This window comes from Orcinus orca, chromosome 5 (assembly GCF_937001465.1).
Source record: "Orcinus orca chromosome 5, mOrcOrc1.1, whole genome shotgun sequence".
NCBI classification, from domain to species: Eukaryota; Metazoa; Chordata; class Mammalia; order Artiodactyla; family Delphinidae; genus Orcinus; species Orcinus orca.
Window position 1 is genome coordinate 50,742,132 of NC_064563.1, and position 66,032 is coordinate 50,808,163.

General features: G+C 37.5%; 1 protein-coding gene across 1 annotated transcript; it reads right to left on the reverse strand.

Annotated features, from left to right (window-relative positions):
• Window positions 1-10,966: 10,966 nt before the first annotated feature.
• SERPINI2 (serpin family I member 2) lies at window positions 10,967-41,587 on the reverse strand. Its single transcript, XM_004270583.3, has 9 exons — window positions 40,048-41,587; window positions 37,977-38,233; window positions 32,656-32,886; window positions 30,660-30,854; window positions 30,387-30,579; window positions 22,269-22,366; window positions 18,275-18,361; window positions 15,128-15,217; window positions 10,967-11,184 (listed from the first exon to the last, which is right to left on the reverse strand). The coding sequence occupies exons 1-9, from the start codon at window positions 40,050-40,052 to the stop codon at window positions 11,108-11,110; spliced, it is 1,233 nt and encodes a 410-aa protein (XP_004270631.1). The 5' UTR covers window positions 40,053-41,587; the 3' UTR covers window positions 10,967-11,107.
• Window positions 41,588-66,032: the final 24,445 nt, after the last annotated feature.

Below are 66,032 nucleotides of genomic sequence, written 5' to 3' on the forward strand. Positions count from 1 at the left end.
GAGTTAAGGCTAAAGGTCATTATTAATAAAGCATTTGCATTTTCCTGGTCTGGAAACTCCTAAGAATCTGGGCATGCTGACCGCTAATATTTGCAAGTCCTTGGGAAGAGTCAAATGGAGGCCCACATACCATATGTCCAAGTATTTAAAAGTTATAAATCCAGCCAAAAATTTAAAGGAAATATGTCTATTCTCTTAATTTAATAAATAAAACTTCAAAATAACCTGGAAGGCCAGATTTGAATTTAGAATTCTTGAATTAATTGGGTTCCTTTAGCAAAATAGGGCAGCATAAAGACAGCCAGCCCCTCATCCCCAAAAGGAAGTAACCCACACTTTTCTCTTTCACCCTGCCTCTGGCTCACTCTGGAAGGAGTCTGGTTGCATGCCCATCCCAACCTGTGAGTCCAAGCTCCATCTACCACCCTGCAAATACCAGTCCTTTGGCCCTTTCTTGGGTCTCAAGATGGTCCCTCTAGCTGTGCAACAATTCTTAGAGGGAACAGACGCTTGGGAGTGCCCTACCCTAACGTTGAAAGAAGGCTTGGGACTGTTTGGGAAGTGAATTCTAGGATTTCAGGTATCCAAAGCATGATCTAAAAGATCTAAAAGAGAGAGTTCCAAGCTCTGGATGGACTCATTCCCTTGGTTTTGCAGATTTTTAGCTCCTTGGTCAAAGGAGGTTTATAACAGGGGACCCAAACTCTCTTGCCTGGGACTAATTGTGAATCTAGGGCAGCAGTAGGCAGTCAGGAGAAGATTTGGAAGTTGGGTTCTGGTCCTGTTTCCTAATACAGCCACCTGATTTCAACATTTGGGAAAGGATCCTTTTGAGTATATCAGTGGTGAGCTGTGTTATACGATGGCATGGGGATTGATCACATCAAATCAGGTTCCCAAGACTGGTGAAAGACTAGGAAGAACTAATTTGAGGCAGAGCTATGATAAGCATTGGAAATGAGAATTTTAGAATTGTTTACAAAAAGAACTATTACTAAAGCATATGTCATATTGCCCTAGTTACTAAATTAGTCTAATTAAGATCTAACTCTCTAGTCCCAAGTGTAGAGCTATAGAAATGATTTTTTCCCCTTTAATTAAGTGGGTACTTACACAGGGACATGTGTAAGACAGTACTGATAAGACACAAGCAAGCCTGAATACCACTTCCAATTTCTCCCTTTAACTAGAGGAATCAAGGACAGTGCATGGCCAAGGAAGAGATTTGGGTGTTACATTTTTTCAGCATTCTCTAGGCAGGATTGAAGAGGAGTAGATCGCATTCGTAAACAGTGTTTTGGCTCTTCCAGGAGAAGCCCATGGTTGCATGTCAGACCAAATTGTTCGTGTCCTGCTGACTTAGGCTGTAAGGGTGGGATGGCATTTAGGCCTTCCATTTTATGAGTGCAATTGGGTGTAATTCTAACATCACCAACAGTGATGAGGCACTCTGACAAACAGCGTTCTGGACAGAGCACTTTAAAAATGGCTGCCAATGCTAAAAGTCAACCACAGGCTCCCATTTCAGACTTACAGATATCACCAGTTATTTTCTCAGGTTGCATCAGCCCCCATTTATATATAGGTTCTGATTAATTTAAGTGAGAGTCTGGTGCCCAAAGAGAGAAAGTTCATTATAACATAGCAATTGCTTAGGGAGGCCCAAACTTCATAAAGAGAACTGTCCAGGGGACTTAACACCAAAACAGATACCTACAATGATATGTAAAGAATGTGGTTTATGCCAGTTACTAAAACTGCAGTGATTACGTGCTGATATCATGATTGACTGAGACTCTGGGTAGGGTAACTAAGTTACTTAGATATAAGTAGAAATCTGTAGCATATAATTACATATCTCTTATTTCTAGTGAAAGGCAGTGTTTGTCCAGCTCTCAAGGCACTCCTCTGAGACCTAATTTATATTCCATCATGAACATCAGCCCCTAAATACCTGTAAGCAATAACTATGTTAATCAGGGCTGAACATATAACCCATATTGGGCTAATCAGATTATTGCCAGCTGGAATAATCTGGAATCGGAATTCAGTGATGCTAGCCAGCCTCTGCTGGTGGGTTGGCTTGTAAATGTGGAAACTTACGTGGGAACTTACTTCATACTTAACCATATGCATAAAGCAGCAAAAAAGCTGATCTACAGAGACAAATGAATTTATCAGGATCCCAATGAGAAGCAAAGATGAGAAACCATAGTGTTCCAAAAAAAAAGGATAATGCTTTAATAACCTCCTGAACACTTGATGTTGGTTACTTCCAGTTTCTTGTCCTTCCTGAAACTTGGTTGCAGTTTCTCCCTTGGTAATCAAAATATCCCTATATCCTCACATAAAACCTCTTTCCTGTTTCAGCATGGTAGGTTTCTGTAGCCAGAGAGCCTTGACTAAACATTACTTGAATTTCTAATTTACCCTGTAAAGAACTCTGCAAACACTGGGTAGATAAAGATGAGATTTGCTCTTCTTTTAATGCATGTTCTCTACAAAACAATTTTGATGATGTTTTATTTCCTCAGAGGAAAAAATACAAACACACACACACACACACACACACACACACACACACACGTAGTTTTTTTAATTGCATTAACGCTCTGTTGCCCTTCCTATGCCTATATTCTGCTCTGTAGTCATGCTCTGCAGTCCATCTGTCCTGCAGTCATGTAAAGGATTTTATAGCTATTCTGTTTCTTTTTCTGATATGAGAAAAAATTGGGGGGCTGGGGCACAGTAGTACTTGAAATAGTTACCCACATTATGTAGATATCTCTATGATGTGCCTATCTCACATTACCATACACTCCTGGTTCCCAGACTTATGCTGCTACTTCTTCCACCCATCAGTCATCTCATTTTTTTGTTTTTGTAATCTTTAACCATCTCATATCAATGTGGCCTATGTAAATATATACTAGGGGTTTACAAGAATTTTGGTCTCAGTGTATCTTTCCACACTTAAAAATCACTGAGCACACCAGAGAGGTAAATATTTTTCATACTAAAGAATAAAACTGAGCAATTTTTTAAAATATTTATATTAGTTCATTTTAATATAGCAATAATAAACCTATGACATGTTAACATAAATTATGTATCTTTATTTTAAAAAACTACATTTTCCAAATTTTAAAACAATCACAGGGAAGAGTAGCAGGTGTTTATATTTTTCATATCTCCTTTTTATATCTCGTTTAATAGAAGACAGCTATAGTTTCGTATCTATCTGCATTCAATTTGTTGCAATACCATATATTTTGCATGTAGCCTATTGAAACTCCAGTCCACGCTCATGAGAGACTGAGAGTGAAATGGGCAAATACCTTCATAATATTATTATGAAAATAGTTCAGACTCATAGAGTCTCAGATACTTTCAAGAGTTCCTAGACCATACTTCAAAAAGTGCTGCCATATACTATAAAACCACAATATTAATCTAACAATCAAAAAATAAAATATTAAATATTTTACAAAACACAAATCTTTCTCTTTTGGCTTTTAACTAAACTAAAAAAATTCACATATTTGTGGCACCTTATACCACTAATTTCTGAAGGGAAAATTACTTTCCTGTTATAAATTTGCTAATGCATAAAATACTTTTGTGAAATTTAAATTGAATCTGGAAAAGCTTATATAATCTATCTATATAGTGGACTAGTTTGTTAACTTTTCATTGTCTGATAGATAGAATGAATAAATTAGTAACTTACTTTATTAAGTGTCTTAGAAGTCTAACATTACCTTTTTCCTTTGAATGCCCACATACAGAATTGGACTATTCTAGCATTTTTCAATTTGATATATTTTTTATCCTAACCTACTGGTACAATAAGTATATAAATAAATATACTAGTCAAAATCGAATTGCAGAATTCTATAAATCTCTAAAAGGAAAATGTATGCTGTGATTTGGTACATCTGAGAAAGCTCAAACACCCCAACTCCCAAATTATCTTTCTTCAATAATCTCTAGATAATTTGATCCAACACAATTTCCTCTCTTAACAGTCTTTTGAAAATGCACCAGAGTAGAACTCCCTTAAATATATTCTATCTGTTCTTAGATGATTAGTTCCATGTCAAATTCAATATTTATAAAGATATAGAAAGTTACCTCCTATTCTTTTCTCCACTCTGGGCAGGTACAACACTTCAAGGTGATGTTAAGGGCTGGGCAATCAATTTAAGAAGTAGCTTACCTGGATTGCAGTGAAACATTGCACAAGACATGGAGGAAAATATGTATCTACTTTTTCCCTGTTGAATTCTAGATTTTTTTTCCAAGGTGGAGACAAGATGAGAAAATATGGATACTAAACTAAATAAGTAACTATTTATGTTGACTTTAACAATCAGCAGGGAAAGCAATGTCAGCAGCTTCCAGTTCCTTTAAGACTTAACCCTTTTACATGCAAATCATATTCTTCCCTTTCATTTTCTGTATATAGCTGAATTTTCTGTCTTTGGCCTTGAAAACTTCAAACTGACCTGCAAGTCATTTATGGCTGCTAAAATAAAACTCAACTCTCTTTAAAGTCAGGCAACAAAATCCAGATCACAGCAACATAATAAAAACGTTAACAATGACCAGCACCTAATCAGAATCACTACATACGCAAAGAAGCAGAAATGTGATCCATCAATAAAAGGAAATCAACCAAAATAACAGTGATAATGGATTTAGCTGACAAGGGCTTAAAATATCTATTATAAATATATTTAAGGATCTAAAGGAAAACTTTTAAAAAATTGGAGAAAAAGGAAGGTTTTTTAAAAATAAAACTTCTAGAGCTAAAAATATAATATAATAAAAATTTTACTAGATGGAATTCAGTGAAGATTAGACCCTACAGAAGAAAAGACTAATGAACTTTAAATATATTAAAGTGGAATCTATGCAAACCAACTTATAAATAAAAACATAAACAAAGCTACAGTGTCCTGTGGAGTGATGCAATGCAGTTACCATACATGCAATTGAAGTCCAGGTGGGGAGAGGAAAAAATGTTTGGAAAAATAATGGCCCAAAATTTCCAAAACTGATATTAACTATTAATCCATGAATCCAATAAGGACAACAACCCCAAGCAGAATAAACACAATGAAGATAACATCACAGCACATTGTTATCAAATTGCTGAAGAGCAGTTAGAGAACAGGGCCACATTACCTAAAGGAAACACTTGAATTGTGCATTTCTCTGTCTCAAGAACTGTGAGAATTAAATGTCTGTGTTAAGCGCACCCAGTCTATGGCATTTTGTTGTAGCAGCCTGAGCTGACTAAGATACAACACCATAGGGATGGAATTACTGAGGGAGATTGAGTCTCTGATAGTTGTGGGACCTCTATTCCAGCCATGGACTGACAGCCCCCAGTCAGTGAACTTTCGTTATTTTAAGTCACTATTTTTTGAGTCACTGTTATTCATGGTTGAAACAAATTCTACCTTACACAATTATCTACAATTTTGGGGTCCTCATACCGTCTGATAAGGCAAACATATACCTGAATTGGTGGCTCTAACGAAGTTCTTTAATAACTTCGATTTGATGACGCCCTCACTGAGCAACTGCCAGGACGCAGCAGAGTCCTAGGTCCTATGAGAAACAAATGTGAATAAGGCTTTATTATGATGCAGTTAAAAAACACACAACTCTTCCTGGGCCCATTGTTATATGAGCAACTCAAATAACTCTTATGATACAGGGGAGAATGTTGGAGGGAAGAAGTAGAAATCAAGAAAGACTTGGATGGTATTTTTAGGAAAGGAAATATTTGGACTAAGTCCTGACGCTCAATTAGAGCTTTGACAGACAGAAGAGTAAAGCATTTCCAGTCAAAGGAAGCAGCTTTAGTAGACATCACCCAAGGTGAGAGATCAGAGAGGTGCTGGATGACCAAGCACAGATGAGTGAAGCTTAGTCTAGAAGCTAGACTAGTCTAGAAGCTAGACTAGTCTAGAAGTCTTAGTCTAGAAGTCTGGGATTAAATTATGAAAGACTTTGAATATTGGCTGCAGAGTCTTGGTTTTATTCTTCATGCAATGAAGAGTCATCACCTTTGTAATTTATTTACCTCCTTTCATTTGGATTCTTTTTTTTTTTTTTTTTTTCCCGTGTCGGGTCTTCGTTACTGTGCGCAGGCTTTCACTAGTTGCCACAAGCGGGGGCTTCTCTTTGTTGCGGTGCCCAGGCTTCTTATCTTGGTGGCTTCTCTTGTTGCAGAGCATGGGCTCTAGGCACGCGGCCTTCAGTAGTTGTGGCATGTGGGCTCTAGAGCACAGGCTCAGTAGCTGTGGCGCACAGGATTAGTTGCTCCGTGGCATGTGGGATCTTCCTGGATCAGGGCTCAAACCCGTGTCCCCTGCAGTGGCAGGCGGATTCTTAACAACTGCACCACCAGGGAAGCCCCCCTTTCATTTGGATTTTAATGTAATCTTTTCTTATTGGCCTTTTTCTTCACTGAATCTTGTGTACTGGTAGCTTCTTTCAAATCGTACTGATTATTGGATTATTCTAATTATAGCAAAAAAAAAAATCATAGAAGAGAAGCAGTTTATCTTATTTCAGTGGTTCTCAAAGTATGGTTCCCAGACCAGTAGCATCAGCACCATCTGGAAACTTGTTAGAAATGTAAATAGTTAGGACCCAATCCAGACCTCCCAGGGTGGTCCTCACCTACCCTGAGGTAGGGACCAGCAATCTGTGATTTGACAAGCCCTCTAGGTGATTCTGATGCACAATGAAGTGTGAGAACTACTGGCTTAGTGATTAAGATGTGAGGTCTGGTGTCAGAGAACCAGAGTTCAAATACCAAATTTATACTCCATGCATGCCCTTAAGCAAAGTATCTTAATATTTCAGTTTCAATTTTCTCATTTTGCAAAGGGTGGGGCAGAAATGTGAGGATTATGTAAGATGCTGTATATACTTTACTCAGTGATAGTAGGACCTCTGTAAATATAAGCTATAATTAATTACGAAATTGAAATTTAATTGCCAGAAATTTTTCTCTGTATTCTTTCATGGATACAAAGAATATGAATAATGTGATACAGGCCATGACAAGCCAAAGAATTCAAATCTAATATGTATAGAGAATCCAAAAGAAAATCTGTTTTGGTCTCCACAAATGCTTGTTGAGATCTTCTAAGACCAGATTTTTTTCTATCATTTTCTGTGAATTATTGAGCACATGCTTTTAAGAATCATTAGCGAGGCCACATCTGCATCCCTTGCAAGTAGGCATAATTTTTTATATAAGTCAAAAATCTTTTCATGACAAATCTTTAAAGATACCCTCAACCACCACCTCCCACTTCCACACACACACGCACACTACACATACACACACACCACACACACCACACACACACACATACCCCACACACGCACCACATACACACACACCACACACACACACCACACACACCACACACGCCACACACACACCACACACACAAACACACACACCACATGCACAAACACACACACCACAAACACACACCACGCCCCACACACACACTGCACGCACACACAAACACACCACACACACACACAACACACACAAACACCACACACATGCACTACACACACACACACACCATACACACACACCACACACACACCACACCACACACCACCCACACACACACCACAAACACACCACAAACACACCACACACACACCACACCTCCACCACACACACACACCACACACACACCACACACACACACCACACACACCACATACACACCACACACACACACCCCACACACACACCATATTCACACCACACACACACACCACACACCACACACACCACACACACACACAGCACACACAGCACAAACCACACACACAAACACCACACACACACACACACCACACACACCACACACCACACACACAAACACACCACACGCACAAACATACACCACAAACACACACCACACACACACCACACACACACACTACACACACCGCATGCACACACACAACACACACAACACACACAAACACCCACACACACACGCACTGCACACACATAACACACACCACACACACCACAAACACAACATACACACACACCACACAAACACCACAACACACCCCACACACACACACACCACACACACACACCACACACACACTACACGCACACACCACACACACACACACACCACATACACACCACACACACACACACCACACACACACCACACACCACATATATACCACACACACACCACACACACACCACAGCACACATCACACACCACACACACACCACACTCACCACACACACACACACCACACACACACACACACCACACACACAAACACACACCGCAAACACACACCACACACCACGCCCCCACACACACACTACACACACTGCACGCACACACACACCACACACACACAACACACACACCCCACACACACAACACACACATGCCACACACACACTACACACACACACCAAACATACACACCACATCACACACACACACACCACACACACCACACACACACCACACACACACACACACCACACACAGAGTAACTAGGAGGTAAAGCTGGTTTTATATTACGAAAAGAGTCTCAATCAAGAAAGCCATGTGGCAGCCAGCAAAGCACCCCATTAGCGAGCTCTCTGCATTTTACATCCTTTCCTCTCTTTTGGTGAAGATACATTTTTACCATGGAGCTGAGCAGTTAGCATGGGAAAATGCAGTGGATCATTCCTGAACTTCTTTCACAGAATTCGCCAAAATGAAATAGCATTCCAGAATTTGGTCTTACCAGGTGACAGCACCAGGATGAGAAAACGTACAGTACAGACTAATACATGGAAAACATGTATTAAAAACATAGGTGTACTACTTACTTGAGCACCAGGTACCTAGTTCCTGTGGCTTAACATCACATGGTATATTTCTTGTTCCTAGTAGAGTCCAGTATGGGAATCCCTGGTCAAGGGTGATGGGCAGAGAACAGAATGGTTGTGATCCATGTAATTATTCAGGAACCCAGGCTGATGGAGATTTGTCATGTTCCAGATGCCTTGTAAGGCTTTCCACGTCATCCTTGATGTTGATATGCAGCCAACAGAGTGAACAAAAGAGAAAGAAAAGTAGGCCAACTTGCTTCCTCACCACTGTGGCCAGAAGGGACACATAACATTTCTGCTCATATGCCACCTGGTGAAGACAGATCAAGTAGTCTACCAAGTTCAAGTTCAAGAGAGATATGAAATGTAGTCTCTAGCTAGATACCTGGGTCTGTATACACATGGTTTACTTTCCAGGTTATCACAGGCAACAGTTACCAAATAGTTCCACAGCTTAACAAACTCTGCTGCTTTCAGCCTGCTCTGTCTGTGTTCTTATTTTTGCTGTCATTGTTTTTGCTGTCCAACTACAAATTACACCACATACTTTCCATACTTTACAAAAGCATCCCATTAAAGGTACCAAATTAACACCCACTATTGTCACTTACAACCTCTTAAATTTCAATGAAAATGTAACTCTTCCTCACATCAGTCCCAGGCCGGTAGGTATTCCTGATTGACTTTGGCCCCAGCAGCAGAGAGGATCTGGACACACGATGACAGAGGAACCCAGGCTAACAGAGGCTCTGTCATCTTCTAAATAGAGCTTCCAGGGTGTCCTTGAGTATTGGCATCTAGCTGGTACAGGAGAAGAGAGCAGTTAGAGAGGGACATTTATTTGTTAATCATTCGGGCTCACAAGTTACACACTCACCTCCACTCAAATTCCACTAAGGAGAAATAATTACAAGGGTCCACTTAGATAAATGCAATGGTAGGAGAAATGAAGTCCTCAGCTAGGCTGCCACTGCCCAGCAACATCTCTGCACCTCAAAACCACGCTCAAAAGTCTTCACTAGATAGGGGTCTCTGCCACAATAGTAAAATTGTTTTATGTGCATTCTATTTTTAAAAATTAAATCTCAAATTTATGAAGAAACAACTGTATCATTTTTTATAACCTATATGAGAAAAGATCTGAAAAAGAGTTGATATATGTATATGTATAACTGAATCACTTTGCTGTACACCTGAAACTAAAACAACATTGTAAATCAACTATACTCTAATAAACTATTTCTTTAAAAAGAAACAACTGTAAAGAGTTAAAGATAATGTCATGGATCAAAATTCTACTGAGAGATGCATCCTGGATTTTGTTTTGTTTTATTTTATGAAAAAACACTGCTTATAGACAATATTGACTCAAAAGACATTATTCCAAATGTATCTTTGTTGAGAAGATTTACAAACATAGGACTTTGGGAAAAGGACTTAAATAGGATTTGTCCAACTTTTCACTGTACAGGTGAGGACATCGAAGTTCCAGAGAATTGAGGTGACAAGCCAAAAATATAACGTTAGGCAGTGAAAATATATATCATCTTTCATTTCCTTTATACTATATGCCATCAAGGGGGTGACTTGAGGCATCAAAAAGAGAAAGAAACTAGACTTTTGACCTCTTGAATTTTAGGCTTCAGATTTAGAGATGATCAAACAAGGAGCCAGAAAAAAAGGAATGGCAGGAGGAAAAAGTGCTCTGACAGGGCTTCCCTGGTGGCGCAGTGGTTGCGAGTCCGCCTGCCGATGCAGGGGACACGGGTTTGTGCCCCACTCCGGGAAGATCCCACATGCCGCGGAGCGGCTGGGCCCGTGAGCCATGGCTGCTGAGCCTGCGCGTCCGGAGCCTGTGCTCCGCAACGGGAGAAGCCACAACCGCAAAAAAAAAAAAAAAAAAAAAAGAATACAGACTTTGATATCTAAGACAGGAATCTGATATCTAAGCTATCTTAGATGGATTGTTCTACCATATTAATATTAATATCTTATGTAAGTTCACTACTTTTGATTCATGTATACTCTATAAAAATACAGAAAGAACAAAAACATTTAATGCATAATTTCATTTATTTATGAATACAGATTAATAAAGGCACAGTTTAAAACAGAAAAAGATATATAGAAAATATTTGATGGTATTTTGACAATCAACTATTTTCCATATTCTGAGGCTGTGATTTTCATTCACAGTGAATCCAAATCTCTTGCCTTCATCTTCTGGGTGTCAGGATTTGTCACCCTTCCCATAAACAAAATTGAATCTAGGAAAAGAAAAAAAAACTTTCAGAATTTCTGGAGAAAAAAATGACAATAATATTTCTTAATATTTTAACAAGTCATTGTCTTTTTTTCTCTATATGGTAAATAAGCAATGTCTAATAGCAAAACCCACTCCTTTGTCTAAAATAGATAATTATATTATTATTAATCATTTTCTGATAATTTATGAAGTAAATTAACACCCACAACAGCTTGTCATGGAAAATGCATTAGTCCTGTTTTTCATAAAGGAAAGCAAAATAAAGTGACAGAGAGGTGTTCTTCTAAATATAGAGACTCAGTCAGGCAAACTTAGAATAATAAAATGGTCATGAGCATGGACGCATTTTAAATTTAAGGTATTAGCAGTCATCTCTTTATGCATGTAATATAAACCACTGGGGTTAAAAGTGCAGCTTCTCACATCTCTTCCTTCAGCTCTGAATCAAAGCTTACTGCTAAAGACAATATTTTCACATCTCTAGTGCTTTCAAATCCTCACCGGTGATATAGTATAAAGCATAAATGTAAACACGTAAACATCTATTTCCAGCCACTCTGTGTGTGCAAGTGAAAAGGAACTAAGAACTAGAGGACAAAACAGAAATGAATATGTTAAAATGCATTCACCTTTCTTTTCAACTAGGGTAAGGGAAGTGGCTCTATGTCAAGCGTTGCCTTGAGTTATGTCCCTTAAAGTCATATGTAATAAAGGTTTATTTCAAAAGTGATAAAATAAAATTTTACATAATTTTAAAGCTTACATGTATTTGAAATAACAATGGCAGAAATGAAATAAAAAGGAAGAACACTTTTTCATTAACTCCTTACTGTTCAGTCCAAAGACAGACACAGTCTTAGAAGAGTCAATAACATGGAAATAGACATAATCTCTAGCAGATTTTTTCTTTTTATGATTATAATTAATAATACTTTGCCTCAAAATTCTCAGAATAATTCCCAAAACACAAGAAAACAAATACTCTATTTTTCAGATAGATAGAGATACATAAATAACTTCCTCAGGATGTATACTACATTTAGCCACAATAGGAATCAATAGTGACTCTTGTGTCTTTATAATTCTATGGCATTAAAATGCTTATCAGAATTGCTTGCTTGGGGAATTTTTCGAGTAACTTTCATAGCAACTAACCTCATAAGTTGAAGTTAATAGTTTAAAGTTTTAAACACTGAGAAGTGTAGCACATTACATAAAAGCCATTTGTCCCAGCCTTTTTAATCTGTTTTTTTGACCAAGAGAACCACATTTTGAGTAGAGTCTTCATGCAATCACCAATCTACTCAGTACTAAATTGGACAGATTAGTGAAATCTTCCTTGACATAGTCACAGTGGACTCACAGGCAGGGTGAAGCAGAAATCATTGTTGTTTCCACATTTCTTTTCATGCCCACTTCTTAAAAAGTGTCCCTCATATTTAATCAATATAGTTATAAAACATCTCCATCAGATGGAAGCAGTTTTTACTTCATAATGTAAAAATACAATAGCATAACCAAAGCTAATGACCTAGATAAAAAGATTTCTTAGTGAATACCCTGCAGTCTGCTTCTCCCTTCAACCCACGACCTGAAAAAGTTATAAACACGACATTTTTTTATTATGTATGGAATACTGTCAGTTTCAAAACCATGATTCACTACTTGCTGAGAAATGGCACATTTCATGTAGCATCTTTGACAATTTTCTTCTGAAAGTCTCTAACGCTGGCCTATACCCTCAGCCTAAAAGAAGAAAAATTGTTCTTCATTTCCCTAGAAGTTTGGCTTGGTAAGAGGTTTGGATGAATATACTGAAATATATATGATAGGAAGTCAAATACTGATAGGAAAATACACGTAATGTATGGATTTTGCATAAGAGGATTGTTTGACCAAAACAAAATTTAAAATTGAGGTAAAAATTGGTTGTACTAAATCTAAACTTATTCACCCTCATACTCCAGAAATTGTCAAATGAATATATTTTATATAAATCATTAAGCCATTTAGTAGTTTACTACACCATGCTAAATCACCAGCTTTGTTAATCCCAATGATTTCTTCAGTTCATTTGTGAGAGGAAGAATAAATAAATCATTGAATGTGTATTGTCTTAAGGTAATAACCCATTCTACATTTTATATGGCAACAATTTACAGCCTCCAATAAATGAGTGGCCATTCATTTTAAACAATACTTTAAGGGAGTAACCCTAGTTTAGAAAGTCTCATTACAATAGAGATCATAAAACAGTGGAAATAGCCATTAAGGGTCTGATAGTTAATTATTATCATAAATAAATAAATAAGTGAATTATTTTGGGTTTTGAATTTTCACTGCTGTTTAACTGATAGCTATTACATGTCCATAGTCATCAACTTGGAAAATAAAGAGTAAAACATCATTATGCTAAACACCATTATTTCCTAGTGTATTGGTGCCCAATGACCTTCATTTCTTTCTGTTCTCCATACTCAGTAGTTACACACTGATGGCAAAAAGTTAGAGTTACCCTAAGGTTAAAGATGTATAGATCAAATGACATACTCAGAATATCTCTTAACACTGACATCCACTACTAGAATTGAAGTTGTGTTCATACAATCTCAGCAAATCTGAAACTGTCCCATTGTTTCCAAGATATAACTTTCAGAAAGGTCATTCAGCATTAGTTTCATGGAACTTAAAAAAAGTGACTGATATATCCCTTAGGGAACCAATAATATCAGTATTGCTAGTTAATCTAACAGATTCAGATTCTGAAATTAACTCTGTCTCTTCTCCACGTAAAACAATTTATATAGAGAAAATTTCCATTTTTCTTCCTTCATTTATTCAGTCGTTCACTCATTTACATTTATTGATGTATTCACAATGAACACTATGTGCCAGGCAGTGTAACAGGTTTCATATATTCTTTTATTTAACTCTATGAGATAAGTACTAATATTATGTTCAAATAGGAGGTGGGGAAAATAAGGTTTAGAAAGTATGTGACTTGTCTTACAACTATTAGTTCATTAAGCTGGGACTTGAACCCCAAGTCCAAACCTTCAATCTCTAGGGGCACTGATATTAAGTGCAAGGCACTTTGCCAAATACTGGGCTGGATAAAGAAATGAATAAGATATAATCTATTTTCCCCTGGTTTAGAGTGCTCACATGGGGTTATGACTCCTGAGAAGTCCTAAATATACATTTAAAGAAAGTTTCCTCACTGTATCCACATTTCTGGCCTCTCTTTCTCATAAGAGAAATTGCAAAAACATCTACTCGGACAATCTACATTTACGTTGCCATTGTGTCTAACGCCAGTCCAATCGACTACTACCCCTACCTTTTGTGCCCCTACCTTTTGGGCATTATCTTTCACAATTGCCCAGATTGCAGATTTGGAATAATATTTGACTCCTCCATCCCACTCAGAGCCTATAGCTAGTCACTTATTCTTTTGGAATCTACCTAGGAAACCTTTCACAACTGTGCAACTTCCAATTTCCACTCCCATTGTGGCATCATTGAAAGAAAAGTTGACTTCTGAAACAAAAACGTCTTATTCTCACTACGCCACTTTTCAGTTGTATGACCTTAGACAAACTACACAACCTCTCTCTGAGCATCTATGTCTTTATTCATCAAATATCTAACTTATTGGAATGGTGTTAGCTGTCGAGATTGGTATTTAAAATCACCAGCACGTATAGTAACTATCTCAGCAGTTATTACTCCTATTGCTCTATTTTAGGTCACTGTCATCTCTTAACACACAATGCCTGGTACAGAACAAGCACTCAAGAAATAGACACTAAAAAAATTTTGAAAAAAATTAAATTCAATAAATTGAAATAACAAATGATCTCAGATGTATAGACTGAGATTAGCATCTAGGACTAAGTCTATTTAACTTAAGCAGTCCCTCCAGGGAATTCTCAAAAAGGTACCTGTTGGGTTATTCTTCAGAATAAACAGAAATGGATGGTTTGCTATAAATTGGTTTCGAGGCAGACTCATGATCACAGGGACGTGTATGCCTATGAAATAGAGACAACAGTTATTTAGATGTGCACATTAAAAGATCAGTAAAGAAAATATATCCATAATATCCATACTATTTTTTGGAGACAGAAAAGGTCATTTTGTTTGAGAAATTAACATGTGGAAAAATAACCATTTTCTAAATACAAAGAAATTTGGAATAAATGTAAAAATCAAAGATCAGAAGAATAAATATTGGATTACTCATTGAATAATTCTAACTTCACATTTATGCTCAATGAAGAAGAAAACCAAAACTTGTTTCAGTTTAGTGAAAGCAGTTGAAAATTTCATCTGTTAAGCAGTAACTTTCTGCTCACTTTTTATTTGCGTTATATGATTTATCTCATAATTTTTCAACTCCTAATTCCTATCCAGGTATGTTTGTACTTCATTTCTATTCTCCAGGCTTGTAGTAATCACATCTGACTTCAAATTTATTTTTTTTAACTTTTCCAAAATTATTCTGTGAGCTCAGAACTTTTAAGATTTGTGCTGTGAATGTGTATGGGATTTTTATTATGATATTAGAAGTTTGCTGCCTTGACAATTATTTACTATAATAATTTGTATCATGCTTCTCCATTGTGGCATTTATCAATATTTCAGAGTGGATAAATTTAAATGGCTGGATTGTTTTTCTTTCTAGATTAAGTATTTCTGCACTCAATTCAGATGTTTTATTTACCAGTAATGTAATAATTTTGTATAATTTTTTCAGACCTACGAAAACGGTTTTTAAAATGCAACACGTGATCAGAATTGAAAAACAAATGTAGAGAAGGAAAAAACTATCCCTCTACGCTTTTTGTTTGTAATTGGGGTGTGCAAATTACACTGACAAAAGACAGATGAACAAAATCAATGGTTTTATTTTGTATCCACACAGGAGCTTCACAGAAAAGAAGTGAATACCCAAAGAAGGGGTTATATCATTTTAACAAAAAGTGGTAAATTGTGGAGAAGTGACTACACAAAGGAAAAGGGGTTTGAGTGTCTAGGGGTGGTAAACTGTGGGAAGGTAAATGTATGGGGAAAATTAATGGTATATAAGGATTATTTAGTAAGGTTTTCTTATGCAGACTCATATCAGTGCCCACTTTCATCTCCTATGCCAAAGGTTCCTTCTCTTGGCATGGAAGACAAGAAGGGAGATACCTCCACAAGGGAAATCTATGCCCTGATTTTAGACATGTAGGAGGAGGGTAGAGAGCTCTTTTTGTATCTGCTGTTTCTCAACTGCCTTCAGCTCAAAATAACTCTTCTGCAAAAATGGCATATTTCGGGGTGGTATATTCTGATCCCCTGCACAATCAAAAATAACCTTAGTAATAATAAACGCATGGCATTCTTCTACCTGAAATAACAGGGCTATGGTAACCAAATTACCAGTGAATATAGACTCATGTCTGAATTAATGAGATAATACAGAAAAGCATAGTCAGGATCACGCCCATTCTCATTTGGGCGAATACTTGAGTTCTTTTGTTCCTGAGTATCCATTGAGTAGATGCCTGAAAGTCAAAATACTCACACTAACTATTTAAGTGTGATACATCAGGGTCACTGCTGATCCCTTAATGATGGTTACATCCTCTTAGAGAGCTCTACACTTAAAACAAGAGGCATCAGGTGATAGCAGAAAGAGTTCTGAACTTGAAGTCAGGGAACCTGATTTCAGTCCAAACCCTACTGTCTATTATTAGCATGACCTTAGGCAGACCACGTCACACGTGTACCTGTTTCTTCACCATCATAATGAGAGGTTCAGACAATGGTCTATAAGGACTCTTCCAATTCTGTGTAAAAGCAAGTGGAAAATTTGTCTACGTGAACTAGCAACTTCATCCCAAAGCCACCTTTGATTTCTCCAAGGATTGTAATAGCTCATCCCCTCCAATCTAAGTTCCTTGAGCACAGTAATGCAAAGTCCTTCAGGAGATGACAAAACAGTAGTGGGAGTCCAGTGTGCCCCACCCAGATGTCAAAATCCATCGCCATTACATAGCATTATAAATTAATCAAGAAATTAATAATGTGGATATAAATTTATCAATATGACTATTTAAAGGATGCATATCTTTTACATACAGGTTAAAGTCATGGTCTGAAGAATTAAAATAGACTTATGAGGAATTCATTAAAGTTGCCCTTCCATTTCTAATTGAATTTAAGGCTTTTCTCCAATTATTTTTTGAGTATTACTTTTGCGCAGCACAGATACTATTCAAAATGTTCAAGGAAATATATCATTTGTTCAAGGAAATATATCATAGAAGTGGTTCTCAAGCTGTAATATGCACACAAGTCACCAAGAGACCTCGGAAAATGCTGATGCTGGTTTAGTACGTCTGGAGTTGAGCCTGAGGTTCTGCATTTCTAACTAGTTCCCAAGGGGCACTGATGCTGCTGGTCTATGCATTACACTCGCAGTTGCAAGGATGGGCTCCAAGTCACTGGAGAGCAGTGTTTCTCAACCTGGGATTCACATTGTTATCACTTAGGGAAAGGTAAGAAAATACTGAAGGCTGAATCTCATCCGCAGAGATACCGATCTAATTATTTTGGGGTGCGGTCTGGGCACAGAATTTTTAAGAGCTTTTCAGCTGACTCTAATGTGCAGCTAAGTTCGAGAGCCATTGCCATAGAGATAACAAGAGTCACATTAGAAAAGTAGGGACTAAGAGTGCAAAGGAAGAATGAAATTAATACAATTTCTTACGAGTGAACATTCCTGAGCAATCATGATTTCAGGTTTGAGCCTACAGTTTTCTCCACGGGTCCTATCTGCTAATGGGCAGGTAATCCAATTGACAAATAAGTAGATATCAGTAGATGAGCCTCAACTCGTAATCAAGTCCCTTCCCTTTCCTTTTGCCTTAAGCTCCAGCCGCACAGATGCATAAATAGCTTCTATAGACATTTTTCCCTTCCTTCAGTGTACTGGACAGCAGGAGGAGAAAAGCAGATCAGAGGACCACAAAGTGGCAGCATCCTCATGCTCATTTCCTCCAGTCCTTCCTCATGGCTTGCTGTGACATCATTTGTCCTACCGGTTGATGTTGCAGCTTCACTGCCATCTTCGTTTATCTCAAAGAAAACTTGTTGCATGACTTGGGAAACATACACCTCAGAGGAATCTGTAGGAAAATATGAAAGTGCATTGAAGGGTTAAAACTCAGGGCTATTACTTATTGGATCCCAGGTGAATTACATTTTCAAATGAACAAAGAAAAAAATTCCAAACTCTTTCCAAGTTAGTTAATTTGCTAGAGATAAATGTGGTTTAGGTTTAGCTCTTGCAGAGATGATGTAGAGAAGATATGGAGAGACCAAGTTTAGCTCAGATATAAAAGGTAAAGATAGAAGGCGATAAGCCTCAAATCAGGTACCCCACTAAGTGAAATATTTGAATGGACAAAGGGTTTTGCCTGCCTTAGTCATGATCTACAAGCAAGAAGAAAAAGGCTTTACAGATTTGAATTAATCCCACCCTATGTCTTCGACCTCAAAGCCAACTTGCCTTTTAAATTCCATATTGGGTTTTGATCTGAGTTTAGAACAAAATTTACTTTCCTTCAAGACTGATGAGGCGATAAAAGTCTAAAGAGCTTTTGTGTCATCTGTTACAAAATAGCTTCAGAGCTATGCTTTAAAACCTGTCAAATTTCTAGTGTAACATAGCGTCTTAATAACGTTTTGTTCTGCAGTGGAAACAAGCTGAGAGAGAAGGCCCCTCTCCTCCCCTTGGTGGAACTGATGTATGTGTGAAGCGTTTCTGGTATAGTGACCTGTGAAGAGTCTCCTTGAGAAGGGGGAGTGAAACCATGAGTTCAGAAGCCACCTGCCACCCCCCTGTGTCCAGACAAGATAGATCTGACAGTGTTCCTCAGAGAGACAACGGAAAGGTGGTCGTGAGTTCAGTGGTGGCGAAAGGGTGAGGAAAGGAAGCGAGCCTTGAAACTTGAAGAGAAAGGAGCTTTGTCCCTCATGAGAGAGAAAGCTGATGTGATGCAGGTGGACTCCACCAAGACGACCGAATTTAGAAGGATTCAAGAAGAAATAATTTAGTCAGGCGGAACCAGCTCTGACAGCTTACAGAAAAGTAAATCCCCTCAGGCAAGATAGAGAGACGTCATCAAAGGGTTATTTGCATAAAAAATGGCTTCCTAAAAATAACTCCAAACTGCTTGTAATGACTCTGTCTGGGCCCCTGATTACCTCTCATCCTCATCTACTACCCTCCTCTCCAGGTCCAGCAGCTCCAGCTACAAGGTCAAGCATCAAGACTTTAGCCCCACCTCTCCGTCTGCTTAAAATCCCTTTTCCCAGAACTTTCCCTGATTGGCTCCCTTGTTACTTAGGTCTCAGCAAAATGACACTTCCTCAAAGCAATTGTCCCTTCTCACCATGTCTAATTCTGCTCTTATCTGATCTAAATCTCTTTATCCCATGACTCTATTTTAGTTAATCCATAGCATCTATCACCTCACCATTTAATTAATTAATTACTTGTTAATTGTCCATCTGCCCTAACAGATGTAAACTTCATTAGAAGAGGGAATGTGTAGATTTCATTCAACTCTAGAAAACTGCCTGGCACATAGTTGGCTTTCAATAAATACTTAACAAATAAATCAATCAATGGATAAGGCTACGTCTAGTGATAGAAACGTGTAAGATGGAGAAAAGGGGGCATCCACATCATTAGTGTGGGTTAACTAAAATGCAGGAGTGTGGTTTTTTAAGGTCATGCAAATAAGCATGTTCTTTTCCCACAACTGCCTGGAATAAGATGGGATTCACATATAGAGCACAGAGTAGATGACCAAGGGGCTCATGCAAAGAATGAAGACCGAAAAGCAGGTTGGGGTGGAGTGGAGAATTTCACGCATGCGGTTTAGCACTGGCACCAGACCAAGTGACTCCCTGGCCATTAGACTGAGCAATTTGGTCTTCTGTATTCCATCTTACAAAGAGGGGGCCCGGTCTTGGAAAAAGAACAGGACTTGGGAGATGATAGATTAGAACAAGGGATCTGAACTTCATAAACTCACTGGTTTCTACATCTTTGCAATAATTCTTTCCCTTAATTTCCTATGAAAATTCCAAGTATGTCTTTGTCAAGTTAAGAGGACAAGAAACTTTCAATAGCTTTGCTAGAAGATGTGCAAGTAAATATTAATGTGCCATTTACTCACTTTTTTTTTGTATTTAACATTTACTGAGTGTCCACTATATAATAGATGTTGAACAAGGTGATTTACATATATTCTTTTTTCCACCACTAGGATATATTATCTCATTTAATAGATTAGAAAGTTGAAGTTCAGAAAGGTTAAGTATTTTACCAAAGGTGACACAAGAAGTAATAACAGTTAGAAGTCAAATATTCATCGTAAAGTTTCCAAAATAACTCTTTTGAAAACATTTCATTCAAAACTTGTGAATGACATGAGTATAAGATAGTGTCTCTTTTGTGTAACTATCACACAGCACTAGCATTGGACTGGTTCACAGTAGCCTTTAGCAAATGTTTATCGTCTACTTATAAATTGTAATTAGGGATGGCAGGGAATTAATTCACTATTCTCCTGAAGACCAGAAATAGTGCCAGTCTTGACTGTGGTTGTTCTATTTCAGGCAATAAGACAGAACCAAAGAATCAAAGTAGTTAAAACAACTCAAATAGGCAACTCAGAGCAAAATATGTTGGACATTTATTCTTTTCTGTTCAGGGTTATTCTCTTGCACAAATTCTTTTATAAAGCATTTTGGAGATATTTTCTTGATAAATCTTCTTGTAAAAGGAGATTTTATAGAAGTCACAAATTGCTGGGAATTTAAAGAGTGAGTGGCTGTTTGAAAGTCTGAGATATAGCAAGTGAGCTTCCGAAGCCAGAAAGAAATCTAAGGGGAAGAGGTATTTAAAAAATGGCTTGGTTTATTTCAAGTTGGTGAGGTGTCTGCATTCCAAGACACACTTAGATAGCATCCTGTTGCAGTATTTAATTTTGACTGTCTCATTCCTGATGCTGATGAAATTGTCAGAGAAGTCAGATCTATCTGGCAGCGTGAGAACAGCAGCTAAATCATGCGTGAAGGTGATAATGAACAGCTATGTCACCTGTGTACCCCACCCACCTCCTCCGCCAGGAAAATTCATTCATTCTATTCATTTACTCACATAATTGATGAGTGCATAAATTAATGAATACTTCTCCAAAGCCCAAATGTTATATAGGAATACACAATAAAGCTGGGTTATGATATCCAACCCCATCAGACAGACAAGCCTGTATCATTAGGACTGTTGTGTGTTTTTCTTTAAATATATAAAACAGAAGACTGAATTTAAAAAAGCGTAGATAACTTAGGACATATTGGCCCTCTTCATCCATTTTTTTTCTCTTTAGTTATTTTTGAACTAGTGGGTACTGCCAGGATGAGAAAAATTAAAGACTGTCTTAGGCTTTGTTGTGCAAGTAAGTGTCTTAACTGTACACAATTTCCCAGGTGCCAGTTAGCATAAAAGCTCCAGCTCCTCAGATATGTTGTCAGTCTCAAGCTAAATCTACAAACTGCAGCATTACAATTTCTAGATGGTGTTCATCATCCAGCAGCTCGTGGATGTCTATTTCATGGCCTCTAATATTACCGAATTAACATTTGCTAATTGGTTTATAAAAGTTTTATTAGCTCTGCTTAGATGAGAGCCTCAAAGTTGTAATTCCCATTATTCAGATAAGGAAATCCAAACAGGGCTGGAATAAAAGCCCATGTAATACTTTTCCTACACAGCCTCACTGTAAGCGTGGTTAGAAGTTATCTAACATTCTATAATGCTGTCTGACTTTCATTAAGCAAAACTACTTAAGTGCAAAGTAGAGTGCTTGTTTACAGACAGCTTGACGTGACTATGACATTTATTCTCTGTGCATGTGTCTTCTGGGGCCAAATGCTCTCTCAGTTTTAAGATCAGTCAGTTAACATCATTACTAAGAAAACATATTTACATGATAATATAAGCATAATCTTCCATATTACCTGTTATTCCAGAAAGGTCACAGCCAGCACTAAATATCTCAGTTATAGTCAATGAATACAAAGCTTCTTTGAAGTCTAATTTTTGTTCTACTTTAAATCTGTTTTAAAAAATGAAGAGGAAAATTTTTGAAACACTGTACACATTTTCTACCAAAATGATTTTTATAAAATGGATGACTTGGAAGAGATTTTATTGTGAAATATTTTGTTTTCATTATCCCAGTTACGTTTCCTCACTTTTCACACCATTTTTCCCCAGCTCCACTGAGCAGTTCTGAGTTGCTAATAACTTGTTTCCCAGATAAATGGTTGGCTGGGAAGGGAGAAGCAAATACTCTATTTTTTGAAGTAACACCTAACAAAACGGTGAATTCTAGCTAAGTTTTCAATTATTTGCTTCTTCGCTAGAAATGTAAAGCTTCCCTCCAGCAACTATACACACTCAGATTTTTCACATCATCAAAGATGGTTCCTGGCAGGCATCCAAGAGACTATGAGCCGGAAACAGAAGCCAACGGTCCTTAAAGAAGATTGTTGGCTACTGAGGTACAGAGAGGGGGCATTAGTAACCTATGAGCCTTCCCATCCATTGTCACAGTTGATGTGACTTCCTTCAGTTTACAGACACACCTAACATCTTTCCCCAAAGCCCTGTATTTTACAGGTAAAAGATTGAAAGGGAACTAAATTCCTTTCCAACAAAGTAAAAATTATAGGAAAAAAAAAAGCTGGCCAACACTTCTAATTCAGGGCCCTAAGTTAGGACTCCAGATTCTACGCAAGTCTCCAAGCCTCCATTTGCCTGAAGAGGGAGCGTCACCAAAGAATCTCAAAGATTCTCTCAGGTACTGATCTTCTTTGATTCCAAGTCAACAGCAATCAGTGACCCTCGCTTTCCTATTTCAATAATAAGGGGGGCGGGGGGGGGGGGCGGAAAGAAGCTCGTACTTACTGGCTTTAGAGATGCTAAAAGAATCCATTTACATTTTACAACCAGGTTGGAGAATTTGTTTCTGAAAGAAAAGAGTCTAAAGTCCTCCAACAGGGGGCTACGTATATTTCCTGCCTCAGGGAAATCCCAGGACAGCTCCTGCCCAAGGAGCTCTGTCTGTGCCCTAGCTGGGCCTTTGCCCGCGTGCTCTCTGGTTTGGATGCAGACACGATTGCCCAAGCACAGGATCCTTGCTTAGCTAACAGATAGGCCCACATCTGGGGCTAGAAATTAGCTTGTGCAATCAGTCTAATTAGATCATTGTTTTAATTGCCAAATACTGAACAAGCTTCTTAATTATAGTTCTTCCAAACAAGGAACATGCTGTGGCAATAATTTACTGGCCCTAAATTATTTCTTGGTAAAATATTATGCCCTTTTGGGAGATGTTTATTTATTCAGAACCCTAGCTAACTGGAGATGGGCACAACTCAACATGCACATTAAAACCTACTGATAATGAAAATAACTTGTTTTATGCCAATCATTTTCAACTTCTTCCTTTTAACTTCCTGCTAAGAGAGATAATATGCAGCATGATAGCTTTGAGGCTTTGGGGTTGTTCTTTTTTTCTATTTTCATTACCACACTTTTTTTTATACTGAATGGAGTATGGGCTTCTAAAAGGTTGAGGAACAATGCTCTAGTCCACCCATAATTTGGCTATTTTTAGTATAATAGTGCAATGATTTTGGATTAATGACAAGAATACTGCAAGACTTATTACAACCTCTAATAAGGTCTAATCATACCAGAGAGTCACTTAAGTAACAGTCTTTCTCATAACATAGTCCAATGAAACCTACAGTGATAGAAACCCATTCAACCATTTAATAAAAGTATAATCTATGGCCGATTTCTAATTAGCCATAATTATTGGAGCCATGAATAGCCAGGTGTGAAGTATGCAGGTCCCTTCCCAGTCAGAGCTAATGTGCTAACTTCCACTGCCTTCTAATCTAAATATAATCCAAAATCGTAATCTCCATCAATACAATATGTGTAGTGTTAATTGTGTCCCTCTTCCAAATTTTGTGGATCTTAATATTTATTCTAGATGTGGTTCATTTCCTCTTTTCCTTGACTCTCCTCTAAAATTGTCAAAAAAAAAAATACAGCTAAAGGTAAAAGAATGAGTGGCAAAAGGACTGGATAGACAATGACCAACCAATGATGAAATGAATGTTTTAGCATCTGTAAACATTATCTGCCTCCTTAAAAGGCAGCAGTTTACTGCCACAGGCTACCATTGTGCTTAAAGGGGTCTCACACAGGTTAAAGCTGCAGAAAACGAAGGAACACAATTCCGAATTTCTTTTTTTTTTTTTTTTTTTGCGGTACGCCGGCCTCTCACTGTTGGGGCCTCTCCCGTTGCGAAGCAACAGGCTCCGGACGCGCAGGCTCAGCGGCCATGGCTCACGGGCCCAGCAGGGGGCACGAACTCATGTCCTCTGCATTGGCAGGCAGACTCTCTACCACTGCGCCACCAGGGAAGCCCCAGTTCAGAATTTCTGTTTGAAGAAGGAGTCACTCCTGGTCTGCAGGCCCTACTGTGGATTGGTGTTGTCCCTTTCTTCTTTATACCCAGGACTCTTGTTTAATGACAAAATGTCTTCAACTGATTTCCCTCAAGGTTCCTGTCCTTATTGTTTGGAATTCCACTTTTGATACAGTGGGCTTGAGTCATCTTTGGAGGGTTCAGGCTTAGAAACAACCAAGTCTTAGGGCTGCCCACAAGGATAAAATATAACACAATCCTTGACAGTGGTGGGCTTGGACTATTATGTGAGTACATAGTAGTTTCTGGTCACGTGTGTGTGTGTGTGTGTGTGTGTGTGTGTGTGTGTGTGTGTGTGTATGTGTGAAATATTCCATTGGCCTCAAGGGCTGAATTAAAAATGCTTTCTGTCACATAGGAAACATATCTGGACAATGCTTAATGTAAACTTGGATTCCAATTTGTATCAGTGTTTGATAGGCTAAAGTGAAAGAACATTTAGAATCATCATTGCAGCTGGTCATGACTTATCTATTCTCACACCCAGCCTCATTCTCCCTGAGGTCACTTTCTCTCACCCACACACAGTTCACATTCACACACTTAGAGATCCAAAGCTGTTTGTTTGGGATTGACGTATATACACTACTATGCATGAAGTAGTTGGCTGGTGAGTGCCTACTGTATAGCACAGGGGGAAAAAAAAAGGTACAATCTGTTTGCAGGACATATATTAAGTTAACCTGAAAAATGCATTCAAATATACATTAGGTGCAGACAAATACTGTTTGATTCCACTTATTTGAGGTACCTAGAATAGTCAAATTCATAGAGTCAGAAAGTACACTGGTTGATGCCAGGGGGCGGGGTGGGGGGGCAGGGGAGAGGGGGAGTGGGGAGTTAGTGTTTAAAGGGGACAGAGTTTCAGTTTAGGAAGGTGAAAAATTTGGGAGATGGATGATGGTGAGAGTTGCACAACAATGTGAATGTACTTAGTGCCACTGAACTGTGCAGTTAGATATGGTTAAAATAGTATGTTTTATATTGTGTGACTTTTACCACAATAAAAAAAACATTTAAAAATAAAATAAAATAAAAGAGTAGTATTTTGAAATACAAATAGTTACAGCAGCTAATAATCGTAATTAGCTACCATTACTGACTGCTTGGAACTATACTAAGCTTTTTACATATATTATATCATTTAATCCTTTAAATGACTTTATGAGGTACAGAGTAGTATTATCGATTTGCAGATGTGGAAGCTGAGGGTGTGAAAATTTAAGTAACTTTCCCAAGGCTAAATAGTTGCTCAGAGGTGGAGCTGGGATTTAAATCCAGAACTGTCAGACTCTAAGATCATGTTCTTCACCACTGTACATACCCCTTCTGAGTGTGTCTCAATAATTGTGCAAAATAGCACTCACAGTCAGTAGAGAACTTCCCAGAGATGCTTCCTTGTAGGAGCAAATGGCTTTGCTCAGTGGGATCTACCAACTTGCTAATTACATTGCATACAACATCCTGAGGTTAAGCAGGGGTACTGATCAAAGAACAGAACAAAGCCCGCCAAAGACGAAGGCCACTGAGCTAACCAACCACCAATTCCCAAGGGAATCCTGACTTCTTATTCAGTCCCACCCCCCTGCCTAGAAATGAGCTGGTCTCTGGGGGAATCTCTTAGAACTAGATTTCCTGGGATTATTCCAAACATCCTAAACACTTCTCTCTTCCCTTTCGGTTGTTGAGGTCGGATAGCATCGGCTAATCCAGTGCTAGAACCTCTAAATCACATGGGATAGTGCAGGAGAGAGACATCAGGTAGACATCAGACCCACCCCTCACCACCACCACACACAGACAGGGCCATGTTCTGAGTCTGTGGATGAAGAATTGCACCCAGAAAATGGCAATGGGGCCCCCTAGGACTTTGCACAATCTTTAGATTGCATTATTTGGTCAAGTGAACCCAGTACCTTAGTAGGTTTACATTTTCTACACCTCAGCAGCTATCTAGAAAAGCAAGCTCCTAACTCATTCTCATGTATTATCTTTTCTATTTGGCAGGCAAGCAGGGAGGAGAAAGAAATAGAAAATATAGAAAAGGAAAAACAAAATGTTCATAATGCCATAACCCTATTACAACTAATGTTAACATTTTGGTAAATTTCCTTTGTTTCTTTCTGTAGATTTGTTTCTTTACATAGCTGTAATCATTGTAAAAATTTTTTAATCCAGTTTTTTTTCTATTAAAATATACCATAATTTTTTCTCATTATCACAGCCTCCATACCTATCATTGTTATTGGCTAGGTTACATTCTACCACACTTTTCTTAAAATTCGTTTACTGTTGAACTTTTACATTATTTCTGTATTTTTTCAAAATAAACAATGTTGTGATAACATTGTTTGGAATTTGTTTGGAAAAGGTGGTACAACTACCAACTAATGTTTCTGCTTCCATATAACTGAAGATTCGATTTCACCTTTTAAGGCAAGTTCTTCATTTGTTTGGGAAAAGCAACGTAGTGAGCTTTTTTAATGCAAATAGAACCCCTGGGATGGAGATGGAGAAGTTTGAGATGATGAGAGTGGAATCTATTCTACCCCATATGAAGACGCTGTTTTCAGTAAGGGTTGAAATCTACTGTTATAGATTCCTATTACAACTAGGAATCTGGCCTTAGAGGGGATGGAAGAAAATCTGTGTTACCTTCATTTTATGCTAGGAAAAGTTGGAGGACTCTGGATGCTGGGTAGGATGGAGATGGGAAAGACACCCCTTTTGGGTGAGTGGGCCCTGGCACCATGACAATGGCAGGCTAAGGATAATAATGGACAGGGGAAGACTCCCTGGTACAAGAAATGACCTACATTCCAGGAATACTCATCCTTGAAACCTGGTTTTAAATTTCTTTGTAAGCCCTTTTTATTATTAGATTTCAGTAAAGTTTGGTTAAACATTGAAGTTGCTCTTACGTGTAGTAGCTTGCCAAGGGCTACCTTAACAAATTACCACAAACTATATGGCTTAAATAACAGAAATGTATTGTCTCACAGTTCTGGAGTTTAGAAGTCCAAAATCAAGGTGTCTGCAGCATTGGTTCCCTCTGAGAGCTGTGAGGGAAAGATCTGTTCCAGGCCTCTCACCTTGGTTTGTAGATGGCCACCTTCTCCCTATGTCTCTTCACATCATCTTCCCTCCCTGTGTATCTTTGTATCCAAATTCCTCCTTTATATAAGGACTCCATCCATACTGGATTAGGGCCACTCTAATGACTTCTCTTTAATTTGATTACCTCTACAAAGACTCTATCTCCAAATAAGGCCACATCCTGAGGTAGTGGGAGTTAGCATTTCAACATACGAATTTGCAGAGCTCATAATTCAACACTTAACAGTTGTTCCTGGGCAAATTAAAAGCAAAGTCTGTGTCCACACTATGGGAGAAGTTGTATGAGAAGTGTGGCTACAGTTTGGAGTGGCTGATAACAGGGCCAAGCAGTTTGGAAAAGCTGTCCAGACTACAGTAGTCTAGGTAGATTTGTGGACTGTGAACCATTCCTGTTGGGATTCCTAAAATGTTGGAGAAGGGAATTCTGAAAAAAGCCTGTATTTCCTATTGTCAATTCAGTTTGGAACTTATACATTATTATCTAGGCATTTGTTACCTAGGCTAATGAAGATGAAGATACCTTAGTTATAGGTACCATTATCCCCATTTTGTACTAATAAAACCACAACTCAGGACATTAAGTGACTCTCCTAAGACCCCACTACTAGTACATAGCACAGACAGTTCTCAAACTCAGGGGTATTTTTGTGTGTGACCCCAAACATTAATCTTTCCAAAGGGAAAAGAGAGAGAGACGTAAATTTGAAAGTAACCAATTCCAAAAATGATTATTTCTATGATCAATAGGTAAACTATCTATCACATACACCATTATATCCCTGGTGTTTGGCACATAGTAGGAGCTAAAAGAAATACTCTTTGAAAGACTGAATAACATCCAAGTAGAGATTTACAGATGGTAGAGAACTGGAAGAGAGATTGGAAAGAGAGAGTCGATATTAGAGACATGAATAGTAAGGAACAAATAAAAGAGAGAAGAAGAGGAAATTTCTGAAAATGAAAGTCTGATAAATATTATCTGGGGACAGAAGGAAAAAAGGTATAAGTCAGGGAGAGGAAAATTTCACAGAAAGAGAGAAAAATAAATAGAAGTAAGTAATGCCATAGGGGTTAAAGAAAGAAGGGTTTTCAAGAAAAAGGGGATGGTTAAAAATATTTGGATCCAGAGCCCAGAGTTAGGGTGAGGGAATCATAGGATACCTCTTTCTCCAGGATATCAAGGAAGACAGAGGAAGAGAAGTTTAGCAAAAATGTACACAATTTTTGACGCGAAGGGTAGAGAGGTGAGTTTGCATGCTAATATGTTTTCTTTAAGGAACAGGTAGTTGAGACATACATTGAGAGTAAGAGAATGAACATGAAGCAGTGCCTGGAGAGCAGAGGTAAAGTCTTGGTGAGGTGTTAGAAGAGAAAGTTCTCTGAAGAGAAAGACTACTAAGCTCCAGCCTCAGGGAGACCAGAGTGACTGATTTGGAGAGTTTTGCTTAACAAAATCAGTAGTTGGGAAGCAGGAGTACCTTGCTGAGGAGAGAACTACAGAAGGACAAAGACAAGGTGACAGAAATATTTAAAACGTTTGGTGAGAGTACAGTTGAAATAACTGGCTGAATCCCGGGTAAGTGGGAAAGTAAGGAAAAGTCAAGAGGGTGGAGAGGTGGAGGGCCAGGAAGGCCTTGATGAGTGTTTGAAGAAAAGTTTAGAAATGAAGGGACAGAAAATAATCTATTAGACATCTGTCTCTTTTTAGAAGTTCAGGTAGAGTGTGATTTATTTGGGCACCCCTTACTCTCTGAAGTTTCTCTTGTCTCCAGGAACCAGGATATCAAAAAATTAGTGTTTATAATTATGGCTTCCTGAGATACACCTTTGTGATTTCCATTTTGTATAAACTATCTGAAATGACCCCAATATTTCATAATAGCTATCAATGGAAAGTAACTTTTAAAATTGTGTAAAAATAAAAAAATTTTAAATATTTATATAAATATATATACCCCAATAATAAAAAATGACCCTAGGATTTTTTATATTTTAATGACTCTTACAGCACTATCTGTCAAAGGCACTTTTACATATCTTTTAATTGTAGAGTATCGCAAGAGTCTTGGGGATTATATTTTCCTTAAACACAATAGAAGACAAAATATTTTAAATTCCAATCAGGAAAAACAAGTTAGAGAAAGATAAGTTTGTATAATAAAAAGAATAATAATTCCCTTTAATCCCAGCATTCTGTTCTGAAGACTTACATTTCTTCATCTCTTTCAGAGAATACTGAGTACTTAAATTCCATCCTTGTCATGGCAAAGCAATGCTGGCAATGTTCAACCTGCCTTTGTAACCATAAAGTAGAGTAACAACTCCAAACGGGTTTTTTTCTTTTTATGTTTGTCAATAGACTTTTTGAGCATTGGCTATCTTTCAGCCGGCTATCCAAGTCCCTCTATAAGTGAAAACATAAGAAAAAGAATGATAAAATGACATTACCAACCTAGGGAGGCTTATTTCCACTTCCTCTTCTTGCATCTCAGAGAACCACTGCAGGATTTGATGAGCAGTAATTAGCTTTTCCATTTCTTCTATGTTCACATCTTCTGCAGGAAGTATGATAATTAAACTGAACTCATCACCTTTGTAAGGTAATTCTAAAACCTGGTAGTTCATGGAGGACTCCGAAAAATAACCTGGAACAGAGAAAATAAAATATTAATATACTTGGCAATTCCCAAAATAGTGCTTTAGAGTGTGATTTTTTCCATATTACCATATTTTGTTCTCAGAAGAGTCTTCATCATCGGAATTTCGACTGTTGCACCATATTTCTGAGTGAAATTCATCTGCCTTGTGTCTTCTTTTCTAAATTTCTGTTTCCAATCCCCCTTGAAATAAATAGCGTTCACCAAAACAAGCCGAGTCAGAGGGCCAAATTCCTCCCCTGAAAATATGTCTTTAATTTTTCCTGTGAAAGGAATAGAGGAAGAGGTGGGAAGAAATATGCAATAGTTATTCAAAGGAACTGCTTTAAATAGAATTAAAACAAAAATTCATTTTGCTAATCAACTAAAAACAGGGTGCTTTATCATTTAAACTTGGCAATTTCGACAACAAAGGGGGGCTTTATTAAATATTTCACTTAGAAACAGGTACAAACAGGATTTCACTAGGAAACAGGAGGTACAGGATTGTCTTAGGCAAATTTGGACAGACCTAGTAATGGCCTCTCTTTAGTGAGATTATTTGTGTAAATTGTTTTTCAGACAGAAAGAACAAAACCTAAGTATCTCTTCCTGCATATTTGTTGGTTATTTTTAAACTTTATTTCAAGGTTCTTCAGCAGGTCAATCAGAATTAATACATTAATGGTTCACTCAAATTCTCCACTCTTGCTACTGCAGCCACTGACCATTGGGAGAAGACAAGAATAAGGTTGCTAGTATGATTTTCCTCTTTTAAAAAACCAGTCTCCTGGACTTCCCTGATGGTGCAGTGGTTAAGAATCTGCCTGCCAATGCAGGGGGTGTGGGTTTGATCCTTGGTCCGGGAAGATCCCACATGCCGCGGAGCAACTAAGCCCGTGCACCACAACTACTGAGCCTGCACTCTAGAGCCCGCCAGCCACAACTACTGAGCCCGCGTGCCATGACTACTGAAGCCTGAGCGCCTAGAGCCGGTTCCCCCACAACAAGAGAAGCCACTGCAATGAGAAGTCCACATACCGCAAGGAAGAGTAGCCCCCGCTCGCCGCAACTAGGGAAAGCCCGCGCATAGCAACGAAGACCCAACGCAGCCAAAAGTAACTTAATTAATTAATTTAAAATAAATAAAAATAAAAACCCAGTCTCCTATTTCTATGTCCAATGAGTATTTCCAAGCTGTGAGTCAACAGCATGATTAGGTGCCATGGAGCTGTCTAGGGATGCGTATCATTGTGTATCCCAATAATAGGACTTTCCTGTGAACACTGCTTGCAGCACCCATCTCATATTTTCAACTTATGCTTCCCCATAGGAGGCTCCCCATGAAAAATATAGTGGCGTCTTACACATCACAGCTTTTTGTAACAGAACGAATGAACAAAGAAACAAGCTACTATTAATTGAGGACCTGATATATGCTGTTCACTTCACATACATTTTTTTTAACCTTCCAATAATCCTGAAATGTTTTAATAGTATCCTCATTTTAAATGGAGCATAGTTTAGAACCTGCAGAATTTGAACTCACATCTGTATGAGTTTCATCTTGTGTTCTACTATGTCACTCAGTAGCACCTTTGGAATTTTTGCCAGCTTACACTTAAAGTTTAGATTACAACTTTATGACAGAACTATCAATATTTATTATGAAACATTAACAGATCCAACTAACATGAGTTAATTATTTACAGTATATGTGGGAAAGAAGGCATCTGAGATGGACAGATCTAAGTTTTACCTGGCCAAAGATATTATTCCTGCTGCCATACTTAAAAATCCTATACTTAAACAAAAATTATTATTAAAATTCTTCCATCAAGAATTCTACAAATAGGTGTCTCTCTAAAACAAAAAATAATAATCTGTATACCTTTCAAAGCAGCTTACAATTTCTCTCTGTTTTACAATTTAGTATTAATTTGAATAACAGGAGAGCAAAATAGGAGATTTGATCCCTCTGAACGATAATTTAATAGGAAAATATTCAACCATTCTTTGCTTTAGGATATTAAAAACCATGAATACAATGGCAAATAATGACTTTATGAAAATAGGAAACTTTACCATCTGTTTTGCTTTCTACCCAGGTACTTATTGTCTCTGCACAAGCTTTTGCATTCTGAAAATCCACCAGTTTTATGGCACTCTGAAAAAATTCCTTGTTGCCATGGAGATACTGTTCTTTCACAGTGAATCCTTCTTGAAGGTAGAGGGCATTGGCAAGATTAAATGTAAATTCTTGTTTTTTCTCTGAGATGGCAGAGAAAAATGACTTCAGCACAGAAAATTCTTCTCCTAAAAAATAATTATAATGTATACTGACATATTGAACAACATAAGAACAACAGCTTCTCATCTTTGCTTCTAAACGCTCTGATTCATATCACCAGTTTTTGCACCCTTAGGTATAACTAACGATCCTTTATAAGTTAGTATAAATATTTTAAGCATTTATCTCCTGTGGAATATGCATTTTGTAGAGAAATCAGCTCTCATACAGGAAAAAAAAATGTCCATGTAAATTTGAAGTTTGTCAAAAACAAGAATATGCATTTAAACAGGCTGAAGGAAACTCCCTCTTTATAATCAAATTTAGCTCATTCTTAGTTGTTGGTAAGGTATCCTTAGAATCTCATTCTTTGCATAACATGCAATATTTATGAAAGAGGAATACTAATGAATGCTGATGGGGGCTAAGGCAGTGATGAGCAATCCTTTTCACTACTACTTTTATTTCAGCTTAAGAAAGAATTGCTCTCTTATGAGCAACTGTGCCTGTCCAAGTTTTGAAATTTATGAGGTACCCCTATAATTATCTCTGGAGATGCATAAGAATCAAAATTACCTATTTCTTCAGGTTCATGAATCTATATACTTTGGCTGTCTTTGTGAACAATAAAAATCTTTAACCATTCCAAATATAACCACTAGCCAAATGAGTCTGTCAGAGTCAGCTACTAATCACTGTTGGCCCATTACTTATTTATCACTGGGTCATTCTGACCGCCATGTTTTCAGGAAGCTGTATGTGCTGTGAGAGAATTCAGCTCTGATCTTTACTCAGTGGCTTCCTATTTATTACCAGAGGGCACCAATATTTTTCATTCCTTTCTGGCTTAATTCTGGAACTCAACTGTTGAATCTGGGAACTGTATTTCAAATCCAAGGTTCCTTCAGAGCCTTTGTTTATTTTGAGTTAAATACTGAAAATACCACTTTCATAACTTAAAAGTTGATTGCATGCAATTAATCTCTATTGAAGAAAACACAAATGGTTCATCATTGGGAGATGTCCATTGAATAAAGAGGGAAAATAAAGACTGAGAGGAACTTGCTATGAGGTGTCTATTGGAAATAAGGTGTGTAAGTGTGTGTGTAAACCTTTTGTCAGAGAGCTAGCAGTCCACAGGGCATTTTTGTGCAAATAAGAACTCATGCCCTCACTGAGTGGTGGTGGTAGGCTGCATGCCCATACCTTGTCCAGCTGAGTGGAGACTACATTTCAGTCCCCACTTGCCTCTTTGTCCTTGTGCTCTTGTGCAGATACAACCTACATAACCATAGAGCAAGCTTGGAAGGTATATTGCATCATATTTCAAACTCCATGATTCTCCATTTGTGGCGATATAGACACAGACATAAACAATTTTAGTTACAAAAACTTACTTCCATATGATTGGATATGAAGAATATCAATAATTCTTTACAACCCTGGAATTCCTTACATAAGGAAGAATGTTAATCTATTTTACTTGTTTATACAATGATTTCAGATGCAATCATTTCTTGCTATTGGAAGCTGAGAGAATATCTCAACAGCTGAGAGCCTACAAAGAAGACCTTCTGAGGCAAGGCATAGAGCTTCTCCAAAAGAATTAAGTAAGGTCAGAAATAAAGTGGCAGAATTTGAAACCAATTTTCAGAAGTTTGTAATTTATGAACATCTTTAAAGGAATGGGGAAAAAAGGAGAGGGGGAGAAAAAAATAGTTCTAACTCATTTGTCAGAGCAAATAAATTTATGTCACATACTTAAGGTCTAAGACTGTTTGACAAACAGTCAGCTGCCCTTTGATAAATCACTGGACTCAGAAGTCAATGAATGACTTCAACTCAGTAGCACAAGTTTGGAGAATATAAAGTTATCTGCCTTATACATTTGATTTAATTTACAGATTAATAGTTTCTTTTAGCACAGATCAAAAAGAATACATATCCATGGCTCCTAGTAAGCAATGAGAATAAGTTTATTTCATTTCCTAAAATAGAGCCATGGAAAACCTACCAGTCATGGAGTGAATGTGACTTTTGGTTTGGTTGTACCAGACCTCCAAAAAAATGTTCTAAAATTTAGTACATGTTTATTTCTCCTGCTATTAAAAGCCCAAAGACCAAACCATGTGTACAATGTGAGAGATTCAAAGATGAAAACAAAGGCAGTCATAGAATTATAGATTATTTTAGCTGAAAGGTCCAGAGAAATCATCTAATCCAAACTCCTCGTTTTATAATGAGGAATCTAAAATCCAGAGAGAAAAAAATAAAAATAAAAAATAAATAAAATCCAGAGAGAAAAGATAACTTGAAAGGTGCCCAATCACAAGGTCATTTGTATGCTTAACTGAGACAGGAGTTCATGCTCTTCTCTTTCTATAACCCTCTTGGAATAAAGAAGCACCTTTAAGTTAGTCTTCGATTAATAAGCAGCATCATTAGAGGCAAAGCAAAATGGAGTATTATCAGATGCTCAGTAAACTGGAGAAGGTAAATTCTGAGCCGACGCTTTGGCAATGGGGAAAGAAGGATAAGTGAGGATACTGAGAGCTCCAGTGGGGGAAGGGTGCTAGGAGTTGTATGCCCATCTGAAGAATAAGCAGTTTAGATGTGAAACAGGTTGGTAGCTGGAAAAGTAAAATATAGCCTGACTGAACAGATAGCACCGTTTGACAATCAGAGGGAATTGAAGGCAGGGCCAGGACCAAGATGGGTCAATGAGACACTCATTTTGGCATAAAATTTAAGGAGTTGCCAACAAATTCAGTAATCAAGATAAATAATATTTTACTGCAATATATTTTTAAATATTAACACAAAGAAATCCATGATGAATAAAATATAAAAATTTTAAATAAATAAAGACAGGTTCATTGTTACTGATTTTTCTTTTTGTCTTGGGTTCCAATATGGCTCTGCTAGGCACTACCTTCTAATCTGTCATACCCTTTGTTCTACCCTTAACACCATTTTGCTTTTCTTTCTTTTCATCTTCCTGCACTTTTTCTCTCTGTTCCCTTCCTTAACTCTGTCTTCTTTTTCTTTATTTCTTAATTTTCCCTTCCTTTTTTTATTTTCCAGAGTTTAATATTTCTATTTTCTCCCTTTTTGGTTGGTCTTCTTTTCTTTTTTGTACTTATCCTCCATCTGTGCTTCTTTCTCCCTCCCTTAACGAAGTATAATAGAAAGCAAGTTTGGTAGATTTTGTTACATGTGTTAAAAGGTTAATGTTTTATTGTCCATATATACTCTTTCAAAGAAAATATTAAAATGTTCATTATTGCTCTTGTGACCTATAACCCTCAGGGAATCATTTTTAGAATTAGTTCTGGGCAAGTTATTCAACCTTTCTCTGACTTGGTATCCTCATCCGTATAGCAGGGTTATGTCTGACTCACAGAGTAATTGTGAGGATTAAATGAGATAAGCACATGAAACAGTGACTGGTACACTAGATATATATGTTTGATAATGTCATCATTATTATTACTATGATTATTATTATATTCACAATCCAGAGTTGTTAAGACTCCCATGTTCCTCTATAAGATGGATTCATTTAAAGTAATTTAAATTTCGGAGGCTCTAATTTTGCTAGTTTATCGTGGAATCAACTTTACATATCTTCGTAAATGCTCTATTACTTTCCAAAGCAGTATCATGTGATATAAATGTTTCCGGGACTGTGTAGTGGGATTTGCTGAAATTAATACAGACAATGAAGACTAGATCTGTGACACAGTGGCTTCATTTTACATTATCTACAAAGGAAAACTCTTGCAATTAACTTCACTATCACCAACTTCTTTTCTACATAAAATTGCCTTTATTTAAAACGAAGCAAATAAAACCTTGTAAATAGTTTATTCAGAAAAACAATTTCCTAAAAATAACTACTCTGTACTAAGGCAAACATACTGCAATTGGTTATAGTTACAGTCACTAAATGTCCAAATCAAAAATCTGGAAGTCACCTCTGATGTTTAGGACACAGTATCTGACAGTGATATAAACATTTTAAACTAAAATGGAAATTGGAAGCACAGGATAACCAGGGAGATGGAAAACTACCCCCTGAAATGGGATACCAGCACTAAAGCATCAACACAGTATCTCAGATAGGCCTTTGGGACACTAGAAAACAACTACTCACATGCAATGGGTTATATAAATGCTTCTTTTTTAAAATTTTCTTTAAAAACTATTAAATAAGCTTTTAAAAAATATAAATGAATGCTTTTTCTTGGTCTCACTTAAGTGAAAAGGTTAAATTCTAATTAAAAACTAATCTTTAAAAGCTTACACAATAATAAGAGATGCACACAAAGATTTCTGGGTGAGGGTACTCACTGAAGCATTTTTATAAGAGAAGTATTGGATATTACATAATGAAGAAGGGTTAGGTGAGTACGCAATAATGTTTTCATCAGAGGCAAAAAGACACAGCAATTAAAAACTACATTCTGGGGCTTCCCTGGTGGCGCAGTGATTGAGAGTCCGCCTGCCGATGCAGGGGACACGGGTTCGTGCCCCGGTCCGGGAGGATCCCACATGCCGTGGAGCGGCTGGGCCCGTGAGCCACGGTCACTGAGCCTGTGCGTCCGGAGCCTGTGCTCCGCAACGGGAGAGGCCACAACAGTGAGAGGCCCGTGTACCGCAAAAAAAAAAAAAAAAAAAAAAAACTACATTCTGAAGCAGTTGCATGATATGAAAAAATGATCAGGACACAGTAAGTGCTAGTAGAAGAATATGTGTATACAAATATATGGGTGTATATCTACTCATACACATACACATGTGCACATACAACATAATCTCACTTAAAACTGGCTAAAACAGGCTAGAATAAAATATACAGACATAGTCACAATTTTTATGTGTATAGAATTAATTTTTTAATAAATTATTTTGGTAATATTTTAATTAAGAAACAATTATAATTATTTCCATTGACAATTATTTGCATTTAAAATTCTCCATTTTATTATAATTTCATACTTTTCATAACTTTTTATATTTATTAAAGTTCTATGACCCTGAGCTTCTCTGATAGTTTAAAAATAAATTTGGCCAGATCTTATCCAGTATAAATAATCATATGTAAGAATCTCACCAGTTGAAGTTTCTTGAAATTTTAAACTTTGTCTTATCTGCTGTTGTGTTATTCCTTTTGCTCCCAGTTGTACCATTCCAAGGGCCAGAGTTGTTCCAAAAGGGGAAATTATGATGTTGTTCTTATGAGATAAACAAACAGCTTGATAAAGATCCACTGCAAATTCGGTGTTTCTTTGAGCCAAGGGGCTTGAGGCTTGACTTCCAGAAAAAGTCAACAGGAGACTCCACAACAAGATCTTATCCATTTTGACCTCTCTGCATTGGTTAATTCAAAATCTGTTAGTTTTCAAAATAATCAGAGTTTACCATAGTAAGCTCAATAGAAAGATTTCTATCTATTAGAACTTTCTGTCTTATTAGAACAAACTACCACAAGAAGATTCTAATGTCAATTTTCAGACTAAGCATCTTCTATTAGGAGAAATAGGCCATGTGCTAATAGCATTTTTAATATGCATTCAGGAAGCAGTACAGATGTACTGCAGTTTTTTTAAATTAAAGGAGAAATTATAATGCTGGAATATCATCAATAGCAATACTATCTCTGAATAGCTATGTGATAGTTTTTTGCATCTTTTCCATGGTTTTAAATGGGATACTTGCCGCTCTGATATCAAGGGAAATTTCTGTTCAGACTACTCTAAAATAGTTTAAAGAACAAAAGGAGAAATGGAATAAAAACCTAACACACTCCAGTGTGGTTTTGAACCTATAATATTAGGAAATTCAAGTATTCTAAATCAGTTGAGTAATCTGGCTAACTTCTTACAGCAACAAGTCTCACACTTTACGGAACGGTGAAATAACCTCCGAACCCACCTCGTACTTTTCCAAAGAGAGGTTTTAAAAACTCAGAAAAAAATTATAAAGAAACAAAATTACAATCAAATATAAATGGTACAATAACAAGAAATGAAGAAAGCAATTTTTTTAAAATCAAAGAATAATTTGACAAATACATTAACAAATATAAGAAAACTGCAACTGAAAACTGTAACCAATTCACAACACTAATGACACTGTATTAAACTGCTCTCCACTAAAACTCCAGGAAATTCAACCATCTCATTACCTCTGGAGCAGAATGAGTTTTACAATATTACTGCAGACTTAGTAGAATACTGACTCTGAAGTATTTTAAATTTTAAGTACTTTAAATGAATAAATTTAAAATAAAATTTCAAAGTATTTAAAATTTTAGTAACACTAGTTTTATCTTACAAATAATCCATTTTAGTCACTTTCAATAACTCCTACTAGTTTAATAGGTTACTAGGAAGTAACCCTTTATTGGACGTAAATATGAAAACCTCCGGAATAATGTTTTGTTAGCCTTAAAGAAATGAAGAACTATAGTTCTAGTGTGTTTTGCAGATTATTAGGAAGGCTTCCATGACCCCTAAATGGCTAAGAATCACTATTATACATAAAGATTACTAATAGTCAATTATTTTCCAAAACTAAGTTGTAGAGTCATTATCTAGATATTTCCATTTCTTTTCTAATGTGTAGTTAAACTTAGATATACAATTTACAAAGGAAAAAAAACTCAAAACACAATCTAAAGCAATTGTTAGAAAATAATGTGTTGATAAACTGATAATATAAATATATGTTATCAAGCAAATGTCTTATTGAAGATTAAATTAGCACATAAGGTTGTGAGTGGTAGTGCAACAATAGTAAAAGTAAACGTGTAAAAGATGTTTTACGTGCAAAATAGATTTCTGAGTATCATTTTCTAATATATTCAATATCTCAGAAGATTTCTGACCAAAATATCAGTTTGTAGATACATAAATAGTCAAAATGTTATCAAAAATTTTAAGTCAGCAAGTGGCAATTCATTTGGCCCATTTTTAAGTACTTGGTTTATTTTAGAATAATAAGCAATATTATGAAGGATGTAATTTTTCCCTAGTAGTAGAATCTGGGAGTTGTCTTATCATTATTAACAGTCTTAATAATCAAAATGTATATTCTTTGAGCATCCATTTCTCCCAGGAAATTTTTAGGCCCTTAATAAACTACAAGCTCATGCAAAAAAATTGTTTTAAAAATTCACTTACCTCATTGGGTTTGGGATTATGTCTCATCAGAAAACACAAAGCACTGGTGAACTAAGCAACCTGATGAATAGTCTTATAAGAATTTGGCCTTCAAATTTGTAGTGAAAATTTAAGGAAAATTTAATCTTTTAAGGAAAATAAAAGTAATGTGTTAATTTGATACATTTAAATAATACCTGCACCAGAGTGAATTGAAATGCCATTCCCTTACTCTATTAAACACTCATGGTCAATGTTGTTGCATACATACTTCATTCAAACACTATTTAATTTCAAGGTACTTACCCGAAATTGGCTTCTGATTACTCACTGTAATGTTACAGCTAAAATGTGCCTGCTGGGAAACACTAGTACATGGAGCAGCTGATCAGTCAAGGCCAACTCTACTTATCTTGAACACTGCTTGATTAATTCCTCTAAAACCAAAGCAGGTGTTCACATTTGTACAGAAGAACTAACATGACCAGGTTAATGATCAATTATGAAATATGCAAGAATTGAGGGAGAAAACAATAGAATTTTTTTAAATAATTAAGTTTGAATTATTATTTCATCCATTATTTCACTTCTTTTTTAAGTAGAAACAATGTGGAAGAATGTGCTAGTGGTTGTAAATCTGCTAGTAATTAGTTCTTCTTGTTTTTTACAGAACTCCCATATCAGATTACCAATGTATTCCATCATAAATATTTCAGAATGCCTATAAGAAAAAGAATAAAGTTAAATCAAGTCCAAACTGCAGAGGCAAATTACTGCTGCGTTTATAGAGTTCTCAACAATTCATCAAATTATACAATAGTCAGAGGAGTTTCCTGGGGATACAAGGCCCATTTGAATCCTTAGGAAACAGAGAGAATATTGAAGAAATATAGTCTTTATGTTGAGCAAAAACACCAGATTAAGATTATTGTCTTACCAAATTATCAGGATAATATCAAGATATTATTAAATATGAATAATTTGATAATAAACATTGGTGTTACTTGTATATGCTTTTAAAATTCTACATGATTTTCTCTACAAACAGGTTATTAATAAAAAATGGATGTACAATTGAATGGGTTTTGATCTCATTTTTCTAGTTCAAATCAATCACCTCAGGGACTTCCCTGGTGATGCAGTGGTTAAGAATCTGCCTGCCAATGCAGGGGACATGGGTTCGAGCCCTGGTCCAGGAAGATCCCATATGCTGTGGAGCAACTAAGCCCGTGCATCACAACTACTGAGCCTGCGCTCTAGAGCCTGCAAGCCACAACTACTGAGCCTGCGTGCCACACAACTGAGGCCTGCGCACCTAGAGCCCGTGCTCCACAACAAGAGAAGCCACTGCAATGAGAAGCCCAACACAGCCAAAAATAAATAAATTAAAAAAAAATACTATAAAAAAAATCACCTCAATGACAATCAGATATTAAACACATTGTGTTATTCATCAGAGGCCTCTGAGAAGAGAAGGGGAAATTTTGGTCCAGTTTCAATTAAATAAATATTCACTATTTTTTTCTTTTTTTTTTTTTTGCGGTACGCGGGCCTCTCACTGCTGTGGCCTCTTGCGTTGCGGAGCACAGGCTCCGGACGCGCAGGCTCAGTGGCCATGGCTCACGGGCCCAGCCGCTCCGCGGCATGTGGGTTCTTCCCGGACCGGGGCACGAACCTGTGCCCCCTGCATCGGCAGGCGGACTCTCAACCACTGCACCACCAGGGAAGCCCCAAATAGTCACTATTGATCACTAAATGTAATATTATTTCTGATAAATTTATGAGAAAGAAATAAAATTAATGTAGATACCTTTAAAAAAATTCATTAAAAAAAAAAACTTTTGCAAGGACCCTGTTAACCTCTTTCAGTGTCCTAACAGGGCTATAGCTCAGGCCACAGAAGGCTGATGACAGTCATAGGCCATAATCTCTTAATTTACTAAAATTCTTAATTTCCCATCTAGGTATCTCTAAATGTTTTCTAAATCTTGGGTTATATTCTAGTATTACTTACTCTAACATAAGCAAACTCTATTCCAGCTTCAACTTAACGCTGTTGGAGATAACTTTCCAAACACAGAATTATACAACACGAGAACATTATCATTCCTCCTGTTCTACTCGGCAATTCATAAATAAGTCTGAATGCCTAAGACTATCATTCAATCAACGCTCTTCTACCCATGCAGTGACACCAGCAAATATCCATCACAAGTACCCTTGGCTTCCAAATTATTATATCTGTACATTACTCAGATCATAATGTGACTTACCCAGGGAAAGGCCATTACTTTTCCTTCCAATGACAGAGACGGACACTCTGTCTTAGTAAGATCACTTAATGAAGTTGTTCGGTAAGAACCTCACGTTACAGCAGTTCCAGCAGAATGTATACTTTCCTGTCTCTTGGGTAGTAAAAAGCAATGGCCATGAATTTCTCCTCCCTGGTTTAAGCTCTTTAAACTGACAGTAAAGATACCATGATTGTCCATAAAATATTGCTGCAAACCTTTCAAATATTATCACAAATCTGTTTTCTCTATAACTCTATTTGCTCCTAGATCATCAAGAAAAAAAAACATTCATTAATGAGAGCCAAAGCATCCTGCTATAAATTTGAGCACCATCACCACCACCACTGTAAAAAATACACTTGAATGTGTATAAAAATAATAGCAAGGGGTTGCAGCTTCAATCTCATTATCTTTCTTAGCGTTTTATAGTTTTTTTTTTTAAGTAAAAATGTATTTAATTCCAAACTAAAAACATATAAGCAAGCGCTCTCATTTGTAAAGGACATAGAAGTTAATTCTTCCATCTGAGTATGGATTAATTTCAGGCATTCTTTCCTTTGTCAGTTTGCTCTATATATTTTGAGTGATAAGAGGAAAATGTTCTGTAAAGAAAACAGGCTAAATTATATTTAGTGAAGTCTACACAATACAAACAAAGTAGCCTATTGAAAATTATAGCACATGCTATTTTGCCATTTTTCCACTGCAGAAAAATGGCTCTTAAATAATTGAACCTAAATGTTAATTTCAGACACAGCTTATAAAGTCTTCTGTTCTATTAACATTTGATAGGTGAGACCCTGCTACCTGCCTGGCACAATTAGATGCTGTAAGATATAAAAGAGTTAAGACATAATAACTAAATGTCTTTTTATTTTTTCCTTTTGTGAGTGTTTTTGTTCCACATTATTAGAAACAGTAACATTAAAAGAGACTTTCATACACTTAAAAGTTCTATTCTCATTAAATATAGAGAATAGACAGCTCTATTAATGAGCTGTCTGACACAGCTCCTCTTAATTCCTTTTACAAAGCAGGCCCTGAAGTTAACTAAGGATGAATTAGGGTCACACACAGCATAGTGCCATGCACATGTAGTAGGCCACAGAGAGAAGTTCTGTCTACATGAACCAAGCTATTTCAGAACAATCACTTCAAACAGAGTCGTCTCCAGGGCTAAAAAAATATAAAATAGGTCTAGTAAAAGAATTTCCAAATTATAACAGAAAAACTAGAGGGCTCATTCAATCTTTACTTTAAAACCATTGCATTTTATGTGCCTTCACTCCAGAAAGCTGATGGCAGGAGAAGTGTATTCTATTTATATGTGTATGCTTGGTGTCTAAAACAGTCCCTTGCATATGCCTTCAATAACTGGTGGGAGAGATGGATGGATGGATGCAGAAAAGGGCCTTCACGAAGTATTTGGTAACCATATTACATCTCTTTAACATCTTAATATTCCTTTAAATTTCTGGAAATAAGGCTCAAATTTCACTCCAGTGTACTGTCACCAATCTATGATTCATAGATCATATGCTCTAAGTTTGAAATGATGTATTGTCCAACCAAATCTGCCAACTAATCCAAGAATTCTCTTCAGTATCCCTGTGAGAGTTATTCAGCCTCTGCTTTGACATCTCAAGGAACCCTTTGGATTAAGGCAAAATTTTTCATTTTTTAAAAATAATTTACTTTAAATACCTTAAAGTTACAGAAGAGTTGCTGATATAATACAAAAACCTACCATCTCCGTCTCTCCTTCTCTGTTTCTTCAGTTGTTAACATTTCACCACATATGTGTGCTCTATCTATATACCTATCTCTCTTTCCCTCCCTCTCTCTCTTTTTCCTTTCATATATATATATATATATATATATATATATATATAGTGTGTGTGTGTGTAGATAAATATATGTGGTGTGTTTGTTGTGTACATAAATATATATAAACATTATAATTAGTATTTTTTGAATCATTTGAGAGCAAGATGCAATCACAATTTTCAATCACTCCTAAACATTTCATTCTATCTATCTATCTATCATCTATCTAAAATCATGAGTTCACACTGTTATGTGTAATCCCAATCCCAAATCTCAGGGTTGTTTCTAGTGTTCTCCCTTTCAAATTTTATAAATACCTTCTATAACAGTGAGATACTCGGCTCTCATTATCCTCTATATATTTACTAATTTATTCATTTATTTACTCAATATTTATTTGTACAATATGACCAATCTCCCAACTATGCTGGTCATCTCCACTCACCCCTCTGCCTTCCCACCCACTAATTCCTCTCCCATGGACCCCTCCCATACTCTTGGGTCCAGTAAGCTTATTTCTGCTGGGTCTTCTCTCAGCTCTTCCTATTTCCTTCCCTAGCTGTACAGTGGGCCTGCTGCCAACAATTCTGTACCAAGGTGAGAAGTGAAGATGGGAAGGAAAGGGAAAATAAGAAACCTTTTCAAGTTCAACAGGGATTAGGAAGAAATTCTAGAATCTGCCTTCTTAGCATTGTGCCTGTCAGTTCTACTCTCTTTCTTCCCTGCAGCTTTGAAATATTTGAGGATAGTTTGTATCTCTGCAGCTTTGAAATATTTGAGGATAGTTTGTATCTCCCATGAATTCTCTTTCTTAAGCCAGACCTCCCCATTTCTTTATTTGTTCCTCTAGAATATGGTTTCCAGGACCACTACTGCTCTGACAACATTCTCCAACATTTGTTGAGATTGATTCTTCCAAATATCTTTCTCCTACATTTTTCCCATATGTGACTGTCATTCAATGAGAAGGAGAAGGATATTCATAGAACTCACAACGTCTGACTCAGGATTCACTTAAATGTAGATGAAATAGGCAACTGTCTTCTGAAAATCTTTCTTCTGCCACCCTCTCTACCAAGCTAAATCATTTGCTCCACCGATGCTGAAAATTCTACAGTTAGAGTTCATTCCACTGACTTTATACTAATAATGTGTGAACAGAATAGTGAAAGGTGAAAACCATGGCCTTTGGAGTAAAACAGATCTAGGCTCCAATCCCAACTCTGCCATCAATAATTGGGCACTCTCCTAATGTATGCAAATCTCAGCTTTTAACCTTAAAATAGATATATCTTATACAATTATTGTGAGGTTTAAATATGATAAACTTTTACAGTAACTGGACAGAGTAGACCATAGACCCTTACATATTGTCAATTTCTTTACTTGTGTGTGTTACTGCAAAATTCTTAAAAAACATATTTTTAAAGGAGTCTTTAAAATACAAAAAAAACTAAAGTTATGTGAATGAATTGATTAATTATTCCTACAGGACACATTAGCTAATGTTTTATAAGAATACTGGTTGCCTAGTAGATAATATTTATAAAGAAAAATGGATCCAAAAAGTGATGTGTTTCAGAACGACACAGTCCCTACTTGACCTTACACAGAAAATGAAGCTTTTACACAGCCCCAGTCCCCTATTTTTCCCCCAAGGCTATTCCCTCTTCGGTGTGCCATGCCTCTCAATTTTAGAGTATAGTATAACAAAGTATAGAAGTAGAACATATGCAGTAATTTCTCAAGAAGTACACGGAAGGGGCTTCCCTGGTGGTGCAAGTGGTTGAGGTTTCGCCTGCCGATGCAGGGGACACAGGTTCGTGCCCCGGTCTGGGAAGATCCCACATGCCGCAGAGCGGCTAGGCCCGTGAGCCATGACCTCTGAGCCTGCGCGTCCGGAGCCTGTGCTCCGCAACGGGAGAGGCCACAACAGTGAGAGGCCCGCGTACCACAAAAAAAAAAAAAAAAAGAAGTACACGGAAGGATAAATAAAAGTCATTAAAAATTAATAGTAATAGCTGCTATTGACAAGGTTTAATTGCATTATCAGAATCACTTTTTAAAAACCTAGAAAGTGCATATAAGTCTGAATGCTTTTCTAAGTCAAGTTTATATAGATATTCACTGTGTCAGTACATAGTTAATTTCAATGCAAATTGATTTTACAATGAAAACTGACCAAAAATATTTATCTATAGGAGGAACAAGAAGTGTGACTGGTTAGAACACTTTGTTCTGGAGTTGTACATTTTTTATATAAAAACACTTGAGAATACATAATACCAATTGCTATTGCCCCCCTCTTTAGTCATATTTTTCTATTTAAAATGCAGAGAAAGTGAAAGGTGATGGATAAAAGCAGCACTAAAACATTGTTTCAAAATGAAGCTTCCTGAAGTTCAAATATAAAGTAAAAGAAAGGAACAATATTTTTGATTCCATTTTTTTTGCATTTTATATACATACTTTATGTGACCATGAAATATTTATTTTTCTTTCAATTATAATGGCTTCTTATTCCTTTTAATCTTTACGTCACTACTTGTGTCTTGACATAATTGCCTGGCTCTTCATTCACGATCCAGAATTTCTTTGGGGAATAGGCTTTTCTCATCAAATACTGCTTTCAATGCTACAAAATGATGAAGAAAATGACATACAAATTATACTTGGCAAAAGATCCAATTAAATGAAATAGTGGGGCGAAATGTTCAAATTTCACTTCTCAAAATGTGGATGTTCTTAAAACCAAGAGTGCTCTGGGAAAATTTCCTCTTAAGCTTCTGCTATTCCTTTTAGTTCAATTCAAATTTAAAAGTTAAATTTTAACAGAGTTTGTCCTAGTAATGTATTTATAACATGATAGAGATCTACCATTTCACAGGAGAAGTCTAAAGAAGTTTGTGTTTTCCATTTTTGTTTTTTAATCTACCTAACAGCTCTCAAGGACTCATAATAAGCAAAGAACAAATTATTCTGTATTGAAATAAGACAATTAAAAGCATCAAAACACAGTTTGACTGTCTGCATGACTAAACAAGTACATCTGCAATCACATCCTTATAAGATAGTTTGACCTGCAGGGATCTGTGGCTTCAGAAGAAAAAGAGACAAATTATCCCCATGAATGGTTATATGTGCATCAGTGAGAAGTGGAATGAAACTGTGCCATGCATTCAAAAACATAATTTTGGCCTTTTGCTAAATTTTGTCATTTCAACAAATGTTTATTGAAAATATATTACGTACTGTGCTCAGGCATAATGGGGCACAAATATGACTAAGTCACAGGCTTCCTTCCAACTGGTAGAAGATGGGAGCAGTAGCCTAATAACCAAAACGTCATCTATAATATGATACCATTCTAAGAGAATATGAGCAATGTAAATTATGTGGTTAAACATATAAAGAGCTTATAACAATACGCAGAGATCAGAGAAAGAGCTTGAAGAATCAGATGCTATTTGAGATAGGTCTTGAAGCCCAGAGAGGATTTTCACTGATAATGAGGACTATGGAGATGAGGAAGGGTTTGCAAGGGGGAAAAGAAATGTCAACTAGAAGGAACAAAGTAAATACAAGTATGGAGAAACAGAGCTACTCTTCAGGTAACTCTGAGTAATTCAGTACAATTTAACATAAAGGAGAGGAAAGTAGAATGAGATTGGAGCTGGACTGAGGGGCACTTTAAATACCAAGCCAAGAATTATGAAACAAAGAAACTACGTGAACACTGAATAACCTCACAGTATAGAGGCATCTTTATATATTTGGATTAAAAAACAACAACAACAACAAAACTCTCCACTTCTCGTACAAACATAACTATAAAAGTCAATATCTTGCCCCCTTTGCCCTTGGATATTATACAAGAAAAACCAAGAAAATGAGGGGAAGTAACTCTGCGAATAAATTCCACGTTCAGCAAAACCCAAAGGTAGATGTAACCTGCAGCCTACATAACATGAAGAAGGGTAGCCAAACAGCTGAGCTTGGGCAGAAGTTACACAAGATAAATCAATCCGCATGGAGAGTATAAAAAGGCCAGCAGCAGCTGCAGCATTTCAGAAAGTGCTGGCAAAGAGATGCTCACTAAAGATGAGGGGCTCACCCTGCGGTCCAAATGCTGTAACTTTCTTTTCTATCTATGGATGCTACACGGGGTGAAGAAGGCTGGGAGCAAAAGCTCTCCCCAACCTCATTTGGTTCAGCGAAACATATGAGGCAGGACTATATAAAGAAGCACACCCACGAGCCATCTTCTGCTAAAAGCAGTCCGCCTCTGTAGGTTGTAAAACTTGAAGGCCACACTGATCCCATGTCCCAGGCTCTCACCCAGGGACCTGCTACAAATTTCAAGTCTAAGAAAACTAAACTCATTAAAGATAATTGATTAAAAGCGTAAATTTTAAAAACTGGCATAGCATAGACATAAATGTGTTACAAGCAAAATTAAAAACTAAACAAAATGAATTTTAAAAAGAGCAGCAAAACTAATCAATACATAGATCGCCACCAGGAACGTGTTGCCATTGGACAAATACTGTTACTAAGCATTTTGCCACAAATTAAATTTGAAAATTTGAAAACGCTCCTGTCTCTATGAAAGAAGATCACAGAGCAGAAGTCCCTTCATCTCAGGGATGAGATGAAGACACAACGGGAAGTGATGAAATGTCAGCTGGCAGAACTCAGGAAAAGAAATATCACAAGTGAGAATAGACTGCATGGTAACACAATGGGAAGCGTAGAGTGTATGAGTAAGAAAAACAAATAAGATGAAAATTAAAAACACAACAAATTAGAAGGAAATGATAGATATTGGGGAAAAAAAGACCCAACAAATACAGAAATGGGCTGAGTCCTTAAGAAAGAAAAATTAAGAAAAATTATAAAGTGTCATGTAATAAAACTTTCCTCAAATAAGAGACAACCTGACATATATAAAAAGGACATACTGTTAATTACCCCTTTAATGGACCTATCTTTAATGGAGTCACATTATACGATGCTGTGGGGTTAGGAATTTGGGGAAACACAGTTCAGCCCATAGCATATATTTTGGAACTTTTAAATGACCAGAGAAGCTGCAGGAGCTTCAGCCGTGCTTCTGCATTTTTGGTAACTCAGTTCCAAACACAATCACAGTTTTATTAATGTGTCTTCACTTTTCCAAAATCCTGATCCTTTTATTTCTTGGTAAATTTGGTATTTCTTGGTATAATTTATGTCATGTATAGCTTAGAGATAGCCAATCTTTGTTACTGGCCTGAGACAATTTTTTAAAATTGTGGCAAAGATGGAGTTTGGCAATATCTCTAGTGGAAAGAAGGAGTTGGAGGCAAAAAGGATATAAATAAAAGACCTAACTTTTCTTGCTCTGGGGGAAAAAAAAGGACATAACTTGTGCCAGGAATAACAGAAGAGTCAAAAACAAGGCATATCCCACTAAAGTTACTAGACTTTAAAGATAAAGGCAGAATCATTTGGCAGCCAAGCAAAATGATCAAGCCACTCAAAAGAAGAGAAATAGGGCTTCCCTGGTGGCGCAGTGGTTGAGAGTCCGCCTGCCGATGCAGGGGACACAGGTTCGTGCCCCGGTCTGGGAAGATCCCACATGCCACGGAGCGGCTGGGTCCGTGAGCCATGGCCGCTGAGCCTGCGCGTCCGGAGCCTGTGCTCTGCAACGGAAGAGGCCACAGCAGTGAGAGGCCCGTGTACCGAAAAAAAAAATAAAATAAAGAAAATAAAAAAGAAGAGAAATATATGTATTGCATTTGATATCTTCATAGCAATGATCAATACTCGTAGACAGTAAAGAGAGCAACTCCCACAAGATAAGTAAGGAAAGAACATGTGAGGTACGAATACCATAAACATCCAAACTGCCCATCAAATCTGAAAACTTCCAATAGTTTCAACGTGCAGGGAGTTCATGGACTATTGTTCCCAAGAGTCCTTTTTGAGGAAATTACTACAACATAAACTGAGAAATGACTGAGGAAAAGATTTGGTGGTGAGCACCAAATATATTTTAACGTAGAAGTGAGATTAAAACAACATAAAGTTTAGGATGACAAATTAGAAGGCAAATGCCACATGTCTGACAACGTAGAAATGATACAATTAACAAAAATTGGGAAAGTAAGAAAGAAGTTTCATTCATGATAGATCAGTAACAGCTGAGAGACAAAGGACTTAAACCAACAAGTCAAGTAATAGCCGTATAAGCAAACTTAACAAAACAGAAGCAGAAAGAAAAATCATATTATTGAACAAAATTGTGTGGTGGAAGAGGGGGAGGGGAATGAAGAAACATGTTCATTTATCATCAGTCAGCATGGATTTAATTGTTACTGCCCTAGAAAAATAAAGGGTGACAATAATTATAATTATATGAATCTATAAGTATAAAGGTACTACCAGAACAAACATATAACACCCACCCACCCACCCCCCTCAAATAAAACAAAGAAAAAGATTACAGTTCCAGTGAAAACTTCAAAAAATATATAAACAGTAAATAGCAGAAAAGAGTATGAGAAATACAAAACCAAACTGTCTAATAAACAACACATTTAAATGTGCTCAATTTCATGATTTTAAAAAATTGATTTTTTAGTTGGATCAAAGGCAAAAACCCAATTCACGTCTAAAATAAAATGATTCCAAAAATTTGAAATAAAAGGATGGGAAAAGTATACCAGGCAAATCAAAATCAAAAGAAAGCAGGGATCAAAATCTAAAATCATAGATGCATGAAGAAACCCTCAAAGGATACACAGACACTCGCAGTAGTGGTTGCCAGAAATAGGTGATAGTGGGAACTGGACAGATCAGCATCATGGAAGGGAGGTAGACTTCTCACTGAATTATTTTTTATATGTTCTAATATTTGATCAGTGTGAATATATGTTGTTTTTCATATAAGAAAGTATATGAAAAACAGCATATTCTGTTTTTTAATAAGACAAAAATGCAACCTGGACCTACCTCATAAGCAAAGTTACAAATGAAAACCCTTTCCACTGGCCTAATACCAGTGGTAGAAGATAGTGTGGATTTCTGCACATTAGTTGATTCTGTCCTCTGTTGTCTGAAGGTAAACACGTCAGAATCACAAGGCATTCTGAATGCCTCAGAGCTCTTCTGAGGTCCACTGTGAAAGACAAAATGTTACTTCTGAAATAAACCCTAGCTGCTTTACTGAGATTTGTCTCTCAACTAGACAAGGAATTTTCATTGTAATTGACTGGGTTTCAGGACAATTAAACCAATAACTAACCGATAGGCCTTTACAAGTTCTTTGACAGGGATAATCTTTCTGGGATAATTTATTTTTCTGAGTTAAAAAACAAGTGATAAAAAATTCATATGCAATTCATATGCAAGGGTAGATACCTGTTTCCTGGGCCCGAAGCTTACAATTTGGGGAGCTTTGTTTAAGAAAATGAACATAAAATTACAAATACAAAAGTATTCATAAAAGTGGTTATGTACTTAGAATGAGAAAATAAATCTCAACAAATTACTGGAGTTTTGTAGAGCTGAATCCTTTTCTTCTCAGATCGCTTTCAGGAAAGGCACCTGAAATGCTTACCTGGAAATGATTCCTACTTGCAACCTGGCTTCCTCTCTTCACCCAGAACACCCTAAAACTCCCAGCAACTCCTAATACTCACAAGGGACTTTGTAGATAAGGCTTATAAAACAACCTACATTAGCTTCACTAGCAATCTCCTTTATGTGGCGAAAGCCATGTCATTAACCTAACACCTTCTAAATGAATAATGGTCATCAATTCCTCTCACTATTCAGAGTAACAGCATTTGCTGGGTTAATGGCATAATGTTTGCATATAAGTGAGTCTGCCATGGATTATGATACATGTAAGAAACCATTAACCATTTATTGAACCTGTTTAAGATTATAAAAGCATGTCTTTAACCTTGCTGTGATGACTTGTTTTCTTGATGAACTTGGCAAGGCTCTTTCCAGTTATTCAATCAAACACTAATCTAAGTGTTGCTCTGAAGAAATTTTGCCTATATAGTTAAAGTCCCTAATCAATGGATTTTAAGTAAGGAGATTATCCTGGATAATTTGGGAGAGCCGGACTTAAATCAGTTGGAAGGCCTTAGAAGCAGGACTGAGGCTTCCCTAAGACAGAAAAGAAATGCCAACACTGGACAAAACTTCTGCCTGTGCCCATGGAGTTCAGTCCTCTTCCTTTCACTGCCTGTGGACAACAGCTTTAGCCTGTGCCCAGTCTGTGCTGATCTTCCCTCCTGGCGCAGCTCTACTCCTTTTGGACTTGCTCCACCAGCCCTCACAATCCCATAAGGCAATTCCTTGTCATAAATTTCAATACATGGTCCTGCTCGTTCTGTTTCCCTGCACCCTGACTGATACACTTGCCATAAAGTGCATTGTTTAACGCAGAATCATCGTGAAGGGCGAAGCATTCTTATTGAGACAAATAGACTGGTTTGTCAAGGTTCCTGCGGTTTGTGACTGGAGTCTGTCGGATACTCCTTGAAAAGAAAATTTATGTTTATTCAAATATACAGCTTACCTTAAAGCACCTTCAAGTTCCCACACAGGTGTTATGTGGGACCTCAAGTCTTAAACTTCTTGCCTTATGGGTCCAACAACTTACTTAGAATCTTGGTGAGTAGTTCACTCAGAAGGGTTAGTAACATCCAGTGTATTTGGACTCATTGCGTCCAAATGGACCCATCTTTAAACCTTCTAAAGGCTTCCTTCTCACTTAAAAGAAACCCAAGTTTCTTGCCCAGGCTACCTCATCCCACATGAACTGATCCCTAATTCTTCCACCCTCATCTTGGGCTCTCTGTGAGCATCTCTCACACTCTACCCTGGCAACGCTGACTTTTCTGTCCCTGGAATATGCCAACCTTTTTCCCACCTCAGTAGCTTTACAGTTCTGCTCCCACCCTTGGAATGTTCTGTGCCCATTTGTTTGTGGAACTGCCTCCTCTTATCTTTCAGGATTCAGCCCAGCAATCAGAGAGAACTTCACTGATGCCCCTCCTTAGTCACGTTCCATCACATTGTCTTGCTTTATTTTCCTCATACCTTTTATCAATATCACTATCCAAACGTATCTTCTTCTGTTCAGTTATTTATTTATTGTCTATCATGACCCTAGGTGATAAATTCAATGACAGCAAAGACCTTGTTTGTCTTTATACCCCATATACCCTTAGCACCCAGCATTGTGTCTGGTATTTACAATAGAAGATGGTCACAAAAATGTATTTGTTGAATAAATGAGCAAATGAATGAAGATACCTCCAGGCTTGTAAAGGATCCCTCTTCACACTTCGGAATTCCTGCCTTCCAGAGACCCGAGGGACTCTATTATGGTAATAGAAGGCTGGTCCTCTGTGTCATTTATCTATATATCCATCCACTTACCGCAACCCCTGCTCTTAAAAATTAACATCAAGTGTTATTGGTAACCATTTATGTTCCCTATTTCCTACTTGGGAAAAGATGACGTTATATATTAATCACTTCATTTTATAGTTGGCTGCCCAACAAGGCTTGTTATAATGATAACCAAAAGTGTTTTAAAAGCGATGAAAATGAAAGATGTGGTAGCCATGAAGCATTCAAACATTTTCACTAAAATAAAATGATTCAGTGATTTTCATAAAGCAAAGTTAATCTTTATCATCTGATCCCTCCCTTGCCCCGTAGTTGGAGACTAACTATATATCAGATGAACAACAGTGGCAAATCTCACAAAGGCACCCTGGCAAGAAGGGACTTAGCGACTATGTCAACACAGCACTGCAATGACCAGCTGTTGTAAGTTTATGAACATACGGTATTCTGAAAACTTTCTCTTCAATTCACATCCTCCATCCTATTCTAAGTCCTCTAGGTAAGTGCTTCTCAAACTTTAATGTGCATAAAAATCACCTAGAAGTCTTGTTAAAATGCAGATTCTGATTCCATAGATCTGAGTTGAGGCCTGTGATGCTGCATTTCTAACGCTCCTGGGTGACGCCCAGGCTCTATCCACTGCCCACATTTTGACATCAAGGTTCTAATTCCTAAATACAGACTAGATCAGGATGGCCAGGCTGTCATTTAATTTCAGCCATCACTGTGTAACAATCAGGTAACAAAGCAACAGGTTGTTGGCAGAGTAGTGAGAGTTTATCAAAATGCTTTAGTGGTCTTCACATGGCTCTTAAATGATCGTGCTTGGGACCTGTTCAACCTTTTTTTTAAGACTTTTTTTTTTATGAGCCGTTTTATTTTTACAAGAAAAGTAAAAGGAAGGTACAAGTATTTCTTATATATCCCCTGCCCGCACACATGCAAACCCTCCCCTGTTATCAACGTCAGTCACCAGAATGGTATATATATATATATATATATATATTTTTTTTTTTTTTTTTTTTTGCGGTACGCGGGCCTCTCACTGTTGTGGCCTCTCCCGCTGCGGAGCACAGGATCCGGACGCGCAGGCTCAGCGGCCATGGCTCACGGGCCCAGCCGCTCCGCGGCATGTGGGATCTTCCCGGACCGGGGCACGAACCCGTGTCCCCTGCATTGGCAGGCGGACTCTCAACCACTGCACCACCAGGGAAGCCCGGAGAATGGTATATTTTTTAGTAAGGGTGAATCTACACTGACACATCATTATCACCCAAAGTGCATTGTTTACCTGAAGTTTCACTCTTGGTGTTGCACAGTTTAAGGATATTTAAAGGATAATGACAAATATCCTTCATTATAATATCATACCGAGTATTTACATTGCCCTAAAAAAATCCTCTGTGGTCCCCCTATTCACCTCTTTTCCTCCTCCCCTGGCAACCGCTGATCTTTTTATTGTCTCCATAGTTTCGCCTTTTTAGAATCTCATAGAGTAGGAATCATATGGTGTGTACCTTCTCAGATGAGTTTCTTCCACTTAATAATATTCATTGAAGATTCTTCCATATCTTTTCATGGCTTGACAGCTCTTTTTTTTAAGTGCTAAATAATATTCCATTGTCTGGATAATAAACTGTACCACAGTTTATTTATCCATTCACATGCTGAAGGACATCTTCGTTGCTTCCAAGTTTTGGCAATTATGAATAAAGCTGCTATAAAGATCTGTGTGCAGGCTTTTGTATGAAAATAAGTTTTCAGGTCCTTTGGGTAAATACCAAAGAGCATGATTGCTGGATTGCATGTTAAGAGTATGTTTAGTTTGTAAGAAACTGACAAACTGTCTTCCAAAGTGGCTGTACAATTTTGCATTCCCACCAGCAATAAATGAGAGTTCCTGTTGCCCCACATTCTCACCAGCATTTGGTGGTGTGAGCATTCTGGAGTTTGGCCATTCTAATGCGTGTGTAGTGATAACATTGTTCTCTCACTTTGCATTTCCCTGATGACATATGATGTGAAGCATCTGTTGACTCTTTTAAAAAAATGTTTTTCACATGTTAATGACTTCTGTTTTATAGGACTCAAATTATGGTGATATCATATAAACAAAGATATAAAATAATAGGAAGGATTTTTTTACTTCTAAGATATCTCTGAGTTTTGTGCTCAGTCTGGATCTTCAGTTATCTAAGACTTCCTGGCATGAATCATGTGTAGAAATCTCTCATTTCCTACTAAAAATGAATATATCTATAAATGCATTCTTCTTGTATTTAATTATTTGTTCAAGTAAGAAAATTTCCACAATATTTGATTCTTTTTCTTTACTGGTACTAGATTTAAGATAGTACTTTAAAGCAAAGATATATAAGGTTGATTTTCCTAAAATCCTGTGTGTATACTTTCTACCTATAGCTTAAGAATTATAGAGAGTAAGTTTGTATAACAATGAAAAACCAGTATTGTCTCTAGCACAGCCTTCTGAGTAGGCAGATTCTGGCTGAGTTCACCATTTCTGAACTATTTTGCCCCTCTTTGTAAATTGCAGGTTACCATGGATATGCAAACTCCGTCTCATCTGGTAGAGTGTTAACTGACTCGCTCCCCTTCCTTGGAAGCACCCAGTTTTTGTACCTACCTGCAAACTGGGTCAGGGACAGTTATCTTGCACAAATTATCAATTCTCACCAAATTTTCAATCCTCCCACTTTTCTTCAATATCTGACCACAATCTTCCAAACTTTTTCAATTCTCACGTCTGTCTAAAACTGAGAACTAAAACCTGACAGCCCAAATCTTTATTCAGACTCTGTGCTGCCTTGCAGCTGTCCTTTGCTCTCAGGACCTTCAGGACACCAAAACAACTGACCTTCCCCCCTCCTAACATCTGGTTCTACAGAAGCAATGCCAACAAGAATCCCTGAGAGACACTTCTCAGACACTGTTCTGCCCCACCCAGAAGATTCATGATCACCTCTGGGCTGTTCAACAATGAACGGTAATCATTCATCTTGAACAAAAGTAAGGGGGCTGACAACATTAACCTTTACCCTGTGCAACCAGAAAGTGGAGGCAGTTAAGAAATGGCCCGACCCTCTTGCATTCCAGAAACAGATAGCAGCAAAGGACCACTCTTCTCTCTCTCATTCTGAGATAAGACCCTCTTCACCCTCCTCCCTAGTCTAATAAGACTCATGGATTCATTGACCTGTCTCTACAATAGCTCAAGCTCCCTTCCTTTTTTTGAGATACTCCTCTTTAATGACTATTCTCCCTGTTGCAATAGCTTGAATAAAATCATCTCTTTAATTGTCCCGCACATTTTGTCTTTGACAAACAACAACAACAAAACAATTCACCTGAGGTATCACTAATGCAGTATTTTCTCTACGCTAGAAGTTTTAAAGATTTTATAGGTACAATATGATGACTTCTGGGGAATTTATTGGCAAAACCTGACCCAGAGCCACTTCTAAGTAGATTCCAGTTTTTTGAATAAAGCATATCAAAAAGGGATTTCAAGCTGTTTGAGAACCCACGGGGAACAACTTAGAAGCTAAAGAGAGAGTGTGAAAGATGTTTCAACTTGAAAGGGAAAGAAAGAAAATACAAAAGGACATTAAAAACACAGTAGGTAAAACTGAAAAGTCACCTGGGGCTTATGAAGTGTTTGAAACTGTCCCAAGTTCCAAAGCGGTAGTTTAGAATGTTGAAAGTAAGTCTGGCAAAATGCCTCTCATCGTACAATTGCCAAAGAACCTTCAGCACACTGTAATTATGGAGATTTCAGGAATGTGTGTAAAATGCAGTGCAAAGACTTAAGGTAGACTCTGTAATGATAGTGTGGAGGAGGGCATGTATTAGTAATTGAGATTTTTTTTAAGTGCTCATTTATAATAACAATTTTTAAATTCAGTAACCTCCTACGAAAAAGGAGATGAACAATTTTAAATGAAAGTGTTAAAAATAGGTAATATTATAGTGAAATAGCTGGTTTTAGAAAGCCGCATAAGAATAGGCTGCCTAAGGACTATGATTTCAACGTTATCTGAACAAGGGAGGCTGTACCTAGAAATATTAATAACATGGACACCTGTAAAACAGGGACACTTCTCAACTAGGGTCCACCTTTTACTAGCTATGTGAGACTAGGTATATTATTTAAACTCTTTTTTCTATCCCACAGAGTCTATGCCAGAGACTCTTTATATAGTAAATAGGGGCAATAATAATTCCTGTAACAAAGAGCCATTTAGTGGAATAATAATAATAAAATACCATCAATAAAGAAATGTATCAAACTCTTATTAGATGAAGGCTCTGTGCTAAGGGCTTCACATGGGTTATTTCACTTAATGTTCACAGCAACATTATGAAGACGGTAGCTTATACGATGCCCATTATTAGTTGAAGAAACTAAGGCATAGAGAGTTCAACTGACCTGCTCAAGGTCATATAGCTAGCAAGTGGTAGAGTCTTGATTTGAAGCCAGGTTTATGCTTGAAATTTTGCCCTTACTATACCTTTATTGCTTTGAGTCTTCCAAGTTTTTTCATTCTATAAATGGAAATTCTCCAAAAGACAACCATAACCGTTAACACCTTATAACTGAGTAGGAATCATGACTGTGATTTCAAAGCTTATAAAATAATGTAAAGGACCAGGAGTGGGATAAAAAGCATGAATAGCCAGGGAAGATGGTACTATGCCAATGATCAGTGCATTGCCCCTGAGCTCCAAAGCCACTCTTCACTGCTCGCTGCGTGATAATGGACCAGAGTCTTGTAAATGGTTCTCCTTTGACAGCTGGTACAATGTTGAGCTCTGTCACTAGAGGGACGCTGTAGGGGAAATGGGTTTCTCTCCAAGTGGGTGTTCCCCTCACCAGGCTCCTGCAGGGCAGTTCCTCCAGCACTAGACTCCTACAGCATGACTTCCCCAGGACCAAGCTCCTCCAGTGCCTTCTGCAGCTCCAGACTCCTGTGATGCAAGGATGGCTTTTCCAGAGCCACAGCTTCCCTTGCCACCCTCCCAGGTGACTTTGCAGCAGAGCGCCACCTGTCTGCCAGCATGCAATGAATGACTTTCTGTAATACCCCAGGAGGCAAGCAGAGGGCCGCCAGTGTGACTCCTCTCTGTGAACAGCCTCCCCTGCAGCCCCTTGATGGCTCTGCAGTGAGTTCTGAGACACATCACCTCCCTGTGGATGGCTTCCCCTGATGCCCCTGAGAGCAGATTTCTGCAAGTTCCATCTGCAGCAGCTCTGCCAACTTGCCAGGTGGCAAAACAGCGATAAGCCCTCTTGCACAAGGTCTGGGTCTCCGCCCTAGCTTAGGTGGGCCTATTCCTTGGTCTGTCTCAGGCCTGGGAGTAGTGGCTTCTCTTTAGATCTTCTATTCCTGTGTTCTTTAGAATTCTCTTTGCTGCTTACTAGCCAATGTTCTATAATGTGCATATATTATATCTAAAATCGGAAGAAAAAATGAACTGAAAAATAAAATTAATTCTAAAACATGCCTTGACTGTAGTTGCTCTTCAGTTACCATTCTTTTTCTTTCCTCCCTACTATAGTCAGTTTCTTGGAAAAGTGTTAGCTTTTCTTGGTAGATGCCCCACAGGTACCTCCGACTCAACATATTCCGAAAACTAACTCTAAATCATCTTCTCCTCCTATATTCCCTCTCTCAGTAATTGCCTCTCTTTGACACAGTTATCTGGGCTGGAAACCTGATAGTCATACATGTCTTAACATCTCATCAGGGCACAAAATCCTTTAAATTCTATCTCTGTAACACTTCTCAAATTAATAGTTACTTCCTTTCTAGGGTCCCCTTATCTTCAAAATAATAATAGTTACCATTTATGAGTGCTTATTATGTGCTAGTCATTGTGCTAAAATTAACCCACACAACTTCAAGAAGCAGGTACCATTAGCCCCATTTTACAGATGAGAAAACTGAGACTTTGTAGCTTATTTAATTTATCCAGATATAAACAACTAGTAGAAGGCAAAGTGAAAATTCAAAAGAAGATAGCTGCGTCATACAACAAGTTCCCACCACTCTAATACATACACTGCCTTCAGTCTAGCCCCATTATAATGCATCAACTACACAGTTTCCAGAAAGCTTTCTAGAATGCAAATCTGGTCATGTCACTTGCCTGCTTAAACATTTCAACAGGAATTTTGTTTCTGGATAGGATTTAATAAGTAGTGGGGGCTTCCCTGGTGGAGCAGTGGTTGGGAGTCTGCCTGCTGATGCGGGGGACGCGGGTTCGTGCCCTGGTCTGGGAGGATCCCACATGCCGCGGAGCAGCTGGGCCCGTGAGCCATGGCCGCTGAGCCTGCGCGTCCGCAGCCTGTGCTGTGCAACGGGAGAGGCCACAACAGTGAGAGGCCCGCGTACCGCAAAAAAATAAAAATAAAAAAATAAGTAGTGGCAGGTCTTCCTTCTCACTGCACCAGATAGGAAAAAAAAAGGTAAATTACAGAAATAATATTCTTAAAGCCTTCAGAGAGCTGTGAAAACAAATATTATCAAATTAAAATTCATGAGATAGTAGAACCATTCTCAGATGAGCTGAGATTGCCAAATCTTTTCTTCCCTTTGGGGATTAATCATGTCTGGGCATTGCTAAGAAACAGGCTTGCCATAGACAGATTTTCTAAGGGAAGGGAAAATCAGAAGAGCTTTTGATGACTGTGTGGGTTGGTGTGATGAACTGCAATTTAGAGACACTTTGTAACTGTGGCCAGGGTTCCCCACAGGACATATTCTGAGTGCTGGGGTAGTGTGGCAGGCTATGGATTGGACTGGAGAGGCAGATTAATGTTTTCTGCGGTCACAATATTCCACTACAGGGAGAGGCCTAAAACAAACATTTGAAACTGAAAGTAAATGAAGTCTAACTAAAGCCATAACCCAGCACTGACCGAACTCCATCCCTAATTGGATTAACATGATCCACCCTTCATGCTCTCTGTCCAGCTAGGGAAAGGGTGCACTGCCTCAGAGAAAAAACGCTAAGTTCATTATCTGTAGATCTTTAACACATAATTTCTGCCATATAATAAAAAATTATACAGAAATTACAGGACTTGCAAGAAAGAAGGAAAATGTGACCAATGACCAAGAGGAAAAAATAAACATTAGAAACAGATCCAAGGATCACCCAGATACTGATGTTAGCAGGCCAGGACTTTAAAATTATTATAAATATGTTCAAGAAAACAGAAAATTTGGACAAAATGGATGAAAACAGAAGTAATTTCAACAGAGTATTAGAATATATATAAACAAGATTCAAATGGCATTTTAGAAATATATATACATATATATATATACACACATATACATATAAAATCTGAAATTGGGAACTGATATCATGGGTTTAAAAGAGACTGGCAAAAGAGACAGGACTAGTGAATGCAAAGGTAAGTCAATATAAAATATCCAAAATGAAGCCCAGAGAAGAAAATAAAATGGAAAAATGAGAAGAACATAAGAAATGTTTGTGATATAATGAAAATCCAACATATGTGTAATTGCAATCCCAGAAGGACTGGAGAGTGGTAACTGGAAAGAAACAATATTTGAAAAGATAATAGCTGAGAATTATTCAACATTGAAGAAAGATGTATTCAAGGATTCCTATCAACCCCAACCAGTATATATACAGAGAAAAGTGTATTTATGCCCACTGTGATAAAACTGCTAAAAAACAAGGATAACGATAAAAATCTGTAAAGCAGCCAGAAAAAAAATTACATTCAAAGAAACAACAATAATATGAAGAGTGGAATTTTAAACAGGAACTATAGGAGCAAGGAAGCAGTGGGATGGTATCTTTAAAGAGTTGAAAAAAACTGCTATCTAGGGTTTTAAACCCAGTGAAAAAATCCTTCCAAAGTCAAAATGAAATAAACGCATTTTTCAGACACATAAAGCTGGGAAAATTACTCATCAGCAGACCAACATTATAAGAAATACTGCAGAAATTTCTTCTGAATAAAGGAAAATAATCTCAGATGGAAGCCTAGTACCCCAAAAAGAAATAAAGTACTGTAACCTCTAGAGTAATCACTAAAAGGCTAACACAAAGAGGTCTAAAAACTGAAGAATTAATAGAAGAGATAAAATGGGATAATTCAGAATACTTGCCTAAAACATTCCAATGGTTCCGCATTTCTGGTAAAATAAATACCAAAGTCCTTAACACAGTACACCAGGTGCTCCATGATTTGGCCCCCATTTACCTCTCTGGCCTTAATTCTCACCATGTCCCTTCAAGAACCCAGCCATTTGGGACTACTCATAGCTCCCTTAGCACACCATCCACATACTGTTCCTTTGCCAGAAATATCATCCCCCTTTTTTCTTACCTAACTAATATCAATTTAACTTTTAATATCTAGCTCAGGCACAATCTGGTTTCTCTGAAAAATCATCTATGAACCTCCACATGATCCCACAGTACCCAGGGCTTATCTCTATTATAGCCTTTGTTGTAAAACATAATGATTTGTTTCCTTATCTAGTTCCCCAACTAGTCTTCAAGAGCTTTGAAGGCTGTGCCTCTACAAGTCAGCTCTGCGCCTCCACCACCCAGCACAAGGGCCAGCACAGAGAAGGCATTCAATATTCACCAGGAGGGCTAAACAAACACATGAGCAAACACGATTTCTGCATCAGCTATTTGAAGACTGCTATTATGCAGAGCATGTTACCATCCTCTTCCATTCTCCAGACCCTTATTTCTAAATAGCGCACCAGTACCTCAAACTCAACACATTCCAAACTCAACCCTATTCATCTGTGTCAAACTCAGTCAACGTGGCACCATCTGAAGTCACCCATTGCAGCCGGCCTGGAATCATTTGGACTTGTGCCCTACTTCAACCACAATGCGTCTTTCCTTATGTTTCCTTGATCTTGACTTCCTCTTCTCCTCCCTCACCCTTTGAACGCCTACTCATTTTAAGTCCCAGCTCAGAGCTGACTTCCACTAATTCCTTCTTATGCCCCAGGCAGAGTTAATCTGCCTTCTTCTCTGAGGCGTCCACAGAACCTCATTTGTGGTGGCATGTGTCATGCATTCTGTTGTCCTCAGTAGTTTACACCTGTCTCTCCCTCAAGCCAGTGAAACTTTTTAAAAAAGGAACTATTTTCACTTGCAGAGAAGGCAGATGAGTGGAAATATTTTAAAGGGAGCAAAGAAGAAAAATAGAAAAGCAAAAGAGAGAAAACATCTTTTTTAAACGGTGTGGAAATTATAGAAAAATTTTATATTAAGAAATCCAGGAGAAAAAATTCTCTTTGAAAATGTATTAGAGTTTTTTTTGTATTTCCAACCAGCCATTCACCCCCAACTTCCCCTACACGTCCTCCCTGCCCATGAGGAGAATTTATCTGCCGATGAAGGAGAATTCTCCTGCTGCAGAACGTGCAAGGCTCCTCACAAAAACAGGAGCTCCCAGGGCTGAGGAGAGGCATTTGCTGCCCTCACCCTTGCTATCTCCCAATTCCTGGCTCTCCAGCTTCTGCAGTCTTCTTCTCTCCTATTTCTCTTGCCTCTATTCTGACTCCTTGCTCCATCTTGCATGTTCTATGTCTGGACCGTCTTTACACTTTGTTCTGGCTCCCTGGATCTTGTCTTACTGTCTGTTCCCCACACTCTCTTCCGTCTGTGACTCAGCAGGACAAGATAAGTCCTCCCCATGTTTATTCTTGAAGATGAATCATCCTGGGGAAAAAGCAGTAGGCTGATAGACTGAAAGCCCAGTCAGATGCACTATAGGTTATTTAAAGCCCTAATGTTTGTGGATTCATGTTTTTAGAAGAAATGAGCAGATATCATAGATGATCCTCCTGAGAGCAAATGAACTATTATAGATTTAGAAAAGAGAAACTGAGAAAAAGCAAAGGAAGCTGATAATAATTAGACTGGAAATATAGCGGTGAGAAATGACAGCTGTATCTTGTTTACAAGTGGAATTAAAAAAAAAAAAAATGTTGACCAGCTGTTATAGGGAACCAAGCAGAGACAAGAGGCTTAAACTTCCCCAAGTGTAGACATAAATGCCTCCCTCCTACAAGGGTTATTATTTCTCAAGGATGATGTTGAACCCCCATCTCAGAGGATTTGAAAAGTTTAGAAACCACAGATCTCAGATGGTTCGAGTGCAGTTCTGATCTTTTGACTGTTACAAGTTGAAAACTTCTCTTTTCATTAATTATTTTAAATGAGTTCCCTGCAGTGTCCATATGCTTTCTGAGTGCCTCGCTGAGTAGCAGGTTGTGTTGCCTGCACTCCCGTCGGGTCCCTCTTTGCGGGTAGGATGCTTGTACAGAAGTTACTCTTCAAATTCTTAGACACTCGGAAGCCTATAACAGTCCGAAAAACAGAGCATTCTTTTGCACATCTTGTTTCCAATTCCTCAGAGATCATTCACTTCTGTTTTCTAAATTAAGCTTTCTTGTCGACTCATCATATTAGCCTAGCACAACAGCTGGAAGGCTCTAAGAAAATACACTTTAAGTAGCTGCTATTTATAGTGTTTCACATGAAAAGAACAAAACCAGATTGTCAGAGACTCTGTTCTGAAGCTGCCTTAGGATATCTCTTTCTCTGGTATCAGATCTGAAAATTAAGATGATTGGGGGGAATGGGTTCTTATTCATAGCAGACTCATTATATATATTCATGGCATTCTGACTTCAGAAAGATGGCAAAACAAAAATATTCCTCTTATGTATTTTGGCCTGTTGGCTGTCCTTTCTGAGAACACAGATCGGCAGCTGAGCTATAAATCTTAGCTGTCAAACCATACTTCATTTCACTGCAACCTACAAGGCGAACAGTGTTACTTTCGTGCTTTTCTACTTTGTTTTCTTAATTGGTTGAGTTTCGTGGGGAGAGAGGGTGGATGTGGTATGATGGTTGAGGACTTACTTTCAGGAAGTGATGGAAGCTCTGGAATTTGGGGACATTCCTCCTCTGGCTCTTCCCTAAAGTATTTCTCAGGGTCTAGAAGAAAAGCTGGTTTATTGACTTCAGGTAGTTCTTTCAAGTTTCCAATGCTTAATGACCTAAAACTGCCTTTACAACAGCAGGTTTTAAGGGAGGATGGAAAAAAAAAGTATAATATCATTAATTCCTCAGAAAGGGCTAGCACATTTCCAAGTTAACTTTTTTTTAAAAAAAAATCTAACCTCCCTGTTACTCAGCTGTTACAGCTGCAGATCAGCAAAACCTATAAACACAGCTGTTCAAGATAAATCCATGTTCCTTTTATGCAAAGGGACCAAAAGAAACTCAAGGCTCCCCATTCATTTATTTTTCATTTTGTATTCTTTGCTATTTTCCCTTGAAAATGAATATTCTGCAGTTTTGGAAAAGCTCCAGTTTCTCTTTTATCTGCAAGAAAACTGTACGCTTTGTGAGATGGAATCTATTTTTCAGCGTTTAACAAATATCTAAAATTTTGAGTTTGCAGGTTCACTTTCATTTTGCTAAAATGTAAACCAGATCTTTATTATTGTATCTATGATGCACACAATGAGATAATGGGAAGGAAGACTCTTAATTATGCCCTTACAGGCAAAGTCTTGGACAAAATTAAAAAGTTTTCCTTTTGCTTCATGGGATAAATGGATAATGGAATGGAAGTCTACAAAAACTTAATTCAAGATGTGATTCTATGTTTGTTTAACTGTTAGCTCTGTGAAGGTAAAAACTGTCTGTGCTTTTGTCATTGTGGTAGCTCAGTATCTAGGAAAAGTAAACTAACAGGTAAGTAGCACCTGCTCAGAGACAAGTCATGTGCCATGTCAGTGGTTCTCAAACTGTACCAGGCATCAGAATCATCTGCAGGGCTTATCAAAGCATAAACCACTTGCACCATTCCCGTTTCTAACTTAGTTGGGTGGGGATGGGGCCCCAGAATGTACCTAAATTCCCAGTGATGCTGATGCTGGTAGACCAGGGAACGTACTTTGGGAACCAATGTGTTATATTAAACCAAAGGAGAAATTTTCACAACCTTTAAAGTATCATTATGCCCCTTTGACAGATGAGGAAATCAAGGCTCGAGATGCTTTAGTAGCTTGCCTGAATTTACATAACTGGTAAATGGTAGACCTTGGACATCAACTCAAGTATATTTCACTCTAAAAGTCATGCTCCAAGGTATAATAATAATAAATAATATTACTAATAAAACTGTACTGAGTTTCTACAATATGCCAGGCACTAAGTGCTTCACATATATTTTCTCATGTAATCCTGACAAAACCCCTATAGAGTAGATTAGTTTATAAATATGCATTGAATACTAACAAATAATAATGTACCTTTTGACAGCAAAATTTCAACAGAAATGAGCACATTTGCTCTGTGAAAGTGCAGCTTTACCTTGGACGTAAGTTGACAAAAGATTTGTAGTGAGTGAAATATTCTCGT

Bases quoted from the DNA above. Each gene is read 5' to 3' on its own strand.
- SERPINI2 (XM_004270583.3), bottom strand. The intron at 30,580-30,659 runs GTAATATGGAAA...TCTCTGTTCCAG, and splicing joins TCTTCTGAGAACAAAATATG to GTTATTTTTCGGAGTCCTCC. The intron at 18,362-22,268 runs GTAATATGGAAG...ATTTTCCTACAG, and splicing joins TGACCTTTCTGGAATAACAG to ATTCCTCTGAGGTGTATGTT.